The sequence below is a fragment of the Rhinopithecus roxellana genome, chromosome 7 (assembly GCF_007565055.1).
Source record: "Rhinopithecus roxellana isolate Shanxi Qingling chromosome 7, ASM756505v1, whole genome shotgun sequence".
Lineage (NCBI taxonomy): Eukaryota > Metazoa > Chordata > Mammalia > Primates > Cercopithecidae > Rhinopithecus > Rhinopithecus roxellana.
In genome coordinates, this window is record NC_044555.1 from 99,708,577 (window position 1) to 99,780,665 (window position 72,089).

General features: G+C 39.7%; 1 protein-coding gene and 1 pseudogene across 3 annotated transcripts; one reads left to right on the forward strand and one right to left on the reverse strand.

The window, feature by feature from the left end:
• Nucleotides 1-12,705: 12,705 nt before the first annotated feature.
• Nucleotides 12,706-59,934, reverse strand: LHFPL1 (LHFPL tetraspan subfamily member 1). 3 transcript variants are annotated; one of them, XM_010353293.2, is made up of 4 exons: nucleotides 59,565-59,934; nucleotides 50,699-51,094; nucleotides 40,677-40,775; nucleotides 12,706-13,653 (listed from the first exon to the last, which is right to left on the reverse strand). In XM_010353293.2, the coding sequence occupies exons 2-4, from the start codon at nucleotides 51,078-51,080 to the stop codon at nucleotides 13,472-13,474; spliced, it is 663 nt and encodes a 220-aa protein (XP_010351595.1). In that variant the 5' UTR covers nucleotides 51,081-51,094; nucleotides 59,565-59,934; the 3' UTR covers nucleotides 12,706-13,471. The 3 variants fall into 3 exon arrangements, with proteins under 3 accessions (XP_010351595.1, XP_030790226.1, XP_010351596.1); XM_010353294.2 differs by having other exon boundaries at nucleotides 13,106-13,653; nucleotides 59,703-59,782; XM_030934366.1 differs by lacking the exon at nucleotides 59,565-59,934 and having other exon boundaries at nucleotides 12,709-13,653; nucleotides 50,699-51,222.
• A 7,620-nt stretch (nucleotides 59,935-67,554) lies between these two features.
• On the forward strand, nucleotides 67,555-68,166 carry LOC104654203 (annotated as a pseudogene).
• The last annotated feature ends 3,923 nt before the right edge of the window (nucleotides 68,167-72,089 follow it).

Genomic DNA, 72,089 nt, shown 5'->3' on the forward strand with positions numbered 1-72,089 from the left:
ACTTTTGGGTTAATGCTGGAATGAGCTAAGACTTTGGGAGACTGTAGGAAGGGCATGATTGTTTTGAAATGTGAGGACATGAGATTTGGGAGGGTCCAGAAGTGGAATAATATGGTTTCGCTCTGTGTCCCCACCCAAACCTTACTTTGAATTGTAATAATCCCCATGTGTCAAAGGCAGGATCAGATGGAGATAACTGAATCATAAGGTCAGTTTCCCCCCACACTGTTCTCATGATGGTGAGTGAGCTCTCACAAGATCTGATAGTTTTATAAGGGGCTTTCCCCCTTTGCTCAGCACTCATTCTCTCTCCTGCCACCCTCTGAAGAGGTGCCTTCTGCCATAATTGTAAGTTTTCTGAGGCCTCCCCAGCTATGCAGAACCTTATCTCAGGTATTTCTTCATAGCAGTGTGAGAATGGACTAACACACCCCTGGAATGCAGGAAAGGAGAGTTAGCTAGCAACAGAGGCTACAAGGTTGTTCTCTGAAGGCCACACTAACCACTCATTTTCATTAGCAGATATTAAAATTTATAATTTTTTTCAGACAAAGAAGCAGAGACTCAGAGAGGTTGAAGCTTGCCCAACATCATACAGTTAATTAGAGGCAGAGCCAGGTTTGGAACCCATGTCTTCTGACCTTTTTGGCAGTTTTCACATCTAGGTTCTTGATCTTGAGTACATTCTTGTTATATGTTATTGAGTATGGCAAGGATCTAGGAAAAGAAGATTAGAGGACAAAAAAAGAGACCCCCTCATTACACTTACCACAGACACTAAATAAGGGTCATCAAATAATGACCAAAATCATTGGTTACTTAGTGACCTAACTGATGGATGACAATCTAAAGATTCATAAACATATGATATCTGTTGGTACAAATATATTAATTTTATAAAGAATTAATCTCACTGAATTGATAAGCATTTTATTGTGCAGAACAAAACAATCTTAGATGAGGATTTTGCAGGCTGAAGGGCAAGTATGTTGACTTGTGTCACCTGTTGGTGAAAGATGACATTGCAGTCTAGCTGAAACTGCACACTTTATTTCATTTTTTAAAAATTTCACTTTAACTGCTGGCATACTTGAGAACTGCACAGTTTAAATGACCAAGAGTGAATCTAATTTCTAGAAGTGAAGAATATAAAATGATAATATTGTGAGATATAGCAGTCATTCTTAGCGCTTGAGGAAGGAGCAAAAGAAGAATAAAGCATCACAGGTTTGACCACTTTGGAGGCTCAATAAATAATACCTCAAAGTATGGCACTTTGACATGCTAAACTGAAAAAGCAGCCTCGAAGATTCTCTGACCTTCCCTGCCTCCCTTTCACTCAATCTTCTATCTCTTCCAAAGCACAGAACAAGGCTGTTCTCTGATGTTCCCTTATCTACTTTAAAACTGGACCCCCAAAAAAGAACACAATTGCCTTCAATCTCTTTCCTGAAATTTCATTAACCAGAGAAGATTAAAACTCCTGTCATAGAGAAAGAAACTGAAAATTAAACACCACACCTATAATAGAGCCCAGACAAACTTTGTCCCAAACTATTGTCTGTTCTCAAATCCCATTCAATTCCCAAAAATAATTATTTACTAACCATTGTCTGAACACTGGGTCCATTCATTCCCCCTAAAAAACATTTACTCCAACAACCCTCATCTTCCCTTCCCCTATGAAGAAGGGTATATATGCTTCTGTACCCCATTGGGTTATGGGGTATTCATTCTGTGATTCCTGTGTGCTACACACATTAACTAAATCTGTATGCCTTTTTTACATATTAATTTGCCTATTGTCAGTTCATTTTCAGTGAACCTTCATAGGATGAAGGGGAAAGCTTTCCGTCTTTGCCCCTACAGCAACATAGCTGAGAAATTGCTCACTGAATGATCGATGTATTAACCTACCTTTCTCAAACTTGCTGTTAGGTTGGGGCCATGTAGCTAGTTCTGACCAATGGGAGTGATGTGTACCACTTCTAGGTCCAGGAAGTTAAGAGCTGGTGTTCCTCATCCATCTTTCCCTTTGCCCTTTGTGGTCTTAGATGCTATATATGAAGATGGCGGTACCACAGAAAGAAGGGAGCCTTAATCCTCAAGTCACTGCTTGGAAGAGAATTCCCACCAACCTGCATTAAACTTGGTGAAATAGATTTTTGTCGTGTTGAGATTAATGAAACTTTGGTTTTCTTTTGTGGCAGTTAGCAGTTACTGATCCTAATGTAGCTTCTAACCTTCATGGAAATATTCAATTTGGTCAGTTTTTTACATGATTCCTACATCCCCCCCACTATATGTCATTAAATGTATTTTTAATTGTATGAAAAGATTGATGGTAAAATTGTATTGATACTATGTAAATGTATTTGTATCATTTTGTTGGAGGCCACATATTCCGTAAAACAATGTAGTTAAATTTTAGGCATTTTCCAGGATTCCCAAAAAGATTACTGATTATCGGTATAAGCAATACATTCAGAGTCCAATCATAAATGTTTTAAAACTGGATTGTGGTGATGGTTGCACAACTCTATGAATATACTGAGAATAACTTGATCATATGCTTAAAACAGGTAAATTTTATGATGTATAAAGTATATGTTAAGAAGGTTGTTTTAAAAAAGCCAACAAGTTATGGACATTTTCAGAAATTTTTGTACATGTTTGCATGTCGATCACAATTATTTTCAAATATACTTCAAGGATTCCTAAGTACAAAGCCATCAAATATGGCATGAGCTCAATAATGCAGCCTTATAATCAGGAGAGCTAAGGATAATATCCCCTGGCCCAAGAAGAAGTCTTGCCAACAGCATCTATATAGTGAGTTTGGGCATGGTTTCAGTTGACAGGTCCCCAACAAATGGGAGAGATGATGCATCATAAAAGATAGCACAGCAAGAGATAATCCTCACAACATGGAGCACTTGGGAACCCTAAGAGAATGCAGTTATCATTACTAATGATATTAGTAATGAGAGATTACTAATCTCTCACCTATATCATAAGGAGCAGAAGCTAGAGAGTTAGCTCCTGCTGAGACACAGAGTGATGACTACAGGCAATTCTGAACAGAGCCATCCTTAAGGAAAAGGGGCAAATATCCCAAGGTTGCCTCTGGAATGCATTTCTTCACTTCTCTTCCCAAACCTTTGCTGAGGTCCTTATGTTGCCCATCTGTCCAGGAGTAGAGGAAAATAAGATATCACATAATATTAAGCACAAGAAACTATTGGGAGCATATTCCCAATGAAGCGTATAAGAAGTAGCTGGAATGAACAAGGCATAAACCAAAAGAATAACTCCATAGTAATAAAAGTAGAGATGGAAATGACAAGCTGGTGTGGAAGATAATATTTTAGTAAAGCAGCCTGCCAAATATTCCTGAACTGATACCACATAGGCAACTGTCTATTTTGTAGCAGTAATAATAACTAATGTTTACTGAGCGTTTACTATGTGTCAGGTCCCATGTTAAGTGCTTCATATCATTACACTATTTAATACTCTCAACCAACATATAAGATGGGTATTATTATCCTCAGTCTGCAGATCAGGAACACAGAGGTTAAATAACTTGTTAGAGATTGCACAGTTAAGAAACGGTTTATTGTCTACACCTTACACATTACAAAGTGCTCTGTACATTATTGAGATAGTTCCACAGAGAAACCACATATCCAGAATAGAAAAAGAAAAAGATAAAAGACTGACATAATTGAGTGTGTAGATGCCAGGTTCAATACGATGCATATTCTCAGGTATAATCTTGTTTAACCCTCAATATAATCCTGCATCACCATTAGTGTTGTCCTTACTACAGATGAGTAAACAGTCTCATTCTTTCAACAAATGTTTACTGAGTGCCTATTGTGTGCCAGTAGGATGCCTGCACCAGAGCAGTCAACAAATAAGGCTAGTTGCTTGGTTTTGTAGAATTTACATTTTAGTGGGAAAGAGAGAGAAACAATAAATAAATGTGCTATGAAGAAAAATAAAACAGAATAAACAAGAATAAGGATTCCTTGTTTCCTTCCTCAAAAATAACCACTCTCTTGAATTAACTGTTTATTATTTTATTATTTACTGTTTATTATTCCTGTTTGTATTACATACACATACATTACATATGTTCTGGCATATGAATATTGCATAGTTCAGTTTTTCATGTATTTCAAACGTAGTATCATACAACAGCAAGCATTTGCTCTCTTGTTCCCAGGTCTCTATGTCAGCTGGGGCAGCAATGATTCATGTATTTTCATTCTGAGTTTGAAACTGAAGGGATAGTCTCAAGTGACATGTGCTTTCTCATTGTGGAGGTCAGAAACTCCCAAAGAAACAAAACAAAAATATGATGCTTCTTAAGGCCTTGGCTCAGAATTCTTACATTATCAGTTCTACCCAAATATTCTACTGGACAAAGTGAATCTCATGGCCAAGGCATCGATAGACTGGGAAACTATACTCTTCCAAAAGATGCAAAAGATGTAGTGTGAGGAGGCATGAATACTTGATGAACAAAAATATACTCCATCACAAATATGTAGTATTGTTTTACATGTTTTCAAACTTTTGGAAAAGGTATGCTCTGAAGCCATTCTGCAACTTGCTTTACTCACTCAACATTATGATTTTGAGATGCATTCATACATGTGACTCCAAGTCATTCATTTTAATTAAATAAATATATCAAATTTATTTTTCTATTCTCCCACTGGTAAATATTTGACATTTTCTATTCCAGATATCAATGACATTGACAGTCATCATTGTATGTGTCTTTGTCTGCTCTTGTACTAAGTTTCTCCACAGCAAATTCATAAAGGAGAAACTACATTTACACCTACATCTTCATCTTTACAAGATATTGACAAATTCTTCTCCAAAGTGTCTATGCCAATTTATATTTGAGCCAACAATGATGACAGTTCTCATTTCTTTCTAACACTTGCTATAAATGGACTTTTACATTTTTGCCAAACTTACGGATGCAAATTGTATCTTCTTGTTACTTTAATTTGTATTTCCCTGAGTTTAGGTAGTTAAGCATCCTATCAAGTTTCCTCCTAAGTTAATTACTCAATCATACCCTCTGCCTGTGTTTTATTTTTATTGAGTTGTTTAGGTTTTACTTATTGATTTGTGGCTCTTTAAATTGTTTTCATATTAATCCTTCATTAGCTATACCTTTACAAATATTTTTCTCCCAGTCTGAGGCTTACCTTTCCATTTTGCTTATGATACTGTTCATTAATGAGGCTTTTTAAAGTAGCAAATGTATCTTTTTTGATCACAGGTGCACCATTAGTTGGCTGGGACTGCTTCCTCACTCCAGGAGTCAGGCTGTTTTCAACAAGAGTATTTTGTGTCACCATGGGAGAGGGAAAGGAGATCTCTAGAAGGGCTCACACTGGCAAATACTAGTAATTCAGCCTGGAAGTGGCACATATCACTGCTGCTCACAACCCACTAGCTAGAACTAGTCACATGGCCCACTCCCAACAGAAGGGGACCAGAAAAGTCAAGCTGACCTTTTCATTAAACAGATGTTTTGAAATTTTAATGTAGTCAAGTGCATCATTCTTTTGATTTATGGGCTGTGCCTTTTGTGTCTTTTTTAGAAGTTCCTTTCTACATTAAAGTCAAAACAATATTTTTCTAAGTTATCTTTTCAAAGTTTGAATTGTTTCACATTTAGGTCATTAATCCATCTGGAATTAAGATTCTTATAAATGGAGTGTTTCATGGATATAATTTCAGTTCCCAAATGTTATCGTTTATTGGATTTGTCTATCCTTCCCTCATTGGTTAATAATGCTATTTCTATCATATCTATCTAGTTTCCTTATAATCATGAGTCTGTTTCTTGATCCTCTATTCTGTTCCATTTAGCCATTTGTTCATCTCTGTGTCACTACCACACTTGTTAATGATTATAGCTTTAAGTCTTCATATATGAACACAAATGTGAAGATGAGCATGTAAACTTACACTAAAAAAGGACAGAATATTTATTGGAATGGCATTGAATTTATAAATTCATTTTGAAAAAAACCTGACATGCTTTAAAAAACATCTCAAGTCTTTCCATTCATGAAACCTATTTATGAATCCTTTTTGTCTTTTCCCATGTTGCTTTATAATTTTTCTGCATCTTTTGTAAGATTTAGTCTTAGGTACCCTATATTTTTGGTTGCAATTGTGAGCTGAAATATCTTTGTCCTTTTTTTCTCTTTTAAACTAGAATGCTCCTAAATTTTTTTTTAGTACAGTGTTTGCTAGAGGCTTATTAGATACCTGTTACCAGAGTAGAATATTCCTTTTTAGTCTCAGTTTGCTAAAACTTTTTTGTCATTAATGTCTTAGGGTTGTAATAGTAGAGATAAGAGAAGTGTGTAGATAACGAATATATTTTGGAAGTAGACTTGTTAAGATTTGCACATGGATTGGAGGTAGCAGCCCAGGGAAGGAAAGCATCAGAGATTATTCCGAGGTTTTGGCAGAAGCGCTGGTGGGGTTGGAGGAGAAAACTAATAATTTCCTGTTGCACAGGTTAAATGTGAGCAACATGACTATGTTTAAATCAGAGCATCATCAGCATGTAAATGAGATCACCTGGGGAGATTCTAGATACCGAGAGGAGCTATGTACCCTGGATCATTTCAACACTGGGAGGTTGAACATAGGCAGATGATCCAAAAAAAAAAGGATGAGAAGGGCCACACAAGGAGGTAGAAGGGAAAACCCAGTAAGTATAGTGCCCTTTAGTTAGTAAGATGGGGATGATTACAAGGAATGGGTTTAGGATTGGAAGATTTGGATCTTGGTTCTGGATATGTACACGCTGTCAAGTCTGCTAGATATCCAAGTCGAGACATGGAATAAGTAGTTGAACATTTGAGCCTGAAGTTCAGAGACGTTTGGCCTAGAGATATTAACTTGGGAGTCATCAGTACTTAAGTCAGTGGTTGTTAATCTAGGCTGAACATTGAAATCACATGATGGCTTACAAAATTTATATATATCCAAACCCTACCCTAGACCAATTAAATTAGAGCTTCTGAAAGTAGATATTGGCACTAGCAAATCATAGCTGATTCTGGTTTGCAATCAAAGATGATAACCATTGGTATAGACCAGTGCCTCTCAAACTTCAGTGCAAATGAATCACTTAGGGATCTTGTTAAAATGCAGATTCTGATTCAGTAGGTCTGGAGTGGAGCCAAGATTTTAAATTTCTAATACATTCCCAATGTGATACTGAAGGTTTTGGACCATAGCCCACCCTTTGTGTAGCAAGGGTATAGATAACATGTAAAGCTGTGAGATTGAATGAACTCACCAAGGGGGTGAGTATAAACAAGGAAAAGGTGCAAGGGTAGCTAGTTTTTCTCTCTAAATAGTTGAGAACTTGGTGCAAGCATTGAGCAGGTAAATTATTACATTTAACCAGGGTTAGGGTTTTTTTAAATAAATATATGGCAGAATTAAAGAGGGGAAAAGAGTGGAACATTTATGCAAGGGGTGGTTACAGTGATAAACTAGGGACTCTAATTGTGTAACTAGGATGGGGTCAAATAGTTGGTAGAGTGGGGATGTTAAAAAACATGAGATGAAAGAATAAGAAGTGTTGGTCAGGAATGGGAGATTTGACATCAGGACTTTAGTGATTGTGTGTTTATTGTTGATGTCAAGAGTGGGAGCTACAAAAGGTTGGGCAGAAAAAATATATTGTTGGAGGTAAAGAAGTCACAGTGTTTAGAGGCCAGTAAATTGGAAGATTGGTTCATATGATATTGAAATTTCTAAAAGGACGAAAGAATTAAAAATAGAGAAGAGACTGAGCCAGGTGCTAAAGTCCTTATGAATGAGGGATGACTAGGAGGTCAGTAGATGATAGCAAAAAAAAGAGAGGGTGGTATGGTGTAGTGGCATCTACAGATTCTGACTCAGTTGAACTGGGACGGACAAAAGCATCAAATTTTGTAAAAGCTTCCCAGCAGATTCTAATGTCGACCAGGATTAAAAATCACTGCGTTAGAATAATCAATGCAAATTAAAATGAATGGGGCCACCGAATGATTAACTCCTTCTATAGTTGCTGAGAATTGTGGAGCCAATAGCCAGTGTTATCTTAGAATGTTAGTAAGCTCAGTTAACTGCCTTGCCCAAGGACACACTGCTAACAAACGTTTGAGTGGCGATTCAAACCTTGATTTGTCTGACTCCAAAGCCTGGACCGACTTCACTTTACCGTGTTGCCTATCTTCTGTTTTAGTGCAGAAGATACTGAGATATCTTGGAAAGAAAGTCGAATTGCCCCAAATGAAATTCTAGTAAGCTACAGTGGGAGGAGACACTTTCTCTGGAATGGTTCTGATATTTACCGCTTTATTTACCCTTTTTCTCTCTTGAACTTTCTACCAGCTTTGGTTCTCATCTATAGTTTCTACCACCTCTTCTAATGTCTCTTTCATGTAGCAGAGATACTACATGAAAGGGAGCCAACATCAGGGTCTTGCCAATGTGGATGCTGGCTGGCCCTGATGCCCCCCAACCCCGCCACCCCCTGACTCCCAAGTATTATTTTCTGGGCCTCATTTCTGGAGGGGGAGGAAGGAGAATACAGCGTTGCCACATTCAAAACCTAGCATTTTGTCTCCCCCTACTTCTGCCTCCTAATGTATCAGCAGCTCTGTATAATGAAAATCTAAATTATTTGTGTGCACACATAGCAACTGTTTATTTGCTGTTAGCTTTGAGGACTCAGTGGGGGTTTGACGAGTTTAGAGAAGAGATCAACCCTGGAAGAGCCAAATCTCAGAAGCAGATGAAAAAATGAAGCTTAAAATGCATTTCTCTACATCTGAGAGAGAGGCCAGTAATAAATATCTTTCAACTCCAGACCCACTCCAGCTCAGAAAATGCTCTTTAACCAAGAACAGAAGGTGGCTATGACTCTTTGGAAGGGCCCTGCCTGCTGTCTACTAAGAAAGCTTTACTGGGTATGGCCGGAGATTGATTGTGAGTTCTAGAAATAGCACACCTTTCCCCTCAAGCCACCAGGTAGGATGCCTTCCATCCTTTACAAAATATATTCAGTATTAGTTTTCTTGAAAGTTCCATTTTTCCCATCACCAGGCTTTCTTGGGACCAACTACAATCTTGAAACTACTTTAAATTAATATGAATATTTCTACAGAAAGTGAATGCCAGACTCTGAAGAAAGTGTCCCCATCACATATTGAAGGAGCTAGACCTTTCCTTGGCACAATTTGTTTGACAAATTTATAAAGCCTCTGCTTCCCAGAAGCTTCCTCATTCCCTCATCCTCACAGGGTTTTCTCTCATCCAGCCAAGACTTCATATTGCCATCTACTCTTACATAAGCCAGAACTCCTTTCCCAGAGACCAGAACATTTCCATCTTGGCTCAGGTTACACACTCCCGCAAGACAGAACCCACTGCCTGGAAGTCACTAGCAGCTGTAAGTGAATGAAAGCAGCTACTCCTGAGACCAGAGGTAATGAGGTGTGACATTAGAGAGACAGCACCACTGAAGACACATCCCAGTGACTTAACACTTGCTAGCCCAGGTGTAGAAATTTCAATCCTCTAGACACAAAAGTATGTCAATTGGGTAGTTGCTGCCCATCTGACATTATTTTCTGAAAGGAGTATCTTGCAAAATGGGCTCTTATGAAACACTAAATGGACTGTGAGTTAGTCCAGAAGAATCACTTCCTACCTCTCTCCCCCTCCCCAACGTCTAAGTGGTTCCAGGGTCAGAATGGGCCCATAGTTAGGCACTCAGCCTGCATGCCCAGGCAAGGAACATGACAGCTAGCCAGGCATGGGGCAAACTGCAGAGTCTCTTAGGTTCTTACCTCACTCATTCAGCCTCCACCTGACCCATGGGCTCTCCTTCCTTTCTGTAAAATAGCAGCCCAAGACGCAGATTTTGCTTCTAAAAGTTTTCTCCAGGCCATGGGGAAAAGAACCTAGTCTTGTCAGACATCTATGTAAAAACAAGGCCTGGCAGGAAAGAAACCAGACATAGGCAAGGAGGAATTTAAATTTGAATTGAATATGGGGCTAGACCCCTCTTTGAATATAAGCCCCTGCAGGCCTGGTTTCTTCACAGAAAAAAAAATAATCTCTTTTAAATCCAGTTTCCTTTCATTGGAAAACAGGAGAAAACATTCCAACTTAATTCAACCTGCAACTAACTCCTGCAAGATGATAGTTATTTAAAGTGTTATTTCAAATGACCACCTTCCTCTTCAGTCTCCTTTCCAGGGTCCAATTACTTCACAGTGTGTTTAGGTATCTGGGCCATGGAGGAAAGCAAAGCATATACTTCCTGGGAAGCAGTGCATAAGGCAATGGCATTGTCTGGTGGCTAAGAGCACTCACTGAAATGTTATTTTCCATTGGCCCCTCATACCCCCAAGCTTCATTCTCCACCCTTGCCTGCCATGCTCTGTGCCAAAGGAGTCTGACTTCAATTGACTATAGCAACAGGCTTCTTTTCCAGCTGCTGTATGGCTGGATCTGGCTAATGACGGGCACTGGCATGAGATCAAAGAGTGGAAAGGGAGTGAGATATGGGTGTTCATTCCCCGCTCTCCCTCCTTACTGCATTTGGGCAGAGACTACATTGTGCTACCTGAAGCAACAGCTCCTGTGAGGCAGCCCCTCTTGTACATGTGCAGTACTTACTGGATGCCAATGACACTGTTTTTTCCCTTTGTCCTTTCAGTGTTAAGAGTATTAATAATAATAGCCCCTCACTGTTCATACTCTTTCTATGCCTCACCATCAGTGGTAAGTTCCCTCAACCCTGCACACACCATCATAAATTGTCGTTTCACTAAGCTCATCTCCGCTAAACTCCTTGAGTATACCGTCTGTTTCTTGGCAGGATTCTGACTTATACACTCACTTTGACAAAGTCTGTCCTACAGAAATCCAGAAGGATGCCTCACCCGAGAAGAGAGATCGCCTGATCCAACTATCTTTTCTGAAGTTAGCTATCGGCCTTTTCTCAAATATTTGACATATTCTCTATACAGCAGGCCTTCCTAAATTAAAGTTACATTATTGTGTCTACACAATAAAATTGAGGTTTAAGCTAGTTGCATTTTTGTTTTAGCTGTTCTTAGTCATCTTTCTTAAAGAAAGGAGGTGCTGCAAACACATTACATTGCTTCCTTCCCATTGAGGTATGTTCAAGTTGGCCTTACCTTAAACACTTAATGCAGTTCCATGAGGGAGATAATACTTGACATGAATTCAATCACCAGTTCCCTACCACCTGTTATTCATCTTGCATTTGCCATCTTGATGATAGGAGTCGCTCACATACCAGAGTGGTCATCCCAAAATTTTCACTTGCCAATACCTACACATATCCATTAGACAATGTACTTCCTAAATATCTTCTTTCAAATTCATCCGTCTTCTCCAGCCTCACAATCACTACCTTCCTCCAGGCCTTGATCGTTTTATACTTAGATTATTGAAATATCTCTAGTTCTCCTCTTCTTTTCTTTCATTCTCCTCACTTTAGCCAAACTTATCTTTGAAAGCTACAAGTTTGTTCATGTCACTTCCCTTTCAATGACCCTTCTTTAGGATAAAATTCAAACGCCTTATTATGGAGTAAAAGGTCCCACGGAATCTGGCTATTGCTTCCATTTTCAACTTCAGCTTTTGCCACCTCTTTTTACACACATCTGTCATTCTAATGCTGTCTCCATGACTTGGCTGCCATCATTGCTTGTCTTGTGCACTCTTTGCCTTTGCTGACAAAGCTCCTGCTATTCATCTTTCGGACCCATCTTAGGTATCTTCTTTGCTAGGATGCTTTCCCATGAACCCCGTCATGCCAAGTTGGTTTAATTACTTCTCTGTGATCATTTAGCTATTCTTCTTCACTTTTCTAGCACTTAATACACTGACAAGTACTTGTTGACATGTCTCTCAATACCTCACCACTATCCCTTTTAAGGTGAGAAACTGTCTTTGTCCTTTTATCCCCAGAACTTAGCACAGAATGTGTCACACAGTAAGATACTCAAGAAATGTTTTCTGAATGAGTGACGCAGTGAATGAATCAACTGTAGATGAGGGAAGCATTTAAATTCACTTACCTATGTAAAGCCAATGGAAGAATTCTGACCTCTCATGAGATGGAATGTAACTTATGAAGCCAGTTTTTTTCTATTTCTATCCCTCTAGGTAGGGGTGTACCAAAAACATGCTGGAATTATTAAGAATAGAAACAGATGAGCTGGCCTTTTGAATCACAAGCCCTCCCCATTCCCTAAAGCTGTAGCTTGGAACAATAGAGCTGGCCTAAATTAACTGGGGTTGTGGGGGAGGAGCGAGACAAACTCTGCCCCCAGGAGACACCAAGTTCTTCTACACTATCCATCAACCTTGAGCACAGATGGGATGGAGTCCAGGCCTAAAAATACATCAGCCCTAGGTGACATAAGTGCTGTGTTCTTTTGTGGCTAACTCGCCCCAGATGGAGGAGAGATCATTTGACGAACAGTCTTTGAAACAGGCAGATGAACTTATGTCACATTAGGAGTGACTATAGGGGGTAAAAGGCCACCGTGGATTTCCTAGTCAATACAAATGATCTCTGATAGAAATTTCAATAAGTATCTAACAGAAACATCCTTGTCACTGTCACCATGAATTTAAATTGATTGAGTGCCCCACAAATGCTAGTCTATTCTCAGTACATTTGATGAACACCATTTCTGTATGTATAAAGGATTAGGGAATATTTGCTACTATATATTTTTTTGCTCATCACCCAGTCAGAACACAAAATGAATGCCTATGAATATTCTAAAGCATAATGAGGAAGGGGCTCCAGGCTAAACGCAAGTATCCTTGACTAATGTTTTCCCCACTGTGAGTCACCCTCCCCCCTCTCCCGAAGCTTCCCCACAACCAGGGGGAAAAAGAAAAGCAGGAAAAAAAAAGGAAGAGTCAAGGCATACTCCTGATCATGACACAAAAATTGAACAGTAGTACTCCAGAGATGTTTGGGGGTGGCAATAAATACTTGGGAATGAACTGTGTGAATGGAGTGGTAGGAACCAGCCCTGCCCATCTCATGCTCCCTCTCTGCACAACTATCCTTACCCAGCCTTCGCTTTGGATCCTATTTTGCATAAAGGAGTACTTTGGGTCTTTGGGTTAGCAGGTACTTGCCAGTTGGGTAAATGTCTGAGAATGTTTCCTCTAGATGAATTTTATAAACAGCCAGTGACCTACTGGCTAAAAGATAAGTGAAAATGAATGACAATTAGTTTAAAAAACATGCAAACACTAGGCTACACTAATGACAGTTAGATGACAAATGGCCTAATCCTTAGTACCTCTTTTCAGGGCTCTCTCCTCCCATTTCCCACCCTCTCCAATCTTCTTTCAAAGCTCAAGGTTTGAGGCAATGATCAAGCTCCATAGCATAAGAATTGGTATTCCTCATGATGCTCTCCACCAATATGACAGGCTTGGGGTTTCTTCCAGCAAAGCAAGAGAGCCAGGTGCAGATCAACATGGCTGCAGCTGCTCCACCTCCAGCACAGTAATAGGCCCAGCCAAGCCGACATGTACCTGTGAGAACAGGGACAGAGAATGAGGATTGGGTTGTCTTTTCATATTTTCTCTTTGGTAATGAACTATAGAAATGATTCCAGAAAGTACAGTTTTTATACATTCTCTTTGAGATGCTATGGTTAGGATGAGAATAGGAAACAGTGAATGCCCTTGGGCTTCCTATTTTGTTCTTTCCTTCTGTGCTGACTGCTGATCTTTGCTTTTTAGTAAGAGGTTGTAAGATTTTATTTTTTTGTTAGAGTAGGAGCTTGGGGGTGGTATGGGTGGCAATGCTAATGACAATGATGACAAGAACAACTTGATAAGATGTCAAGCATTATGCTAAGCTCTTTAAACATATACCTCACTGATCATTACAGTAATTATATGAGATAGGTACTCTTATTATCCCTGTTTTACAAAGGACAAAGCAACTGAGGCACACACAGCTACAGAAGATGAGGCAACTGAAAACCACACAGGGCAAGTGCTAAAGATATAAATGCTGACTCATCATGACTTCAAAACTCCACACTTTTAATCACAGTGATAGAATACTGTACATGGGCTGCCTGCATCATCAGGGGATTAGACAGGTAAAATAAAATCCACTCCCTCTTACATCATGTCTCTATCCTAACCTAGCCTTTCAACACCCAGGAAAGAAATATGCATTGGAATCAAAGCCAGGCTTTGAAGTAGGTAGTTTTCTCTTTATAAGGTAACAGGAAAGGTCACCTGCTCAAAGACATCCACCCCACCACCTGCTATTCCATCAGAGACAGGTTCCTTTGTCTGAAAGATTTGTGACTTTTCAGCCATCCTTCAGAAAATGTCAATGCCTAGAGAAATAAGACCTATTACTTTACAAGGTATCAAAGTAACTAACTGCTAAAATAAAGTTAAGCAAACAGGACTCCATAAATTATGGTAGGGTCCCAGTGATACAAAATTGCAGAAAGGCCCTGAAAAGAAAGACAGGCAGCAACTTTCACCGACCTCTAAATCTTGAAGAAAGTTAATCCTGACTACAGTCAGTGGAGGATGTCAAGATTGATCTGTATGACAATTTATTTTTTAAAAGGCTAAATTCAAATAACCAATTATTTATTTTCACATAGTACCTGGTGAACCTTAATTTTACTGCTTTTAATTGATTAGTTGGTGTGTCCTAGAAAGAGTCTAAGATAGCCCCAAGCTTGGCTTCTTTGCTTTCCCATTCAGGCCAGCCTAATTTATCCCCACATTTCCCATCTCAGAAATAAAATAGTCTACCACCAAGTCATGTCTCATGCTGTTTATCCTGCCAGAAACATCTTCTCTCCTCTTATTAATCAATCTATAGCTTCCTCAGAGCACAATCCAGAACTTGGCACCTGCTTGAAGCCCTCCCTTGATTCATTCCATTGGGCTCATGTCACCTCAATCAAGTAGCCTTCCAGGAATGTATCTGTATACTCCATAGACAGATGTACCTGCTGGACAAAATATTGGGTGAAAGATTTACATTTCACAGTTTTATCTGTCCTTTCCTCTCTTCCAGATTGTTAGCTCAATAGTACAGATGCATTTGTTTCTTTTTGTGATTATACTTTCACGTGCTCTATTCACAGTGGGTACCATTTCAGTATGTGTGATTTAGCCTAACAGTACTTCAAAGCTGAGTACATTGGCATTTTCAACCCTTAACACCTAAAATTATGGCTTAAATTTTGAATTAAAGTTGAAAAACAAGCGAATATAGTATTTTATTTCTTTCTGGAATGTGCCCTGATCCCTTGTACCTTAAGGCTTATGCACGTTCTGTTTCCTTTGCCTAAAATATTTACTGCATGTGCACATATATGCATATACTTTCCACTACTTTCTTTACTTAGTCAATGTTTAATAATTCCTCAGGACTAAACATAATCATTAATTCTTCAGTGAAGTTTTCTCTGACCTTCCTAAGTCAACTTCCCTCATCAGAGCCTCTCACAATACCATGTGTCCTTCCTCTCTACTTGAATGGGTGAATGGATCCCTTATCCCTTCTTATGACCAGTGTCAAGTGTTACAGTCCTTCAGAGGAAATAGTACTTTACCAATAGACCTGGGCAGTCATATAAGTTCCTGAACTCCTGTGGTCCCACCCAAAATCATGGTGAAAGCCCAATTACAGCAGCTAAGAAAATAGTGCGAACCTCAGAAAGAGCAAATTTGAAAAAGAAGCCTCCTTTGAGAAAGGAGCTCAACTATCTCCAAAGTAGTTTAAACAAGAACAACAATGGTGGACTCTGAAGACAGTAAACTGAAGAATAATGTATAGAGACAAGCAGCCTATAGAGCTGTATCCCCGCCTTGTTGTTCCTCCCCCAGACACACACACACACACACTCATACACACACACACACACACATGCACACACAGACTCCCTGGTTCACATACACAAAGTAGGAAGGTTTGAACAATGTTTTGGAATTCACAGAGTGAAAACTCCAGAGACTGGAAAACCTTCAACTTCTGCCATCACTGGGAGGAAGACTGCAGACTTTATTGCATCTACTTCACAAACCATAATATGAGGCTATGGTGATAGCCCTGGGAACTCTCTCAGAAACAGAGAGGTAGAGGCAGAAATCCAGACCAAGTCTCTTCACTCTCAATCCAGTGCTCTGCCCTCTGCAGGTTTTTTCATCACACCCAAAAGCATTTTCCTCTTACAGGACCCTTGACCTGTAAGCCCTAAGGAGGGGGGTTCCTAAGTCAAGTTGTAATAGACTCACCTGAGCTTCTCTTCTAACCCCCTCCAACAAAAATCTCCTGTACTCACCTGGCAGAGCAGAGAGGAGCCAGCTCTGAGGTGGGCCCATTGTCAAGCAACTTTATCCTCCCCAGCTTATTCCAAATCTAGTCTAGATAAGACATCAAAAGTCTCATTTTGTTTCTTCAGCTGCCTGTCAGGTCATCCCCTCATTCGAGGAGCAAGGATATTTCTATTAGGTACATGCACCCTGGGATCAGGGAAAGACTCATTTCTCTGAATGAAGAGAATAAATGCATAGCATGCCATTATCCCAAAGCCCTAGGCAGGAAGAAAGCTGACAGAGTGGTCAGTTCCAGAGTGAAGAACTGGCTAGAAAGGCCCCAGTAAACCTCATTGAAGCCAGAACCAGGTATCACTGGGCTAGGAGCCAACACTAAAGTGCTCCTATTGCCATCCCAAGTGCCTTGTGAATTCCCTCTCACAGAGATTCCTGTTAGACCTCTGAAGGCATCTAAGCCCCAGGCTGCTGTCATAAAGGAAACTAAGGAGAAAGAGGGGAAATATATCTTACCTCCACATCCCTCCCCACAACTCTACCTGTTATATACTGGAGGAAAGGAAGAGATTATATCATTGGCATTGTAAAAGAAAAAGAAAAAGCAGACCTTTTAAGAACTACCTTACCATTTGGAGAGCCACTGTCAGCACTCAGTTACTCCACAGAAAACTTGCATGCTGGTCTGATGGCTCACTGAGGAAACCGTCTATGGAAGGGTGCAAAAGTAGGGAGCAGGTGGCAATGAGTTGCCATATTTTGCCTCTTGTCGCCTTTTAGTGAAGTCCTATGGACCATCACCCATTCCTAAATCCCATTATTTAAAGTACTATTGATCCTTATTTTCATCTGACAAACATGTATTGAGTACCGACTATATGCTAGGCATTTTTAATACACAATCTCATTTAATTCTCATCACAGCCATGATTATTTCCATTTACTGCTCAGGGAACTGAGTTTCAGAAAGGTAGATGACTTGGTCCACTTATAAGTGTCAGAATTGCAATTTGACTGCCAGACCTAACTCAAAGTTCATGATCATCCATTTCAACCATGCTAGGAGAATGAAACCAAGAACACAAATTACTACAGTCCAAGTGTTACGAGAATATACGACACCTTCAGCCAATTACTTCACCTTTCTGGACCTCCGTTTCCTTTACTTTTAGAGAAAGGATTTACTGAAGAGAATTCTAAAAGCCCCTTCCAGTTCATATTTTCTATTGTAGTATGACTATGATAAGTGCTTTAAGAGATATAGGTGTAAAATACTATAGGAATATCCAGGGAAGGAGGAATTATTTGCAGCTGGGAAAATTTGAGCTCAGGTAAGCCTTTGTAGATGCTACATTTCAACTTGGCTTTAGTAGTGGGAAGTGGGCATTCTAGGCAGAGGGAGTGGTTGGTGTGAGCCAAGTTATGTGAGTGAGAAAGCACATGACATGTTTCAGAAAAAGCATAACATTCAGAGTTGTTTCCAAAAAGGAGCTATAGTTGACAAAATAATAAACTGAATCTACATCAGGAGAGGTCATGAAATCTGTCATCTTTCTGACAAGCAGTGTGAAACAATGGAAAGTTCTGAGCAGCGAATGATATACTAGAGCAAGGTTTCTCAACCTTGGCGCTATTGACATTTGGGGTTGGACATTTATTTGGTGCGAGGGCGGGGGCAGGGGGCGGTTTTCCTGTACACTGTAACACCCTGGCTTTTACCCACTATATGTCTAAAGCAGCTTATTCTTCCTCCCCACCAAGTTGTGAAAACCAAAAATGTCACCAGACATTGCCAAATGTCCCCTGGTGTGAGGGGAGGTTGCTTTCTATTGAGAACCACTAAGTTAGAGGTATTGTTTGGAAATATTAATCTGAAAGGTCTGTGTCAAATAGATTGGAGGCACATGGAGGACATAGGCAGAGAGAGTTAACCAGAGGCCAGGGACACTGCTACACATCCAACAATACATAAAAAAGTTCTCCTCAACAAAAAGTGATCTGGCCAAAAAGTGTCGATATTGTCTAGGTTGAGCAATCTTCATGTAGACAAACACCAGATATTTATACTTTAAATGATATTCAAAATAAATCTTGATGACTAAAAGATTAGCCCAACAGAATGGAATTTCCTCCCTTAAGAACGGCCATGCATGGTTCCTTCTTGACCTGGGAAGCAGACTGGGACTGAGGCATGGTCAGTGTTGAGCATTCTGGTATGTTACCCCCTGGAAGGCAAGGGAAACTCAAGGGGAGAGATCTCACAAGGTATTGAGGAGGAAGCACTGATTCCCTGGGAGTAAGGAGACAGGATAAACATATGAATAAATGTTTTGACTCCACCAGGTCTCAGCTCTTTAACCCTTAAAATGGGGGAAAAAAATTAAGTACCCGCCTAAAGACATCACATTAGGACCAAATGCGCTCTTAAAGTCCCTTGAGAAACACCAGACTAACCGCTTCCTTGCCTTCAGATTAAATGCACTGACTCTACTTCCATGCTAGAATTGTTAAAAGTCTGTGTCCTTAGAAGATACTGCAGGGAGATGACATCACACCTAGAAATTTTCTCCATATCCATGCATGGGTGTCTGTGAAGAGAAAGATCGGTGGCAGGATAGGGGGAGAAAAGAGGTTCTAACTGCAAATTAGCTTTATGCAAAGATTCTGGATGAGCCCTGAGAAAAGCCTATTCCTTTTTGTGCTCTTCTGTATCATTTCTAACACTCTATCTGTGAGTCACTCAACTCCAGTGTTGAATTTGCTGTGACAGAATCCCTCATATGAGTTATTAAATCATCACTCAGCAGTGGGCCTGACATTTAAATCAAGACACGTTGCTTTTATTCCAAGTTGCAAATCAAATTGGTTTGGAATTTGACTCTGTTTCCTTTGATGCAGCACTATGTTATGTTTTACAGCTCACTGTTTAGAGATAAATTGTCACTGGCAGCCACTTAAACTGACCACCCTCCCTAGAGCCGCAGTCATATGCCCTTCAGGGTTGTGGTGTCTGGCTAGTTGTCAATGGGTCATGATGAGCTATGGGGAGTTAGCCCCAACCCAGTGCTTGCGGTAGGACCTAGCAGTGGTGTGGGCATCAAAATTATGGACCAGAGTGAGTCAGAATCTGATAGAGTGGCTCCCTCATTCAGGGGCCATGTGCAGAATGCCAGCTTAGAAACCAAGAATGCTCGAGAGTGAATCAAAAAAAGGAGTTCTCTTTGGAGGAAGAAGGAAACAATGTTGAAAAGAAAGGGCATAAAAAGAGAGTGAGGTAAGTCTGTCTTTTGAGTGAATTGAGTCTTCTCTTTCAGAGAATCATCTGATGAAATTCCAGGCTCCTGAAAGGTTGGCGGAAGAGTCAGGGAAGCAGGGATATAGCAAGCCCACAATGACAACTAACACCTCCAAAACTGAATAGGGCTACATGAAATGTAATGGCACCTTCAGATCTATGACGATTTAATTTCACACAAGTGTTGCCAACAGTCAAGTTTTGAGAGCTGCTACTGTAGAAGGGAAAAAACAAGCATGCTAGGACCCCGGATTATGGTAAGAAGTGTTCGATATTGATGTGGCAGGGGAGAGGCTCATGAAGATGGGGTAAGAATTGTGAAGCAGTTTGGAGTTTCAGGGTCAAGCAAGAAGGGAAAAATCCATTTGGGCAATGCGAATAGTTCAAAGGTGTAGATAGAGGGTTATATTCCACTAGAAAGATGAGATCCAATTTCTAGGAATTATTGCAATCAGAAGACTGGAGAGTGTTTCAGGTAAGGGGCAAAGAGAACAATATTAGCATTTGTTTTTTCATCTAATATACTCCAATAATCAGGAAGTTTAAGAGACACTGCCCTGGCCTTAGATAGGCAAAAGAAGGGAAGGCATGACACCAAGGATAGAGAAGAATCTAAAATGGGAACCTGCATATCATCCTCAACTTCACCACCCAGTGTAGAGGGACAGGACAGATATGGAGAGAAGTCTGCTTGGGAGTGACCTGGGGGCCTCGATGGCCTTCATAGGCTTCCACATATCAAGCCAGGTAGCCTATACTGGCCCTGAGGACAAAACCCTCAGCTACAGAGAAACACCTAGGAATCCTTTGGAATTTGATAGAGTAGGGAGTGAGGCGAAGGAATAGAGAGAAATCAAAGAAGAGAAAGAGACTAAAGGAGAATCAATGGGGTGGGTGGAAGATTAGAACACTAGAGATAGGGATCATGGCACATGGAGACTGATGGCTGGGGAGGGTTAAGCTTTTACAGACCTCTTCCTATTGAGGGTATTATTTTTTCCAAAGCAAACTCAGTTCAGGAAAGCCAGCTGTTCTTCTCAACACTGTGGCACCATCTAAAGTCATGAAACCAGGTAACAACCCATCTTCCAAACTATCGTTTTGTACACATGGTAGGGTAAGGGAGGAAGTGGTGGTTGCTATTCGCTGACTCAACATATTTTTGCCATGAGGACCTGAATTTTATGTTAGCAAGAGCTGGTGGTCGCATCTTTTCAGAAACATACTGTTGACTTTAGGGTCTTTATAGGTAGCAACATAAAAATATTTTTAATGCAGCCAAGCTAAATGAGCAGAGAACTTTCTCTGCTAGGTTCAGCAAACACAGATGAATAATCCACAAAGATAAAGCAAAGCCAACGAATTCAAGAGCAATTGCCAAACATCCTACCACCCCCACCACGGCCCCCAGCAAAAAGACAGCCAAAGCTATGAGAACATCTCTCTTCTCACTCTCCAAGCTGGGCGTGAGTGTCAACAGCAGCCCAGATTGGAGGCCCAGAACCTACTGAAGATTCCAGAAGCCTGCCAGGCTCCTTTGCTAGAGAAGAAGAATAAAAAGAAAAACCCCACTGAAAACTTCAGTTGTTCAGGTAAATATGCTATTGTGAGTAGCCACTGACTTTTTGGTCCAGTCAGGTCTGCTGGAGGGGTAGGACATTCTGGGTTTTCAGCTTCATCGTGGTTCAACCCAATGTTCCAAAGGGTAAGGGAAGACCAGGGCACTTGCTAGAAAGTCCATGCGAGTACTCAAAGAAGAGCCAAGCCCTCATGATGACTGAAATGCCCTGATTTGGCTGATTTTTCTTTTCTCTCTCACACACTTCTGCCAAACAAATTGAGTCCTTCGATTAAAATCTTCCTCGCAACTATTGAGCATTAGCTTCTGACCTTTCCTCATGTTTTGCCAACCTGTATTGCTTATTTATATCACTTTTCATATAACTATCCTGAGTTTTAGCTACTCTGCTCATCTTTCATGTCTCAGGCCAAGTTAAATTGTGCTTCTAGGTCTCTCGCCAGATTTACCTTTAGCTGCCTCTGAAAAACACTTCTGTGTCACCCCATGTTGCCTTTTATACAGCCTGTTAGCTACACCTGGAGCAGCTTCTCAGAAGAGCTTTGGGCGCTCTCCTCAAGGAGACGGGTTAAAACCCATCTGACCAAATATTGGATGTATTTGATTCAGCGCTAGCTCTTGAGGACACTTAGCCTCTGGGAAATTGGTTCCTCTCCCCTAACATATGCTCAGTAGCCCTCTGCTTGCTTCCACTTAAACTTTCTCAGCTAAATAAGTCAGTTACTGGAATAGTAATAGCTAATATTGGTTAAATGCTTCTATATGCCAGTCACTATAGTAAGCTCTGTAAACATATTGTTTTCTCATAGGTAAGATCAACAAACTAGATGAGTGAAAGGGAGTCAGAAGCAGAAATGGGACAAGGAAATAGACTATTAGTGTGACAAGTGCTCCGATATGGACTGCTACAAGGATATAGATGAGAGATATCAAATCCAGTTGAAAGGAGCTGGGGAGTTTTCAGGGAAAAATAAAAAGTTAGCTAGGTAAGGAAGGAAAAAAGGGCATTCCTAGCAAACAGAGTAGCACATGCAAAGTTGCAAAAGGGTGGAGGAACATGGTATTTTCGAGGTGGCTGGGCAAGAGAAGAAGATAGGGTGGTGATGGAAGTGATAGTCAGAGTCCCTGTAGGCCTTGCTAAAGAATCCAGACTTCACCCTGAAGGCAATGGGGAACCGCTACTAAAGAAGGACAATGACATCAGATTTGCATTTTAGAAATGTCAGTTTGTCCACCAAATGGGAGATAGATAAAGGGGTTAATGTGCAGTACCTTTGTGGAACAGGGAGAGAGAGAGTCAGGGGCTATTTTCAGTAATCTAGATGAGAACTTACACAAAGAGAAGGAAGATAGATTCTAGAGTTCTTATTGTGTGCCTTAGCAAAACAACAGTAATTTACTCCTTCTGACGACACTACACATTTGTGATTGACATCATTATGGCTGCTTTTGTTAGATTCCATCTGTGTGTGTGTGTGTATGGATCATGACTCCTCAAATAAACTACAGGCTTGTTGAAGACTATATCCTTAAATTCTTTGTAGTTTTTACAATGCCTTATTCAGCATCTTGAATACAGTGAATGTCCAGAATATGCTTATTGAGTGACTGTTATTAAGTTTTGACCTAATCCTCAAATATTCAAGAATGCTAGAAAGCCAGACCCAGTGAGCTGACTTACGTCAGGACTCAGAAGTGCATGTTCCCTCATTCTAGCCATTAAATTAGCCCCATACCAGCAATGTCAGCTTTGAACATTAGCTATTTCCATTCATGCTTTATCAGCCAAAGGATAGTAGAGACTTTTCCAGGTCCAAAGTTCCTGGGTAATGACAAATGCCACAAATACCACCCAATATGAGTTTAGCACTGCATCATTTTTAAGGTATTCTGTAATCCATTATCTCATTTATTTATTTTTCATTTGTTTTATTCATTCTTCAAGTCCCAGCCAGAGGCAGGAATTACTATAGAGGAAAGAATCGAACAGTCAGATAAAGTGTCTGACCAAGGTCCCCACTTAGAGAATATAGAGACTGAGTCCAGGTCTGTGTGTGCTCAGGAAGTCAGTGTGATACAGGGAGAAGAGTCTGGGATGAGAGTTACAGGGAACTGGGCTGGAAATCATGTCCTTACACAAAATGAACCTCTGAGGCAAGCCATTTATCCTTTCTGTGTTTCAGCTTCTCCAAGAGTAAAGTGGAAGTGATACCACCTATCTCACAGAGCAGCTACGAAGGTCAAAAAGATGACACATGCAAAACGCTTAGCACCAGGCCTAGAATAATTAATACTTCTCAGATCCTCTTCATCTCAGCTAAACACGCTCCCACCTGGTCCAACAAGTTCCCAAAAGTGTCTGAGAGAGTAGTAAAATACAGATTCCTAGGCCCCACTCCAGTTCTACAAAATTAGTATGTCTGGGGAGAAAGCCCAGATGATTCTGATACACAGCTCCATGGGGAACCACTGGATATGACCATATCATTAGCCCACATCAGTCTAACTCTTAGAGGAAAAGCAAGAGGAATCAACATTTATTGGAAGCCTACACTTGTGCTTGATGCAGTGCTAGCGGCTTTCACTTGAAAGATACATCTGTCTCCTTCTCGTAATTTCTCACAGTTCACCAGGGTGTGGCTTGGTGACAAAGATTTGAAAAAGTCATATGACATAGAACCCAGATATAACATATATTTTCACCCCTGTAACTCTAGCCTTGCCAGGGAATTGGTCCTAGGATTACAGTTGTCTCTAGTTTTCCTCCCGGTTCCTGCCTTTGAAACCCATTTCACTTTATTAAAAAACCTTCTATATTGTCCAACCTATACTAATAACAATAGTAATACTATCAGTTAATGTCAAGCCAAGTGGCTCACGCCTGTAATCCCAGCACTTTAGGAGGCCGAGGTGGGCAGCTTACGAGTCCAGGAATTCGAGACCAGCCTGGGCAACATGGTGAAAAATATTTTTTAAAAAATTTTTTTTTATTGAGACGGGGCTTCACCATGTTGCCCAGACGTTAACTGGAAGAAACAGAAGCAAGGAATTAAGTGTGATTCACATTCTTTGAGCTAAGGATCAGAGGCAGGACTGAGACAGCCGCAGAGAATGAATTCACCTGACTTTACTGCCATCGTGTGGTCATATGATGCATAGACAACTGGCTCACAATTCTGCTTTCATTTTTCCAGTCATTGAGCCTACTAGGCCCTCTGCAAGGCAATGTGAAAATAAGGCCAAGTGAAGCAGAAGACCTGTCCTTCAGGCTATTGTAACAGCCTTGTTTTCCTCTGGAGTCATCAAGCTGGAAGTCGCTTTAGTCACCAACTACTCCAGTGGTGAGCACCCCATTCTCATGCAGACTATGTCAGAAAAGATAGAAATGTTTATAAGCACCGTCATTATTTTTCTGTTCAAAATGAAAGTAGCTTAGTGGCCCATGGGATGTATAGAGTCTCATTACTTTAAGCACCTCACTATTTTTAATAGAAGATGATCAGTGAGAAAATCTAATGGTAAATTAGCTTTCTAATCTGTTATGCCTTGTACCTGTAGAGCATTATTTTCATAAAGCACATTTATGTGCATTTTGTCACGTTATGGCCAAAACAATTTTTGAAGGTAGGTGTATTAGTCCATTCTCATGCTGCTATGAAGAAATACCTGAGACTGGGTAATTTACAAAAAAAAAAAAAAAAAAGCTGGGCACAGTGGCTCATGCCTGATCCCAGCACTTTGGGAGGCCGAGGTGGGTGGATCACAAGGTCAGGAGTTCGAGACTAGCCTGACCAACATGGTGAAACCCTGTCTGTACTAAAAATACAAAAATTAGCCAGGCGTGGTGGCGCACGCCTGTAATCCCAGCTACTCAGGAGGCTGAGGCAGAAGAATCGCTTGAGCCTGGGAGGCAGAGGCTGCAGTGAGCCGAGATCGTGCCACTGCACTCCAGCCTGGGCTGCAGAGTGAGACTCCATCTCAAAAAAAAGAAAAGAAAAGAAAAGAAAAAAAAGAAAAGAAAAGAAAAGAAAAAGAGGTTTAAAAGAGGTTTCATTGATTCACAGTTCCACATGGCTGGGGAGGCCTCAGGAAACTTATCATCATGCCAGAAGGTACCTCTTCACAGAGCAGCAGGAGAGAGAATGAGTGCAAGCAGAGGAAATGCCAGATGCTTATAAAACCATCAGATCTTGTGAGACTCACTTATTATCATGAAAACAGCATGGGGAAAACTTCCCCCATGATTCAGTTATCTCCACCTGGTCCTGCCCTAGACACGTGGGAATTATTACAATTCAAGGTGAGATTTTGATGGGGACACACAGTCAAACCATATCCATAGGTAATATCATCCTCACTTTAGTCATGGGGAAACAGGTTTAAAGAAGTGAAATTACTTATCTATGGTCATACAGTTAGATAGAAACAGAGCCACCTTATAATTTGTTCATTCCATTCAGTGCAACACTTAGCATGCCAAGCACTACGGATGTGCAGTTGAAATCACGTCCTGTCACAAACTTAACCTCTGGGGCAAGGCATCAAACCTTTTTGAGTTTCAGCTCCCCATGAGTAAAACAGAAGCGATACCACCTACCTCACAGAGCAGCTGCTTAAGTTGCCCTTTAACTGACTGATTCCCCGCTGCCTGCTCCAGCCCAACACAGCTTCTTCTCTGGCTGGATATCCCTCTATGTGTGGGCTAGATGGGCAACTAAAAAATCTTAAGCAACACCTAAGCCATGAATTTTCAAGGACTGCCTGCCAGGGCATTCTAGCTGATGCTGCAGGAAAATTGTGAGGGGCGGATGGCCTTCTATAGATGAGTTGCTTTGGACAATCCCTTTGGCCAATCTCTGGCCCCCGCTTCCATGGGTGGGTATTACTTTCTTTTCTTTTCTTTTCCTCTATAACCTAATCTTCATGGGGTGGGTATTACTAAAAAGCTCCTCTCCTCTAGAAGGGATGCGTTAAGTAGATTGCTTTAGTTTTTATTGTACATTTTTAACATATACAATATGATGTTTTTATATACCTATAGTGAAATGATTACTATAGTCAAGCAAATTAACATATATTTCTCCTGTGTGTGTGTGTGTGTGTGTGTGTACACATTAAGAGGACCTGATATCTGCTCTTCTGTTATTTAAAAACAAAATAGGTAGACATGAAATTAGATCAAAGACCTCACCATAAAAGTAGGCATATCACAACACAGGGAGCTAGGCATGTATCTGGGGCCTCTGAGTACTTATTGATCTAGTCCAATGCTCTCTATGTGGAAACAAGGAAACTAAGGCTCAGAGTGCCAAAGTGACGTGCCCAAGCAAGCTTAAGAAGATCAAAACCCAGGTGCCCTGATACCCTGGCCATGGTTGTTTCTACCACACTTTGATGCCCCCCTATGGGCACAGAAATGTATTCGCCTGCTTCTTTGTGCTCTGGTGAGCACAAGAAAACAAACTGTCCATAAAGAAGGAAACTGACAGAAAGAAAAGGTAACAGGAAATGCCTGGAAACTGAACCCACAAAGGTCAAACCCCAAGTCACCATAAAAGGCTTTGAACTGGCAAGAATGAGCGGAAATGATGGGAGAGCAAAGGAAATGAACCTCCAGGAGAGGAAACACAGGGAGCACACACATGGCTTTTGGGTAGCCTCTACTGCAGGCCTTTGCCAAGTGTGTGTTGGAGGGAGTCCCTCCTTCCCTCCCAGAAGCCAAGTCTGAGGCATCCCCTCCAAAAAGACTCTTGAGAACTGGGCTGCTACTAATAGCAAGTTACATATAATGCAGCCTATTGTGTTTTGTATGTGTCTATACTTCACTTATTCTTCTCATTAAACCCAGGTCATTCTACTATTAACCTGTGCATTTATCCTTCATGCTGCATATACTGGCTCCTTGCTGTAATAGGTCCTTTTTCTGGAAACTAAAGTACTGGGAACATTTTTATTTTAACAACTGGTATCAGGGGGATGATGATGATGATGATGATATCAGATATCAACTATTGACTGGTTACTATATACCAAATACTATACTGAGTGTATTGCATGCATTATCTCATCTAATCCTCATAACAATCCATGAGGTAGTAACAAACTCACAAATGCTGAATAATTTGCCCAAGATCACAGAGCTAAGAATGTAGCCATGCAAAAGCCCAGTCTTACAACTAGGCAATCTATGTCCAACCCTCCCTTTCAATTAGAGGCTTGGTGAAGAATAGCATCAATTTAGAATTGGACTTCTCAAGAATTCATCTGTGTGGCATCAAGTCCATAAAATCTTCATTTGATGGCTGGAATTCAATTAACAACCAGCAAAGCATTTTTCTCAACTTAAAATTTTCATTTATTTAATAAAATTAAGGTATATGAAAGGCATTGCACTTGACAGGGCTGTTGCAAGGAGCCTTCACCTATTTTCTCCCTCTTGTTGAATGGGTGATTCATTCAAGAAACAGATACTGGGTTGCCATTAAGCAGCATCTACCGTATACGTAGGAGTAAGGAAACTAGTCCTAGGTCACTAGTTGTGGGGCCTTGAGAAAGTCACCTGCCCTTATTTGCCCCACTGACTGATCTCAAGGTCCCTCTCAGTTTAAGTTTCAGTGCAAGTTCTGGTTAATGTTTGTTCATTTTCTGTTTTAAATATTTAGCTGTTAGTTTCTTCTTTAAGTGAAGAAAAGAAGAAAAGGAGTCAATTTCCTAAACCGTTCAACTGAAGACTGGTGGGACAGGGTCAGGTACATAATTTTCCAGCGAGGGTAGAGTGAGCACCAAGGGAGTCTCGGGACAGCAAGGGACCTGGAAGATGGACTAGAAGACACAAGAGAAGAACCTGGAAACAAAAGAGGCGGTGGAAGGAAGGAGGTCAAACTTTCCTGGTTTGCAGGGCTGGGGCTGGTATATTCTTTATGCAATTGTACGCTTTTGTTTTCAAGGCTGTATCTTTCCCAAACCCCATCCAATCATTCATCCTCCCTATCCCCCAAACACATACCCCAGAAGACCAGAGAGAGGCCCCAAATAAACTGTATATACTCTTAGAACATGTGGAACACAACAATTTTTGTAGATATTTCTTATTTGATTTAGTTTAGCAGGACCATTTAGGTTCCTTTATTAGTGCAAATCAAATCTAGAGGCATTTAATAGTTTCCCATATATATCCATTCCAATTGGGATCTCTTTCAAAATCCCATCAGGTCCAGCCACTTCCTTATTTATGTTTAATCTGATTATACTAAAAGATTGAAAGGGGCTGGGGGTGGGGATAGGGGTTGAGGTGGGGATACAGGATGCAACACTAGGTACTTTCCATGATGTTTCAGACATTTGTTTCTGAAAACAATAGAGCTGAAGTCTATCCTAAAGAAAACAAATTCTCAAATGACTCAAGACATACCCTCACCAATGGAGAGGAAAAAAGTCATTGTAGCACACAGGCAGTGAGTTAGAAGATAGGTTCCATTCATTATTCTGCCTTTAGTTTGCTGTGTGACCTTATACAAATCACTTTAGCTCTCCATCTCAGGTTTTCCTCATTATAAAAAGGGCATATTACCATCAGTTATGCTTGAGTTTTTTAGGGTCTTATTATATTATGTTCATGAAAACATGTTGTGAATGTGATCCACTGGTGGACAATACAGACATGACCCTAGAATTAAGTGCTATTTATAACACGACAGTTTTATAAGCTTACTTAAAAGCAGCTATGTCTCATTAGAGACCTAAAACCATAAAAACCCTGGAAGAAAACCGAGGCAATACCATTCAGGACATAGGCATGAGCAAAGACTTCATGACTGAAACAACAAAAGCAATGGCAACAAAAGCCAAAATTGACAAATGGGATCTAATTAAACTAAAGAGCTCTGCACAGCAAGAGAAACTATCATCAGAGTGAACAGGCAACCTACAGAATGGGAGAAAATTTTTGCAATCTATCCATCTGACAAAGGGCTAATATCCAGAATCTACAAGGAACTCAAACAAATTTACAAGAAAAAAACAACCCCATCAAAAGTGGGGAAAGGATGTGAACAGACACTTCTCAAAAGAGGACATTTATGCGGTCAACTAACATATGAAAAAAAGCTCTTCATCACTGGTCATTAGAGAAATGCAAATCAAAACCACAATGAGATATCATCTCATGCCAGTTAGAACGGTGATTATTAAAAAGTCAGGAAAAAACAGATGCTGGAGAGGATGTGGAGAAATAGGAACACTTTTACACTGTTGGTGTGAGGGTAAATTAGTTCAACCATTGTGGAAGACAGTTTGGCGATTCCTCAAGAATCTAGAAACAGAAATACCATTTGACTCAGCAATCCCACTACTGGGTATATACCCAAAGGATTATAAATCATTCTACTATAAAGACACATGCACACATATGTTTATTGCAGCACTATTCACAATAGCAAAGACTAGGAACCAATGCAAATGTCCACCAATGATAGACTGGATAAAGAAAATGTGGCACGTATACACCATGGAACATTATGCATCCATAAAAAAGGATGAGTTCATGTTCTTTGCAGGGACATGGATGAAACTGGAAACCATCATTTTCAGCCAACTAACAGAGGAACAGAAAACCAAACACCGCATGATCTCACTCATAAGTGCTAGTTGAACAATGACAACCCATGGACACAGTGAGGGGAACATCACACACTGGGGCCTGTTGGGGGGTGGGGGGCTAGGGGAGGGATAGCATTAGGAGAAGTACCTAATGTAGATGAATGGTTGACGGGTGCAGCAAACCACCATGGCAGGTGTATACCTATGTAACAAACCTGCATGTTCTGCACATGTATTCCAAAACTTAAAGTATAATTTTTAGAAAAGAATATCCTTAATAATGTAGTTTAGGGACAGATGGCCATACAAAAATAACCAAGTTTACCAAAATGATGGTTAAAATGCCACATTTCTCTGAACATTGTCACTGAGCAACAGGAGTAAAATTCAAGATTTTTATGTCCTTTTCCTCAGAACTAAAGAGTAAAGGAAAATAACAGTATAAGAATCAGCTAAAAAAAATCTGTTTCCTGATCATTTCATTTTGATTAAACTAAAACTTTAACATAGGAATAGTTTGACTTCTACCTTAATAGACTAGAACTTAAAGTATATATTATATTAAAAAAACTCACAAAACTGTGTTCTCTTTTCTCCTATGCTAGACAAAATAGGACTTCTTAAATTCTTTTATCTTCTACCTTTTTCATTTGTAAAATAAAAATTGTAACTTTAAAAAAGAAATTGATGTATTTATTTATTCTTCACATATTAATGAGGACATTTATTATGGACTCTGTGTTAGGTATAGAAGGTATAAGTTGAAACATATTATTTTTATCTTACAATCACAACGTAATCTCCCATACCTTGACAATAGATTGACTCTATTACCAATAAATAGTGCTTTCAATAATAGGAAGTAGTAAATATTGTTCAATAAGGGACCAAGTTCTCTACTAAGATGCTTCTCACTTGTTACATGTACAGTGTTATTTTCTTGAGCAAATTTAATATAAATGAACCCATATTTAAAATTAAAATATATTCTTACTTTAGCTCCCAATTGTTTTAAAGTATACTTCTTTTTCATTTGCTTTATATTTGGACCATGACTTTCTTATATATGTTTATTGCATGTTTGTTTATCAGGGCATTTCTAATATTCTTTTTATCTGTCATCTGACATTTTCCTATTCACAAATTATCCTAACCTTTCAGTCAGAATTTCTCCTTCTTCAAGTCTCCCTTTTTCTTATCAACCTTTTCACTGAAGGCCATAAGCCTCCTCCAATTGGGAACAATTGCCTTCTAATATGTTACAGAGGAGTCATTCATGCATTCTTCAAAGATTTGCAGACTTGTAGTTATGGTTTCTTGGATTACTTGCCTTCCTCTTTTGGGATTTATTCTCTCTTTTGACTGTAATGTATCTTCCAATATTCCCTTATGAAAAATGCATGAGAAATAAATGTTATATGGCCTTCCATGTTGAAAATCTTCATTATTTTATTTTACTTGAATGACAGTTTTTCTGGGTATAAAATTTTAAAAGCATTGTACCTCTTTCATCTAGCATCCATTGACTTTGATAAAATATATTCTGCCAGAAGGATTTTGATTTTTATATGTATTTTGTCTTTTATAACTTTTTCTTCTCTACGAGTTTTTAAGGTATTCTGTTTATCCTTTATGTTCTGAAATTTTGTCATAATATGTGTATTCATGAATCCTTTTATTCTCATTGTGCAGAGTAATCAGGGAGACCTTTTATGTTGCTGAACATGACTTCTCACATCCCTTTTTTCATGTGTGGAACAAATAAACATCTAGTTTTTTGTGAAGAAAAAAAAGAAGTATATAGCTTCTCTAAGTTTTCAGTGGGACCTATTTGGGTGTCCCCTGTCTATATGCCATTGAATATGAAAGAATTCTCTAGTAGTGTGGTAGATTTAAGAGGATTTTGAAAATCTCGTCGAAGTTGAAATAAGTATATCAAGAAATCACTTGAAATCTCTGTTCAGGGCTCTTACTTAGATTTCTTTATAATACAATAAAAAAGTATTCCTACTCATTGCACCCTCAGTTTCTCAGAGACTTTGCTTTTTTGCATCATTCTCTCTCCACTACAGGATCATTCCCATCAGCATCCAAGCATTTGGTCATCTTAGAAAAGGCCTTTCTTCATCCCGCATTCTCCTCCAGCTACTGCTTACTTTCTCTGCTCTCCTTCTTAGCAAAATTGCTTGAAAGAACTATCTACACACATTGGCTTCATTTCCCTCGTCTCACAATACTGCCAGTATCCGTAACTCCAAAACTTCTCTTCTAGATCACCTTTGTCTGACTGACACCAATGGTCACTTCTCTGTCCTCATCGAGTTTAATGCAGCAGTATTAAACATAGTTGATTACACCTTCTTTTTTGACATACTCTTTTTCTCTTGGCTGCTGTGACCCCCACACTTTTTATTTTCTTTTTTATGTTTCTCTGGCTACTCCTCGGAGTCTCCTTAGTAAGTTTCTGTACAGAGAAGCAACTAAAAGCACAGACTCTCTCAAGTCATGCTGTGCAATATGGTAGCCACTAGTCACATTGTGTCTATTACACTTACTAAAATTACATTAGATTAATTAATAAAATTAGACATTTATTTAATAAAATTAAAAGTAATAATTCAGTCCCTCAGTCCCATTAGCCATATTATAATTGTTCAACAACATGTGACTAGCAACACGTTAGACAGCAACACAGAGAGCATTTCCATCATTGCAGAAACTTCTGTTAGATGGTGTTGCTTAGATCGGACTTCTGTCTGCCACTCCACAGCTGAATGACCTTAGGCAAGTTACTTAACCTCTCTTAACCTCCATTTCCCATTCGGTAAATGAGGCTAATCATATCTTCCTTATAGATTGTGGCAAAGATGTAATGAGCTCTTGATATATAGTGAGTGCCATATAGGAGTTCGCTATGATTGCCCAATCTTTGCATATGAAGAATTTCCCATTACTAAGACTGGGCTCTCTCCTCTTCTCACTCAACTCTTTCTCCCTAGCTAAATTCATCCCGGGTAAGTCTCTTTACCTTTCTGTAAACTTCTCATCCTCATGATAAGATGAAGATAATGACAGCACCTATTTCACTTGGTTGCTGTGAAGATTAAATGAGATGATACATATAAAACACTTGGAACATTGTCTGGCACATAGGTCACATTCACTAGGTGATAACCACTGTTAGTATTAATCCTCTTTCCCAGTACTTTAAACATCATTTACGTACTAAGAACTCCCAGTTTCTAAACTCAAGGTCAGATACCTCACTGAGCTCCAGACTGCTTGCTTGACATCTCCACTTGGATTTCTCACACAAGTATCTCCAAAACCTATCTAAAACTGAGTTTTCTTCTCTTTTCCCAATCCTAGTCACAGTTGCTTCTCCTCTAGTCTTCCCCATTTCCAGACATCTCTTCCATACCCATATCAAATCTACCACCTGTACAATTGATTAAACCTTTAAAATACATTTTGAAACAGCCTACTTTCCCCAGCTCCACAGTCACCTTTGCTATGCTCATGTCTTTGCCTAGACTATGGCTCAGCCTCCTGACTGGTCTCCTGCTTCCACTCTCGTCACCATCCCCATAGCCATTCTCTATAACACTGCCAGAGGAAACTTCCTAGAATAGAAATCGTATCCTATCTCTTTTCTTCTTCAAGCCCTGCAATGGTCTCTCATTGCAGTTAGGATAAAATACAAAGTCCTTTAAATTCTGACTAATGCCTATGTCTCTGAGATCATCTATTACTCTTCCCATTACTCTCACTCTTCTGATTCAGCAAAAGTGGCCTTAGAGTAGCACCCAAATACAACATGTGCTTTCCCACGTTAGAGCCTTTATAGCATTCTACCTCTTTGTGTGGAACTCTCTTCTTCATGTAGTTCACTTGGTTAAGCCTACCCACCCTTCGGGTTTCTTCTTAAATCTTACCTTCTTGAAGAGGACTTCCCTAATCCTCCTCTAATTGAAGTCAGATGCCCCTCTAGAATTCTCTCACCAAACCCTGTCTCTTCCTTCATATCCTTTATCAACACTAATCAAACACCATGAGGACATCTACCATTTTTATAACCATCGAAGTTCCTTCCCTCATAGTACAGTGCCTGCCTGCAAGTCAGAAAACCTAAGGTGTGTGATCTTGGCAAGTCCTTTTCCAGGTCTCAGGATTCTTGTCTTTATATTGAGGAGGTGGGATTAGATTTATTTGCTCAATAAGCCTCCATTGAATGTGAAAAAGGACACACAAGGTCTCTGCCAACATGAAGCTTACATTCTAATAAGGAACACAGGTAATCAAATAGGCAAATCTAATAATTATAGATTGTGATTAGTGCTACAAAAGACACCAAAATGATGCTGTGATAGAAAAGTATGATGGTGGGGGACTTTGAGGTGGTGACATTGAAGACAAAGGATAATAAAGAACAAACCAAACCCAAATGATAGCTAAGATCTATTTTGCTTGGACATTCTATGATTCTGTATGCCACACATAGCTAAATATGCCAAGTAGCATAAAGGAGGGAGCTGCCTCATTAAAACTGGCACCGGGCCGGGCGCGGTGGCTCAAGCCTGTAATCCCAGCACTTTGGGAGGCCGAGACGGGCGGATCACGAGGTCAGGAGATCGAGACCATCCTGGCTAACCCGGTGAAACCCCGTCTCTACTAAAAAATACAAAAAACTAGCCGGGCGACGTGGCGGGCGCCTGTAGTCCCAGCTACTCGGGAGGCTGAGGCAGGAGAATGGCGTAAACCCGGGAGGCGGAGCTTGCAGTGAGCTGAGATCCGGCCACTGTACTCCAGCCTGGGCGGCAGAGCGAGACTCCGTCTCAACCAAAGAAAAAAAAAAAAAAAAAAAAAAAAAAAAAAAAAAAAAAACTGGCACCAAGGGCTTTGTGCTCTCAGTGCAGGGATATGAGAGTCTTATTCTTCCTCTCAGGATAATATCAGTAGATGAAATCAACCTCACAGAATTGTTTTAAGAAACCAAGATGGTAATGAATTTAATGTTCACAGCACAACCACTATAATGGTACATACAACATTTTTAAGACTTCCAAATTCAAGATTGTAGTTACTTCTGTTGAAGAGGCACAGAGATGTAATTGGGGCAGGATACACAGAGATTCAAACATATTGGTAAGGTTTTATTTTCTAAGCTGGAATTCAAATTCCAGCTCTGCCACTCTACCAGCTGAGTGAGTGAACTTAGGCAAGCTACATAACTTTAAGTAGCTACTTAATCAGTGATACGTACATGGATGTTCATGGTATTACTTCATATCTCTTAAAATATTTGAAGTATTGCATAATAATTATAAAATGTAATTAATATGATGCCTATGCAAGCATTCAATGAATGATAGCAATTATTGTTACATAATGATCACAGCACCTAAGTAATGGTTGAGAGCTAGGGCAATGGAGACTCCCAAGCCTGGTTTTAAATCCTGGTTCTGCCAGTTACAAGCTCTGTGCCCTGGGGTAACTTAATAACCACCTTGCCAAGAATTTTGCTCCTTCAGTTATTCCCTCTCTGCCTGTCATCAATGTTTAAGTAAAATAATGTATTGGATATAGTAAATGCTCAAAAACATATTAATTATTGTTAACATCATTTTTATTCTCCTCAATCCTATGCACAGAAAAAAGAAAAAGAGTTATGAACAAGTGAATGGAAAGGATAAAGTGGGTCTCCCATTCTCTGCCCCCTCCCTTTCTATTTCTTTTCCTTGCTGAAGGAAGACGGCATATGCTAAAAACTGTTCTCTCCAAGAGAAGCAGCATGAGGTCCTTCGATGGCAAGCCTGCCTGGGAGTTGGAGATGAGCTGCTAGAAAGGGCTTTGACTCCAAGCTAAAATACACCAAGGCAAATCTCAGGAACATTCTAATCAGGGTCTGAAATCAAAGTAGACTTAAATATAAATGGATAAAAGTTAAGGATTTTTAAAGAATTGTAATTGTAAATAGACACTGTTACATTTTAAAGTTGCTGGAGTTGAATATATTATTTGAAATGAGCAATAAAAATGAAATGTTATTTAATCCTTTTCATAATTATTGAAATGCAGATTAAAAGAAGATACCAGAGTGGAAGAAACTGAAATATTGACAATCCACAAAATCGAGGAGGCTATGGGACATCAGGCAAACTCACACTGTGGGTTGGAGAATAACTTAGCACAGTCTCTTTGGAGAACATTTAATTCACCAGTGACTTCTGAAAATTTAAAATAACCATTAACCCAATCATTCCACTCCTAAGAATCTGTCCTACAGATACACTAGTATGCTAAGACATATACATAAAGTTGTTCCCTGAAATATGTTTTGGAAAAGCCAAAAACTGGAAGCAACCTAAATGTGCACAAAGAAGTGGTTAATAATCATGATTCAATCATTCAACAAATATTCAGTACTATTTGGTACTCTTTAAGCAGGCACTGGGGAGATAGCAATAAACAATACAGACAAAAATCTATGCCCTCACAGAGCATGTTATCCCTACAATGGAAAAATATGGCATACCTAAAATATAGAAGGAAGATCTATAAACATTGATAGTTTTTCAAGAGACATGAATAAGTGAAAAATCCAAGGTGCAGAACAGTGTAGCTAGCTAGCTAGATAGAGAGCTAGATAATATGATCCCAGTTGAAAAAAATATGTTGTATTTATTAAAAATTCTGGAGAATATAAAAGGAACGTAATGGTCACTTTGGGGAATGGGATTGAGGTCAGAAAAAAGACTGATTTTAAGTTTTAAACCTTTATATATGTATTGTTTTATTTTGTCACATACATGAATTATTTTTATTTAAAATCACATTCTGAAATATACTTACAGTTTGGCATTTTTCTGGTTATCTATTGCTGTATGACGGACTACCTCAGAGCATAGCAGCTTAAAAACAACCATTTTATTATATCTCATGGTTCTGTGGATCACAATTTGTTCAGAGCTCAGGTGGGCAATTCTTTTACTTTAAATGGTATTAACTGATGTCATTCAGTGATATTCAGTTAACCGGTATGGAGGGTTCAGAACAACTTCACTCACATGTCTAGTGCCTTGGCAGGAATGGCTGTACTAGCTGAACTTTTCTGTCTTTAAGTAACTCTTGGAAATCCCATGTGGTCTCTCCAGGATAGTCAAACTTTCTACATGATGACTCAGAGCTCCAAGAAACCAAGATGGAAACTGCAAGTTCTTTAGACCATAGGCCTAGAATAAGCTTGATGTCACTTCTGTCATACTCTATTTATCTTCTATAATGAAGCTGACTAGACTATGAAGTCTAATGCTCTAATTAGATTTAATTAGATTAACTTAAAGCAGCTATAAGTCACTTAAGATTTGGGGAATAGGAATTGGAGATAGACCCAGCTTCTCTATGGGAAGACTGTCAAGAAATTTGTGGCTATCTTTAATCCAATGCAGACATCAAGATCAGTGTCTTAATATAAATTGTATCTTTGATCATTCAAATTAGGACTGAAAAATAGTGTGGATGGTTTAGGATAACTTGAATGAAAACCTAAGAAAAGATAGGTTGAAGACATGAATGTGATTTCTTCATATAGGAGGCTGCAGAAAACCTATCAGAGTATTAGAGTGGTAAATCCTTTTTACTTACTCTGATGGATTGATAATGCCTGCCTCTATTCTCCTCCCTACCTTCTTCATTTCTCTGAACCATGTCAGGGTAAAAAGCTTATTCCTTTGGTAGGGACCGTGTCTTTTCTTTTTTGGCTCTGTGTATCTCCCTTCCCAAGTAGCTGGGACTATAGGTGAACATTGCCATGCCCAGCTAATTATTTTTACTTTTTGTAAAGAGAGGGTTTCACCATGTTTCTCAGGCTGGTCTTGAACTCCTGGGCTCAAGTGATCTACCCACCTCAGCTTCCAAAAGTGCTGGGATTACAAGCATGAGCCACTACACTCAGCCTAGAACTACCCATTTATGAACTAGGTCCTTAGGTGGTGATTAGGGCAGAAAACAAAGTTGGTAATCTCCATGCAAATCACATATCCAACTTTTTACTTCGGCACTTTACCTTAATCAAAGTAGAATCATAGCAATTCATTCTGTAAAGCCAATATTACCTTAATACCAAAAGTCAATAAACACATCACAAGAAAAGAAATATAAGGTCAATATCCCTAAAAAATATACATGGAAAAACCCTTAATAAAATGGTAGAAAACTAAATCCAGCAAGGTATAGAATAAATTATACATCATGACCAACTGTGATTTATCCAAGAAATGCAAGGTTGGTTTAACATATGAAAATCAATCAATGAAATGCACCATATTGAAAGGATGAAAGACAAAAATTGCATGATTATCTCAGTAAATGAAGAAAAGGCATCTGATTAACTCCAACGCCCTTTCATTATGAACACAATCAGCAAACTAGGAATAGAAGGGAACTTCTTCAACCTAATAAAGTTCCTCCTGGGAGGCGGAGGTGGCAGTGAGCAGAGATCGCACCACTGCACTCCAGCCTGGGTGACAAAGTGTTACTCCATCTCAAAAAAAAAAAAGAAAGAAAAAGAAAAAAAAAAAAAAAAAAACAAGTAAATGTTTTGAATGCACAGTTCTCCAAAGGAGATGTAAAAACAGCCAATAAGTACATGAAAAGATATTTGAAATCATCAGCCATCAGGAAAATGCAAATCAAAACCACAATAAGAGAGCACTTCACTCCCACTAGGACAGCTATAACAAAAAAGTGGAAAATAAGTATTGAGGAAGATGTTGAGAAAATTGAAACCATTGTACATTGTTGGTGGGAATGTAAAATGATGCAGTCATTTTGGAAAGCCTGGCAGTTCCTCAAAAGGCTTAAACATAGAGTTAATATGTGACTCAGCAATTTTGAGATATATACCCAAAAGAAATGAAAATATGTCCACACAAAAATGCGTACACAAATATTTATAGAAACATTATATAATAATAGCCAAAAAGTAGAAACAAGTCAAATGTTCATCAAATGATAAATGGAGAAATAAAATGTGTTACATTTATACCATGGAATATTATTCAGACATGAAAAGAAATAAAGTACTGACACATGCTACAACATGTATACATCTTGAAAACTTCTCGCTCAGTGAAAAAGCCAGACACAAAAAAACACATATTATGTGATTCCATTTACATAAAATATCCAAAATAGGTAAATCCATATTGACAGTGGTTACAGCAGCTGGGAGCAAAGGGAAATAGACACTGACTGCTAATGGATAAGAGGTTTCTTTTTGGGCTGATAAAAATGTTCTGGGGCAGGGTGCGGTGGCTCATTTCTGTAATCCCAGTAATTTGGGGAGCAAAGGTGGGAGGATCACCTGAGGTCAGCAGTTTGAGCCATGGCGAAAACCCCCGCTGCACACCCTGTCTCTACTAAAAATATAAAAATTAGTTGGGCATACTGGCGTGAGCCTGTAGTCCCAGTCACTCGGGAGGCTGAGTCAGGAGAATCGCTGGAACCTGGGAGGCAGATGTTGTAGTGACCTGACATCGGGCCACTGCACTCCAGCCTGGGTGACAGAGGGAGGCTCCATCGCAAAAAAAAAAAAAAAAAAAAAAAAAAAAAAAAGTTCTGGAATTGGATAGTGGTGATGGTTAGACAACATTGTGACTATACTAAAACCCACTAATTATACCCATTAAATGGGTACATTTTATAGTATGTGAATTATATATCAACAAAACTGTCATTTTCAAAAACTAGAATCAGTCTCCACAACCAACTAGGAAAAATGTGCTCAATCTTTAGCTTTTACCTCAGCTAGCAGGACTAGTAGCTTGCTTCCCTTTCTTCAGCACCTGCCCCAAGAATTTATTCATTCCTTTATGTCAGAAATATTATATTTACCAGTCAGCCTTGCCCTGAGTGAAGAACACTGGACATTAGAGTGTCCACACTAGTTACACTTTCCCTCGTGTTATGTTTGCATAGTGAAAAACGTTCTCAAAAATGAGTCAAGCAAGACTCAAAAAACAATCTGAGGCAACAGAGAGAAAGGGAAGTATTGGAGCACAAGCTATACGTGGTTGGATGGCCTTGTTATTCCCAAATCGTTCTGTACAATTGAGAATACCCAAGGAAACCTAGACATTCCCTCTCCTACTCTCTTTCATCATGATAGGTGGGGGAGTATTTTTGAAATCTTCCAATTAGAATCTAATCTATTACCAACTCACAATAGTGAACCTAAGACATTCTCAATGAAAATTGGCAACCAGAGAATGGTTCAGGGCTACTTCTGTCACCTACTCTAATATTTAACAACTCTTGCCGTTAGAAACAATTTTGAATATTTATATAGGTTCCTCATGCGTCAGGTAAACTAAATAACGTTGTGTTACATCTTCAGTGGAGACTGACAAGCGATACTGTTGATTTACTTTTGGAAAATGGTGCCTAGAAGGAAACACTAGTAGGAACTAAGATTTATTCAGAAGATGGCAGATTGTTAGTCTCCAAGCATTTTAAATCCTTCTGAAGATAAGGTTGCCCTAACAGGTCATAGGTCTCTGGGTAAAAGTGCATAAATGGTATGGAGAGACAGTTAAAGAAGGGGAATTTACAGCTAACTCTTCTGAGTTAAGCCACCACTTCCCATAAGCTAACACATTGAGAGAGATTCAGGCAAGTACCACTAACAGAGTCCCCTCCAAGTGGTAAAGAGCTTTGGAAAACAGATTTCCCATGAACCATCACTGCCATCTGCCCAGGCCACCTTACCTAACTGAAATTGATTGGAGACATTCCCACATGTTTGCATTATCTCCGGGCTATTCCATCCTAAAGGGTATAAGGCACAGCCTGAGCTTATCAGCAGCCCTAGAAAGAAAGCATACACACAGGTAGAAAAAATATAACGTCTTCTGTCACCCCAACATGCCCTTTAGATTAGCTCAGCGCAAATTCTGCCTCCTCAATTGAGCTTACACTTCCCCCTTTACCCTAAATTTCTATGAGAGTTCCAACTAAACAGGATTTTTTTTTGGCCATGCCACAGGTAGTGGGGTGTAATAGGTAACAGAGGGGACAACTCATAAATTTAAAAAATGTTGAAAACTGAGACAACCCAATATACTTTTTACAGTCAAAATACTTTTGTCAATGACTTACAAGCCCAGGTTGGCTTTTCCAACTTCTTTTGCTTTGGTCTGAGACACAGAGAATAACAATGTAAAGGTTGCTACTCTTTTCCAAAATCCAGCTGTTTCTAAACATCAGGTAAGTCCCTACTAGCTGAAAACATGTAATGATTTCTGTAACTTGGAGTCAACTGCTGGACTGATGAGCAGGGAACCACACTCCTCCCCTGACAAATTTTTCCAGCTTTATACCAAGCAGTCCTTCCTTCTTTGGTTTCCATATGCCTTCCACCATGAACCCTTACCCTAAATAAAAGGGTATGACCCTTTTATTTAGGTCATTTAGTCATTAGTCATTACAGGGAAATTCTGTTGTACCTTAGTGATAATCTTATTCTTCCAACCACAGATACAAATCTGGATCTGCTTGCCAACACTGCCTTCTAAGGGCAACTGTGTTGCTCACAACTTTTTCTTGCTGCATACGTTTTCACATTTTATATCCTATGGCTTTTACCCTGCCTCTAGTCACAGAGTATTTTATCAAGCATTGCCATCTGACAACTAAAACAAATTCATTGGCTGGTCAGTGATGGGTGACATTGTAGCCTGGCATGAAGAGGTGACCTGGGTTAGATTCTTGTTTCTGGAATTTTTAATTGAGAAACATAAAGATGACTGGTCTGAAGGTAGTGAGTTGTCTCGATTATTCACAGTCAGTTATACATTGAACTTATTGTTCTACTCTTTCCCCCTTCTCACTACTGCACTTGACTAGTCTGTTTAAAAATGGAGAGAAAAAAATCATAAAGATGCTGAGCTAGTTAACAGATAATGCAGAAGTTGAAAACACCGCCACAACACCAGAAGGTAGAATCAAGTCTGTGTCAAGCTAAAGCCAAGTTCAATTCAAAGTTATGAGTGGGTATCAATTCTGGATAAGCTGAGCAAACTGATTGGTAGAGGGAGAGAATAGAGGAGAATAGTGACATGAAGCAGACATACCATGAGAAAAACTCCATACTGTCAATGAAACCGCTAGAAAAAAGAGAAGCCAGGCCTTCCTGATGGCTTTCCATTTCTACTTTCCTTATGTTTTAATAAATTCCTTTTTCACTGAGGAAACTCAAGTGAGTTTCTGCTACTTGCAACCAAGAGTCTAATTACAATCACACCATATTTGGGTGCCACACTAATGATCATGGGAGGGACACCTGCCATGAATGTGGATGCAGAAAGTAACATATCACACAACTGTCACAAAGCAGTTGCTTGATTAATGGTGAATGAATAGCATATTTATAGGTTCCAGAGCTCGGGGGCTCAACTGGACAATGAAAAGCAGGCTGCTCCAGGGACTGCCAGCTTCATCTTCACTTCTCTTTTCTCACTGAGGAAGAAGCCATATATACTCTAAGGAACTCATATTGCCTTCAGATGAATCCTTTAGGAAGATCTCAAAGTAGCCTCCAAGCTTGGCTGCGCCATGGCAACTAGCTTTTCTCAGTACTCATTGAGGCCGCAGAAGAAGAGAAGGACCTTAAGAAATAGCAAGAAGGATTTAAATAATATGGAGAATTTACTGACAGTGAGAATGGTTTTAGAAACTAAAACAATGACCAATTAAGGTTAGAAATTCTCTTCAGTGGAATGCTTAAAATTAGAACACATTCTTATCTGTCTCGTGGTATCACAGGAAGTGAAACTGGTCACTCAAAGACCTTTCTAGGCCCTGGAATTCATCCAGTGGTAATACAACAACACCCCCTGTTTTTTCCACAGATAAACTGAAATCCTAGGATATGAAGAGGTCGTCCAGAGTATGCACACTGGGTTAAGGACAAAAGTAGAAATGAAACCTAAGCCTTTTCCTGCTGCCAGTATATACCCTTTGAGGGAAAATTTAATAAAGACTGAGTTTTCCCACACAGACTAGGAAGAAAAGAACACAAGTTTATAAAAGAACACCAGCTCTATTTTCTAACCTTCACATTCAGATCCCTGGGACTGGCACGAACTCTGCCTTCTCAAGCGGAAACTAGAGCTGGCCAAGTGCCTTTCTTGGCACAGTAGAGGGAACCTTCCATCTTCTTCAGACCCCTGCCCCTCAGATCTTACTATACTGAGGAGCTCAGGTCAAGGATTTCCTTCTCCAGGAAGTCTTCCTTCGCCATCCCCAACCCCCAGGCTAAATTACATGCTCCTTCTTTCTGTTCCCATAGCACCCAGTGCTTATTCCTGTGACTAAAATAGTCTGTAATATATACTCTTTACAAAAGTTTATCATCTGCCTCCCTCACTAGGGTGTGTATTCCTTGAAGGAGGGAGACATACTTACCTTCAATTCTGTGTCCTTGGTACATGGTAGATAATAAGTACTCAATAAATGCATCTGTTTCAGAGTATGCACAGGCTATATAACAGACAGTTTCCTTTGCCCACATTGGAAAGTCCCTTCTGAAGGGACTCCAATGTCATGGCTGGGAAATCATCCCAGACACCTGACACCATTAAAAAAAAAAAAAAAGAAAAAAGAAAAAACCTTAGAAAGGAAAAGGCTTTTGGACATAACCTACCCTAATCCCTCCTTGTTACAGATGTGAATGCTGAAACACAGAAAGGGAAAATGATTTACCCAAGGTCACATAGCAGTAACTAGCAATGCCTTTTTTCACTGATCAAAGAGATCATCAACCCTTAAAGGCTCTGTCCTTCTAGAGACATGTGTCCAGGGATGATTACCTCTTGGCAACAATATTTCTAGCAGGCACTAGGAATTTTCTAGGCATTAGATGGAGAGTGACAGCACAACATGGTGGCTTAAAACAATGGGTTCTGTAGTCAGACTGCAGAACTAGACCTGAATTCAAATTCCAGCCCTGTCACTTGGAAGCTGTGTGAGTTTAGGCAAGTTACTTAATTTCTCTGTGCTTCATTCACCTCATCTGTAAAATGGGAGTAATAATAATACACTTGTCCCTTGGTATTCACAGGGGATTGGTTCCAGGATCCCTGCAGATACCAAAACCTGCGAATGCTCAAATCCCTTATATAAAATGATGTAGTGTGCATATAACCTAGCACATCTTCTTGTATGTTTTAAATCATCTCTAGATTACTTATAATACCTAATGCAACGTAAATGGTATGTAAATAGTTGTATTCTTATTGGATTTTTAAAAATATTTTTGAGTCATGGTTGGTTGAATCTGTGGATGCAGAACCTGCAGATATGGAGGGCTGACTGTATTTTATGGAGCTGTTCCAAGAATTAATGAGATTAATATACATAAAGTGCCTCATATATAGAAAGTGCTCAAGAAAAATTTATTATTCTTATGCAGCTGACTCTCCCTGTGGCTCCTCTCCCAGTTTCTACCTGTGTTCTCCATGGTAATTTCTTCCTCACCTCTTCAACCCTTTAACCTCATAACAAACAGCTAAAAAGTCCAAACCTGAACAGGGCTTGATTCAAAAGCTGCCTGGTTGGAGTTATCTTGCAATTTTGCAGAGGTACCTGCTGAAAGAACAGGAATCTCTGCAAAGCATTTGTTCAGCTCTAGTGCATGTAGCTCCATGCTCTGCCCAACTTGCCCTCCCACCCCTGCCATCTTCCTCAGCCCTCCATCCTGCCTTTTAGAAAGGTGAGCACATTAGGTTGTAAACATACTTCATGAAGATATTTGACTTGTAACTGACAGCTGATTCCATTGCATTTTATCATAGCTGGAGAAAGATGCCCCTGGGAACACATTAAAAATAAAAATGGATTCACTGAGTAATTCATTCTCAATTATATTTGTCTCCAGCAGTTCTCATTAATTTGGAGTTGTGAAGATGTGCTTCAGGTAGCAACAGGGAAGTCATTCACAAGTGTCAGTACCTGCCACCTTCTGAAAGAATGGAGGTTCATTTAAAATGTGGATTTTTGAACTTCAGCCCCAGGTATTTGATTCAGTAACTGCAGCCCAGGAATATGCATTTTAAAAGTACCCTGTAATGTGGAGGTATCTTGTCCTGGTACCAACACTTAAGAAAAACACCACTAAAAATGTTAAGAGCAGAAGCTCTGGTGGCAGAGAAAACTTGTTTAAATCCCAGCCCTGCCACATATGAGCTGCAGCCCTGGCTCTCACTTCTCTTCTGTGTCTTTACTAACTCCCAGTTTGACTTCCGCTCCAACCACATATGCCCCTTGAAGAAGTCTGTTTCAATGCATATGCTTAGCTGGGAACTTTTCTAATCTCACGTGCTTCTAGGAAGGAAAAGAAAGCCTTTAGAGTGTGTTACTGTCTTTACTCCCCTACTACACGTGGGCAGGTGTCCAATAGGCTGCCATTTTATTTCCCTTCCTCAACTGCTCCCCTCCCTAAGAATCCCCTATCAAAAAAATGTTCTCCCTGACATAGTTGCCATGGTTTGAATTTACTGAGCTGACCAAGAAGAGGGCTGGAGTTATTTTATTCAGCTTCAGCCCTTGTGGAAACTGGGACACCAATACATACCCTCAAGTGCAAAATCTGATACAGAACTTGGAACCCTCCCTCCAGCCACACCACAGCTGCTCTCAACTTTCCCCTGTTCCCAGCATTACTAGTTACCCATATCCCAGCTGCTATATAATCCTCTCCCAGCTACACATTCTCAAATAGGTAGATGCCTAATCTTTGTCTTCTGGCAGGGATAACCTCCTCGTTGGGTATTACCAACCCCCGTTGCACACCCCTCCACTATTCACAAGTGTAACTGTTGGGTGGGCATTTGTTAAACTTCCTGCTCTCGTTCTCAATTCTCTTATCTTTGCATAGCTGCCAATCCTGCTTTCCAAACATAATTATTGGGTAGCTTGGAATTACCGCCCTGAGCAGAAGCCTAGTATGGGTTAATTTGTTATTATAACAATTTTGACTCAAACACAAACCAGAGGAAAATTTACAAACCTGACTTTCAACTATATCTCAGCTTTCCCTTCCTAGGGAGTTCCTTCACTTACCTCCCCCATTCATTCTACCCCATATTCCTCTTGGAGTTACAGGATAGTTCATACCTGCTAAAGATGTCAAAAGTAGATCAGGGAAGGCTTCACAGAAGGGCTGCCTTGGACCTGGCCTTTCAGAGATAGGTAGATATTTACAGGGAGGGATAGAAGAAAAGGGAATTCCAGAAAGAAGCAACACCCTAAACAAGGCTGAGCAGAGTTTCTCAAATTTTAGTGTGTCCTGGAATCACGATAGTGAATGGTAAGTAACAACTCCCAGACAGTTGTTACCTTTTCAGTGGGGACAAGGGAATGTGATCAGGGTATAAAGGAGGCTTCAGCTATATTGCTAATATTCCATTTCTTACACAGAGTAGTGAGTACGTCTGAAATATTTTATAATATATTTTCAAAAACATATGAGCATGAGAGGTTGTATATTATGCACATTAGCAGGCCCTGGTGCAGTCTGTAGGACTAAGGAATCTGTAATAACAAGCACCCCAGGTAATTCTTAATCCAAGTGGTTCATGGACCACTCTGGAAAACACTGTGATAGCATTTCTTTTCCAACAGAGAAAAGAAAAAAAATCAAGAGCATCAGTGTATGAAGCACAGGATTGAGAGTCAGGAGTCCTGGACCATATTCTCAGCTCTGCTCCAATTTGCTACATAAGTCTTTGCTAGTGGGTTAACTTCCCTGAATACCACTTCCCAAACAGAAAATCACTTTCATAGTCCTTTCGCAGCGTGGTAAGGATAAATAAAATGATATCTGGTGAAACTTTGAAAGACTTTCCAGAAGAAAAATGGTTTCCAGAGATGATAATGATTTTTAGAAGCATGGAACTCTTCCTGAAATCAAGTTCTCAGTGATATGCCTCCAACGGCAACTTTTATTCAGTTTGAAGCATGTAATGTTAGGACCTTACACGGTGAAAAGCACTGGTGTGTTGAATGCTGTTCCCTTAACAACAAAAAATAATGTCCAGCGTAGTGATCTTCCCTTGGGCTGGGGAAAGGGAACACACATACACATCAAAGTCACTGGGGAGATTTCACTAAATGTGCAGCCTTACACCTGTTGTTGTGTAATGGGAAACAAGACCAGAGAGTTGGGAAGCTCACATTTTTTAAGCACCCCACGTGATTCTGATACACTCCTTGGTCAAGAAAGATTTTTGGCCTCCCATGAGTAACCTGATCCAAGATCTTACATTGTTTTCCTGCCAAGAAGTTCCTTATATTTACTACTCACCTATTTGTTCTTTGTTTAGCTCTCACTGAAGATAGAGAATCTCATAAGCATCTTGCATATGTATACACAGGGGAATGTGAATAATGGCCATGTTCTCAGGGCCTGGGAGTCAGCTGTTTGGAAATCTCAGCATCCCCAGTGTTGAAATAATCTCCTGGCCAGGTGTTTCCTTCATTGATTGGAGCAGGGCATGGAGGTCCCAGTGGAAGGCTCTCTGGACCCGAGGCTTGTCCAGATGGATCAGCTACAGGTGGAGCAAATGGGACCCATGGGCCCCATCAGGTCACCTTGCTGAGTATGAGTCAGGCCAGCAGCTCTTTATTTCTTCCTGTCTCTCCCACTTCCCACAACTCATCTCTGTGGGCAGCCGCCAAATGGGGGAACAAGAGTCAGGTGGGGGAAGGGGTAGTTCTTAATGGATACTCCATCTCTTCAGTGGTTTGGGGTCTGGCAGAGAGAAACCAGACCTGACAGAAATTGACTCCTCCTCCAATGTATTTCAGTTAATGCACTAGCTGTTGAGAAGCAGCCAGGCCTGAAGCAACAAAATCAATTCCCCTCAGCTACACAAGTTTGAACTTAATCTCCCAAACTCTTTCTCTACTGTCTTTTATCCATTGGGCCCAAAATGCTGCCCAGCTTTGGTTTCCTTCCACTGGCAAAGCCTGTCTCAGAGGGTCAGGCCGAAGATGTCCAAAGATCCTTAGGTCACAGTCATATGCCAAGGGGCTTCTAGTAAGTTCATCCAAGCAACCCTCACCATTCTTTCACATCTGATATAACCTGGACAGCCACCAGTCTCTAGAAAGGAGGCAGGAATGGTTCTTAATTGACTGGTGTTACAGATGGGGAAGCTGTGGATGTCTAGCGATCTGTCCCAATATCAATTCCCTGCCCAGGGATAAACCTGGTAGCACACCCAGGGTCTTGAAGATTTGTAGGACTACTGCCAAACGGCATTTTCTTCTTGAGCTTTAAAGACCCTCATCTACATGTGAACATTGTGACTATGTTCCTATGAGCAAGACTCATGTGGATATAGAACGGCAGAATCATGTGAAACTAAAATGATGCTCATGTTTTTATTTCCTCTATGTGATACCTGCCACTCAAAGTTCTGTCCCGCCCAAACTGTGAATATCCAAATCTCCACTACCTTCCCACATCCCCCATCAACAATTTCATTTGAGTTTCTATACCTAGTAGGTGAAATCAACTGAAATGCATCATATGGAGAATTATGAATGCTTTGTGAAAGTCTCAGTTGAGCCCAAAAGAGGAAGCAAGCTGGGGGTATGGGAGCTGCTTTAATGTGTGGAATTGGATGGAGGCTGTTGCTAGGCTTTCTGATTCTTGACAGTCAGCCCCTCCTCACTCTGCTGGAAACTCTTAGAAATACAAGTGAAACTAAACTGTCACTCTTTTGTCAGAAGAGATGAGAGCTCAGGGTGCTAACATCCCTGCATGGAAGCCTGGAAAAAGAGGAAAGGATGTGAACTAATCCAGCTGTCACACATTCAGTTTATCCCAACATATGCTAGATATTGCCTTAGCCATGCATTCATTCTTTCTACAGTTACTGAACATCTGCTTTGTGCCAGGCACAGAACTGGGCTCCAGGGCTATGAATACGAATTGCAAGGATGACCCCTCTGCCCTATCAGCCAAGTGTCACTTCCTGAAATAATGTGTTCATAGCAGTGCTGAGTTAATTATAGCATGTTTAAAAATAAAAGTGAAAGGTAAGCCTAAGACCTATTTGTAATACCCATGGAGCTTCCAAAGCCAGCTAAGATAATTGGCTTAGATCAGCCTTAGCAACTGGTGTAGTATTACAGTTTTCAAAGGGAAGAAACTAACCTAATTATACATTCCAATGTGGCTAAAAACCCATTAGTGGCTAAACGGTGGGAAAAATCAGAAATGAAGGAGGCTAGAATGGTAATTCAGATTTAAAACTTTTAAAGTCTGAGAAAAGAGGAAACCAGAAAGCATCACCTTAATTGGTATTACTAAAAGAGTCTGATGCTTTTCATAATCAGGCCAGGAAACCATAGTAGCCTAGCCCAGGGTTTCCCAAACTTGGAACTATTAACATTTTGGCTGGATACCTCTTTGTGGTTGTAGGGGAGTGTTGTCTTCGTCTTGTGCATTGTAGACATTCATCAGCATCCCTCACCTTCACCCACTGGATGTCAGTAGAACCCTCCCCAAGCTGTGACAGTTTAAAATGCCTCCAGACATTACCAAATGTCTTCCGGGGGAGGGGCGTGCAAAAGTAGTCCCCATTGAGAACCACTGTCTTAGCTCATCACTGCCATCTCACTCCAAGGCCACCTGAATGCAGTCATTGGGCAGAAGAAAGAAAGATCAGATCTGGACTATATCACCAGGGGACAAATTCAAAGGAAGTGAAGCATAGGAAAGGTCATGTCATTTTCCCACAATGGTCACACAGCAACTTGGTGAAAAAAACAGAAGTGAAATCCAAGTTTCCTGGCTCTAGTGACCCACACTGTCATGCTAATGGTGATAATAATGATAATAAATTGGATAATAATTCTAAAACTCTGTAACAGCAAACTTCAGCGTAGATTCTACCAGCACTTTTTCCCAGTGCCTAATCTAGGTTTTGCAAAATACTCAAATATTCACATATATATTTTCCTGTCTTTCTAAATTTGTTTTTTCTTCTTAGATGTTCAAATTGTACAGCTCTCATTGTCTTTCTGAAGTCTTCCATTTTTGCATTTTGCTTTTTTCTAGCCAGTCCACACATTGCCAGTATCTCAGGTTCCCTTCACTAAAGTCAGAGCCTGAATGAGGGGAAGAACAAGTAAGGTGGGTCAAGGTCACAAGAAATCTGGGTAGACTGCTAATAGTTGCCAGATAAGTCTAGCTTTAGATGTGTTCCAAATAAGTAGTCATCTACAGTTTGTCTCGTACCTAGCATTTCACTATTAGAGGTGTATTTCTTTGATGAGAACTGTTAGTAATTTGCACCTGTGTGTATGTGTTTATCAGATCACTGTTCTCTGACATAACTACCAGAGAGCAGGACTACTAGAGATTAAGTTTATATTGGAGCAGTAATACTAGAGTGTATGTTGCTGCCTCTGGAAGGCAGATATATTAATAGATAATGTTTTTAAATGGGCTACCTGCAGGCAGATGAAGGTAACAAAAATAGAGGGTAAACAACAGAGATCAACTTTGCCTACTAGCCAAATTTACTGTGAATAAAACTCTGATATTGATTGCAGTTTGGGAATTCCTAGACTAAATATTTTAAAGAAGACTTCATTCATAGCCTTAGAGTTGGACAAACTGAAGGGGATGAGAATGGGTTTCCCCATAAGGCTACACTCCCCACTCCTCCCTGCCCCAAAGCTACCCAACCCACTCAATCCTAGAAGCACAGTCTTACCTCCAACAAATTGCGCTGCTCCCATGCAACGTCCCATCATTCTGGAGATGAGCTCCTCCATGCAGCAACCCAGGACAGCAGCTAGTGCCACCAGGAGTAGCAGAGCACAGCCGGCACCTGTCACCACCGTGCACATCTGCCAGGCGAGGCTTGGGATGGCATTGAAGCTGGCATAGCGCCCACATTCTTCCACCATGATCAGACTGTGTCCCTCTCCCCGCACAGGGTAGTTGCACCTCCGGAATGTACTGAATGACACTGGCTTCCCCAGCTGGGATCCAAAGAGCCAGTAAGGTAGGAAGTAACTGGTAGAACTGGTCACAGCAGTAACAAGGGACAGGAAGGCCCAGAGGGTTCCCACCATGGTCAGGCTGCTCCTCATGGTCACAGGTTTCTCTGCAGGGATGGGGAGATGAGTTGGATCACAGCACCAAATGCAGTAAGTTACCATGTAGGCTCCACTGGCCTATTTTTCATCTGGTTGGCCAGTCCTGGGGCTCAATTATGTGCCACTTGTTCATTGCTTCTGGATAAGATTATTCTCTCGAGGACCGTTTGGATCCCTGTGGGATTTTGCTTTTCAGTACTTTTCCCACCTTCCCTTCCTTCTGCCTGATTTAGAGTTCTATGGTCTTTAGGCTGCAATGGAGGAACCAGATAACTGAATTAGGGTCTGCTCTGCCAACTCAAATACAGCCGGATCAGACAGCTTTTAACTCTTGACATACATCATGAAACAAGTAGCAGGAAAGGAGACTAAATGAAAACAAGGCTGCTGTCCCAGCTTCCAGCTGAATGGACTTCCTGGCCTGGTAGCTTGGAAGAAGGCAATATCTGAAGAGGATCAGGAACAAAGTTGTTTTCAGTGAGTGAAGGAGAAGGAAGACAACTTAGCAGGACCTGCCCCTACTATAAGGGGTAAGAGAGAAAGACACCTCGCCATGGAGTTCCAGGTTGTTCCCATTTGACTTTGGTAAGATGTCCAGCAGTGTGTTAGTGTGGGCTTTTCAACTGGGATGCATCAGCCAGGTTAAAACGGATAGAATAAAATAAGGAGTGTCTAGTCTCATACCCTGTGCTTGTCACTGAGAGAGTGCTGATCAGTCACTTTTCTACAATCGAAATGGGAGGCAAGTTTCCAACCAGGAGAGGTTAACTCTGGACTGGCTATTAAGAAAAGCTTCCTCGTCCTTTGCTGGATATAATCCAAAAAGCTTCTCAAAATTCTGAAATAGATCAGGATCAGGCACTCCCTACCTTGCAGCAGGAACATATAGCTGTAAGGACCTTTCAAGGTCCTTTCTGGAACAAGTAATCTTATAATCAAGACGCTGAGAGTCTTTCCAGATCTAGTTCCTCAGCTCAGCTCACAAATGGTTTTCACAGACCCCTCTGTCAAAAATCAACAACTTTCCTCCCAGCTCCATTAATCTGCCATTGCTTTCTGGCCTGTTTCTCTACTGGGCCGGTTAGAGACCACACTGCAGCTTGATGACAGGACTGTGAATGTCTCCAGCAGGCAGATGGTGGAATATGTTTCAAAAACTTCTCCATGATTCACCACCATTGCTTAAAGTTATATGTGGTGGTGTAGAGGACGGGGAAGGAGGTTGGGGGACCCAAAGCAGGGGAAGTACAGGAACTGGCTGTATAGGGTCATTGCCACATTCCCAATTTTAGACACTGACAGGAACAAGCAGCAGAGGTACTAAGTGTCTCAGGGTCTCAGTCATGAGCCCTTTCACAACCATCGTCAAACAGTGCCTGACACAGAGCAGGCAGTTCAATTCACGTTTGTTTAGTGAAAGCCGTTTCATAGAATCATTCAATTTCCAGATGGGTAGGGAACTTAATGAATCATTTAATCCAACCTTCTTGTTTTACATATGGGAGAATTTGGCCCAGTAAAGGAGGAAGTGATTTTCTTCAAGTCACAGAGTAAGTTAGCAAGCAGCAACATCAGAACCAGAAACCTGATCTGCGGATGCCTAGGCCAGTACTTTTCTACCACGCAATGTTAAACTACCCCCTCTCCATCACTTTACAGATGGGAATATGGAGAGGAAGTGATTTACTCAAGGGTGAAGGGCTAGTGAGGTACACTGGCCAGATCAGAGCCCAGTTATTTGATTCTTAATATACTGCTCTTTTTTTACTCAACCACAATTCCCCTCTTGATACATATGTATTTTGTGCTATGTGTTTTGTGCAGGAAGGGAGCAGAGATCGTAAATTGCAGGTGCTTACTCTGGAATGTTAGGGCTTGGGAAGAAAGTGCCCTGAGCTGGGCCCCTGGGAATTAGGCTTTGTGGTTGAGAATGGGAGGAATGAGAGAAAGATGTGATGAGGGATTGAAAGGCAACAGGGGGAGAAGTGAAACTAGTTTTGAGTAATTGCTGTTAGACAGCAGGTATGGTTGGCCGCAATGAGGTAATGCCTCTGCTTGTTATATTAGAGTTTGTAAGATTACAAAAAGTGCAAGCAGCCCTCCGTTACAGACTCATTTCCTGATAAAGAAGCCCAGGCCAGAGGAGGAGAGGAAACAAGCTGACAAACAGCTATTAGCTGTGTCATCACAATCCCTTCCAAATCCGTTATTGTATGTGCTCTGCCCAACGGTCTTCTTAGGTTAGTAAGAAAGATATTATCCCAAATTTACAAATGAGTAAATTGAGTTTCAGAAAGACAAGTGACCTACCCAAGGGTACACAGTGATTCAATGGCAAAGCCATAATTTCTCACTTCTCTTTTACCTGAAGGCTTCCCCTACAGTATTACCCCAAAAGTACTACAATTAAAAGCCTCCATGATTTCCCATAGAGAATTAAACAAAAAAATGTTGAAGAATCAGGAAAGAATTCCAGGGAAGACAGAAGGAAACCCAAATTCTCCAGACATAGTGCAAACACCGTCAGGGCAAGAACATGATTTCTTTCAATCTCAGCACTTGTAGTCAAAACTAACTCCAAATGTCCCTCATGGACATCATCACCTGGAGATCAAAAGTCCCAGTATGAAGCAAAAAGAACAAATCTGGAAGCATCATGCTACCTGATTTCAAACTATACTATAAGGCCAGTCACCAAAACAGCGTGGTACTGGTATAAAAATAGGCATATAGACCAATGGAACAGAATAGAGAACCCAGAAAAACCCAAATACAGCCAAATGGTCATTAAGAAAGCAAACAAAAACAAAAAGTGGGAAAAGGACACCCTTTTCAACAAATGGCGCTGGAATAATTGGCTAGCCACAATTAGGAGAATGAAGCTGGATCCTCATCTCTCACCTTATACAAAAATCAACTGAAGACGGATTAAGGACTTAAACCCAAGACCTGAAACTATAAAGATTCTAGAAGATAGCATTGAAAGAACCCTTCTAGACATTGGCTTAGGCAAGGATTTCATGACCAAGAACCCAAAAGCAAACGCAATAAAAACAAAGATAAACAGCTGGGACCTAATTAAACTAAAAAGCTTTTGCATGGCAAAAGGAATGGTCAGCAGAGTAAGCAGACAATCCACAGAGTGAGAGAAAATCTTCACAATCTATACATTTGACAAAGGACTAATATCCAGAATCTACAATGAACTCAAACAAATCAGTAAGAAAAAGAAAACAAACAATCCCATCAGAAAGTTGTCTAAAGACATGAACAGACAATTCTTTAAAAAAGATATACAAATGGACAACAGACATATGAAAAAAAATGCTCATCACCACTAATGATCAGGGAAATGCAAACCAAAACCACAATGCAATGCCACCTTATCCTTCAAGAATGGCCATAATCAAAAAATCAAAAAACAGTAAATGTTGGCATGGATGCGGTGAACAGGGAACACTTCTATACCAATGGTGGGTGTACACTAGTACACTGTGGAAAACAGTGTGGAGATTCCCTAAAGAACTAAAAGTAGAACTACTATTTGATCCAGCAATCCCACTACTGGGTATCTACCTAGAGGAAAAGAAGTCATTATTGCAGTGACCTGGATGAGATTGGAGACTATTATTCTAAGTGATGTAAGTCAGGAATGAAAAACTAAGCATCATATTTCTCACTGGTATGTGGGAGCTAAGCTATGAAGATGCAAAGGCATAAGAATGACACAATGGACTTTGGGGAGTTGGGTGGAAGGCGAGAGATAAAAGACTACAAATATGGTGCAGTGTATACTGCTTGGGTGATGGGTACACCAAAATGTCACAAATCACCACTAAAGAACTTACTCATGTAACCAAATATCACCTGTACCCCAATAACTTATGGAAAAATAAAATTTTTTTAAAAGTCCCAATATAACAACCAGTAGAAGGGGCAGAGAACTTAAGGCAGAGGATCGGACTATCTCTGTGTAGTACCGAGACTACAGTAGAAATAAGGGGAGGGGTTGTAATATATGGTTGTCCTCACCTGTGACAAATGAAGCTGTTAAATTAAACTACAATACTATCAACTACTGTTACCATGATTTCAGTTTAAAAGTAACGTTTTTGAAGCCAAGACATAGGAAGGCAAATTCTCAAAATTCAATTTAAATTAAATATGTTTAGCTTTAGAAAAACTCATTGTCCTTCAGAATTTAGATGAAGTACTTTCAACTTTAGGGAAAATTCATAGCCTTTATTTCATTTATGACTAAGGTGACCAACCATGTCAGTTTCCCTGGGACTCAGGGGTTTCCTGGGATGTAGAATTTGCAGTGATGAAACCAGGAAAGTCCCAAACAACCTTGGATGAAATGGTCACCCTATTTAGGACTAGAGATGTTATGGGCTAGCACGATCCATGGACAGCAGTTTAAGAATCACTGCCACAGATAATTCTTTAATATTCTATTTTCAGGACTCAAACAATATAAAGTTAAAAGTGACCGTGGAATTAAACATTGAAGATATGAAGCTTGTATACTTCAAATGTAAACCTTTCTAAATCATAGACTTGACTTGAATGGAGTCAAGGTAGAGATCTCAGAGATCAAATTGCTTAATAGTTTCTAAACACAATATGAGTCTCAGCCCAACTTCTCTTGTGGCTGGATAGAGAGGCTTCAGGGCACATGTAGTCTGTTCACACACACTGCTTTATGTTCACATGTGGTGGACAGTGAAGTGTATTCTAGAAAATGCTTTTAATTATGCCACCTGCAATGGAGTAATCTCCTTCATGACAACCCTCCAAAGCAATCCAAGTTCATTCCCAGAAACCGGCTAAGTCACTTTATATTTACATAACTAGAAATCACAAACAATGCTACATTTTATTCTATCTTAATTCCTGTTGTATACTTCATATATGTAACAGCTTTGTTTCCCTGTCCTGGAATTTCCAGCCAAACAGCCACACTGGGTTTCAGGAACCAAGAACTCACCCTGATGCTCCTGCTGAGTGGTCGAGTTACCAGGCATTGATAGGACTGCAGCTGAACCTCTCTCTCTAGGTGTCACATTATCCCTCATTCCTCAGGTTTTTTAATCTGCTAGATGGGTCGCAAGCCTGTTTCCGAGATTGGTTGTATGAGATGCAGTGAATGCTGCCAGAAAGTTGTCATAAATAGGATAAAAGCACGAGTTCTGTTCTGAATTTGCTATCCTTACTAAAGCCTAATGTTTGCTCATCATTAGAGATAATGCTAGCCATTCTAGCACAGCCTCGTGGGTAGAAGTCACCTCAACCTATATGATGCAGGAAACCCACCTAAACCACACATGGCAAATGGTTATCTCTATTACTTTTAAAGAACTATAGGAAAGGGGAGTCTATAATATCTCTGAGTAGCTTAACAACTCTCACTGTCAATAAATAATTTGTCACATGCCTTTATAAACTTTGCTTGTTGCAACCTAAGACCAGATCCTTTTGTTGGGTCCTCAGAGGGAATGCAGAACAGCTAGCTACCATCTTCTCTCTGATGAGAGCCCTTCATCAACTCGATTGCTAGCAGGAGATCTTTAGCCTTTTTCCCCATAATGAGCATTCTCCCTCTCCCTGTGGTGTCCAATTGCCAAGCCTTTAATAATTTGTTCTCACTTTTTTTTTCACTCTCTTGTATACCTGCTCATATATGGGCACTTACAATGAAGTATCAGTGAAAGTGAAACGTTGCTTTTATATTTCTCTTGGTGGAGAAAAACAAATCTACTCCTTCCTCTATCACCTCCTCCCCAGTACTCACAGAAAAAGACACAAATCCTTTTGTTCCCACTTGAGCTTGTTGTGCAACTTCTGAGTTAAGGAAAGCACTGCCTTTCCCAGGGTAAGAGGGTACAGGCAAAACAGTAAGCAAATTAAAGACTAGAACATGAAATGGTAAGAAAGGGAGTCAGTGACTTAACAGCTGCTGAGAGAAACATGCTTGCAAGACTGGTGGTTTAGGACTGGTCTGTGAAGAGAAGCTTTCTTGGCACTGGTGTTGGCAAAGGAATGTGAACAGGCCTTTCTCCTCACACCCCCAGACAGTGTGCATTGTCTTCCTGCCAATCCTGTTACAAATACATCTTACCCAGAGTTGAGACTTCCCTAGGAAATGAACGAGATATGCAGGCATATGTTTCCAGTGGGTAAATAGAGTCCTGCTCCAGAGAAACGTGTTGGACTGATGTGACTCCTTATATCAAGTTGGGTATATGAGCAGCCTGACCATGTTAGATCTGTCTGTTTCAGACAAAGCTTTAAAAAAAAATACTGCTACTCCCCCAACATTTCTCTCCTCATGTTCTGCTACCTATCTCCCTCAGGGGTTTCTTCTCTCCTGGCTACCTCCATTATGAGAAGTGCTCTGAGTTCTCCTGTGCCTGAAATCATCTCACGATGTACTCACTCAAAGGGCTTTATTTTCCATTTCTACCTTGGTGACTCTAAGAAGATCTCTCTTTTGACTTATGTCTTTTATTTCAAATTCCTCAGATTTCATGTTTGCTGAACCTCTTTCTGGGCCTTCTTCTTCCTTCCCTCCTCTTTTAGTTTGGGGTAGAAAGACTAGTAAAACTGTGTTGGGTGAGTTTATGTGTTTATTTGCATCTCTCCATCCAGAGGTGGGAATGCTCACAAGCTGGTAAGGCATTAAAAGGCAGGAAGTCAGAGACTAAGTGGAGAGAAAGGACTAACTGAGCAATTGATAACTTTGAAATGATCAACTCTAAATAAATATATTTGACCATGCAGAGACAAAGTGAGCTCAGAAAAAGAACCTCCACATCAGGTCCTGGGCTATTTCCTTTCTCCAGAGTTTGAGACTGAAAAGGTAGGAACTAGAATAACCTCCCCAAATTTCATATGAGCTTCTCTCTCCTTCCCTCTCCCCAAGATGCTGCTCCTTGAGCTCCCCATCTGTCCTTTGATTTTAAAAGTGAGGTGCCAATAAGAGAGCTTCATCTCAGTTCTTATTCTGGCTAGACAGGTGCCATCATCTTCAGTGATAAGCTGGTTGGCTACGAGTTCTGTCTCACACTCTCAGCTAGTTAGAAACTACTCCTATCAAGATCCCTGGCAAGACACTGTTAAGTTCTAAACACCAGCCATGTTATTGTTGCCCATTAGTCTCTCTACCCCATTGTATAAGCTGGGAATAAAATGTCACCACAGCTGACCACTTCCATTGAGTGAATCTGGCCTATATGGGAAGAAGATGGGCTGATTGCTTTTCCAATCACTTCAGAGAAGTTGAGAGGCAGCATGATATATCAAGAATGTTTCTCAACAGAATCACTTTCAATGCTTGTTTAGAATCACTTTCAATGCTTGTTCAAAATGCAGACTATGTCACCCCCTCCTAGATTCACTGAATTTGAATTTATGGGAATTCATATTGTTAAAAATCCCCAATTGATTCTAATGGGAACTAATGATTGAGGAATACTGTTTTAGTGGAAGAGTCACAATTTTGAAATCAGATCAGAGACAGAGTCCTGAAGTCTGCCCCTTACAGGCTATATGCCCATAAAAAGATCACTTAAAATCTGTGAGTTTTGGTTTCATTTATAAAATGGAAATGATTAAGCATAAAATTCAAGTTAAACAACATCTGCACTATACCTAACACCAGAGTAGGTATCAATTCTCTCCCTTTCTACCAGAAAAAACCCTATTCTCTCATAAGTAATGGAAAAGATTTGAAGCCATCTAAGAATTAGAACGTTTCTCCTTTCCCCTTTCTCTCCCCACAACCACTCCCTGGGTGATTTTTCCTCACCCCTAGGCTTCGTTCTATTTTCAGTTCCCCACGACAAAATGAAACCACCTGGCCGAGTGTTCTTTGCAAGAATGGATTTGTAGTTTAAGTATTTCAGGTTCTTTTGGAAATTGTCATGCCTTGGCGCACATAGTAGGAACTCATAAATATTTACCGAATGGATGCATTCTTTTATTTCCAGCCTAAGAGGCCTCAATATTTGCATTTCAGTTTAGCTTCATTACCCCATTTCAGTCGCATAACCCCTCAGATTTAGGCAAATCTAGGAGATCAACCTACCACATTAGCAAACCGGATCCATTTTTACTTGTATAGACAGGTCATAACAAAATCACTCTCTCCACTCCCAGAAACAGGCACTTCCTCTCCTCAGGTTACCAACTCCCCTGGGGAAACCAACTAGCACTTAACCCTTAGGTCCTCAAATCTTGTCAATATGAAATAGGAATCCAGCCCTGATTCATCTTAGCCTCTGTGCAAACAACGGACTATGAAGAAATAAAAAAGCACCAGGCTGCCCTTGGGTAGAAAACGGCTTCTCTGAGCTTTGAGATGAAAGGACAGGAAACCTGAGAAAGGAAAGGGAGAAGGGGGGCTGAGCAAGGGGAGAGCAAAGCAGTTTCTTATCCAGCTGTTTGAATTGCATTTGGCCCAAGTTGCATATTTACCTTCTGACCACGAAGGCTGACTGACTTGTTCCCTCTCTTCAGGCTCAGATCTCAGAAACAACTTCTCCTCACAGCTTGTTAGACAAGGATGGGAATACTAGCTGCCCTTTGCAGTGATGCCTGAAAACCTTGCTTTACCTTTGGGAGAAAGGGGCGGAGTCCAACCTAATGGGGATTAACTCCAAACACGCTGGAGGCTTCAAACCCAGCCTCAGACATACAGGCACTTGAAATAGAAAGTAGCTTAGTGGGCACAGAGTCCCCAAACCTCCAACCTCACAGCGGACAATTCAATTCAGCTTTGTGTGTGTGTGTTTGTGTGTGTGTGTGTGTGTGTGTGTGTGTGTGCGTGCGCGCGCGCGCGCATGTGCGCAGGTATGCCCGCTCTTGAACTGCGTTATCTTACTTCCTCACTTACTGCCCAAAAGCCTGCTGAGGAACAGAGATTATCTCTAATTTTCCTCCAATGACCTAAATAGTCTCTACCACGGTAGGTAGCAGACCCATGTGGCTAGAAGTGACTGAGAGAACACATGCCTAAATAAAATAAGACAGAACAACCTCTTCTCCCCAAACTGATTTCCATTGCCTGATGGGGAAGATGCTCCAGCAGAGCAATCTTTGGCTCCAAGTTGTAATGAGCTTACATTTAAGAATTTGTGGAAATCATACATTGGAAGGAATAACTAACATATTTTTATAGTAATAATACAATCAAAAGTCAGTGTTTAATTTATCCCAGTGCACTAATAACTGCTCCTCTGCTTGGGAAAAGAGCTGAGTGGTCTGGAGATGAATGGAGCTTTGCCTGATGTTCTACTCCAAACTGATGTCATATTTTCCACGTGTGAATGTCCCTGACACTTCATATTTTAGGAAACTTATTATCTTCTACCTTGTATTATTATTATTGTTATTATTATTATTTTCATACATGTCTCTTTTCCCCTCCTTGATGTCCTGTGAATGGGGAACTTTGTTGAACAAATCCAAATGAATTAGAAGGAAGAATGGTTCCCTTAACAGAGCACACTGGACTGATCCAAAGTATCTATGCTTCTCTGATGGCCCAGTTCCCTCACCAGAATTCTACAAAGGTGATTAGGCCTATTTTCTAGCATTTTGTGGCCATAATTCAAAATATGTCCATAAATTAACATATTAATTGTACCATGATTCTTTAATGAACTTACAAAGTTTCTCCTGCCTTCTGTGTATACCGCTTGTATCCTGCCTTTTATCAGTGATGTAATCTTATATTCATGCATGTATTTGTCTTTCTAGCAACTTTCCATCAGCAATTTTTACCATTTTGTTCTACAACACAGTAATAAATCACATTTCCATCTGTAATCATGGCTTACTGAGGCCATCATGTTTCTGGGGGAAGCACAGATGACCCCTTAGGTATAATGTCAGACTTTTGGCAGTGTAAGCCCCCCAACTAAGTTTTAATCTCCAAACTGTCATTCCCTTAAGAGCCATTGCTTCAGACATAGGATTATGTAAAAAGAAATGTTAGGCCCTCCTTCATTAAAAATAGGTTAATATTAACTGACACATAGTAACTGTGTGAGATATGGCTGAAAATGTTGACATATAAAAAATAGATGATCCCCACTCTATGCACAGCAGTAAATATTGCCCTTTGCTTAGTGATTAAACCTGTCATTTGGGGAACCTATCATTATTTGAAACTCTAAGAAGAGTACCATTTTGCTTTCATTTTACTTTCTTCTTTTTATCCTCTTTTCTCTATAGACACTTAAGTGTATAATAAATAATAATCTAATTTATTGGGCAAAGTTTTCTTTCCTGTTCTTAACAGCTGAACGCTCTCTCAGAAAAAAAAAAATTCTTGCTTCTGTGGCTCTTGATATGTTTTCAATTAAAAATGCTCTTTAGCCATGCTTTCCTAAGATTATGTGGAAAGGCTTGAGAAAGGAACACTTCTTGTAATGTATTTAGGGGACGGGATGGTGCTAAAATGGGTACTGGAAAGGAAACTAGGGAATACCTAAATCCTGCCTTTAATCAGTCTGAAATAAGAGATTCTGCAAGGGTAAGATATGGGTGACAGGTGATTCTGATATATGCCCCCATCCCCATCCCTCATTTGCCAAACACTATTGCATACAGTAGCATTTCCCAAATGAGATCAACACCCCCACAGCATTTTGCAGTCTAGACAAGAGGTCAGCAAGCCAGAGACTGTGCATGCCAAATCCTGTAGGCTGTCTGTTTTTGTAAAGTTTTATTGGCACACTCCCACTGTTTATTCACTTATGTATCATCTATGGCTGCTTTCACGCTACAGTTGCAGAGTTGAGTAGTTGTGACAGAGATCTTATGGTCCACAAAGCCTAAAAATATTTACTAAGTGACTCTTTACAGAGAAAAGATGTTGACCCCTTGCTAAACACACATCGATAGATTATGGTAGAGACATTATATTGATTATGAGGAGAAAGAGGTTGGAAAGGAAGGGAAAATGGTGAAATAAAAAGAAATACTGCTTACTGTCAGCTTTGTTAAGGTGCCAGTTAACCCACACTAGTTAAAATCTATTCCCTGTGAGTTAGCAACACACTGGAGTTCAGCTAAGCCAAACATTTGGTAGTTTTATGAAAATGTATTTTTCTGTTAATTATCCTTTGAACCTCTGTTGATGTTGTTTTCCAACATATTTTAAGTTATTTTTTTCTCTTTTGTCAAAGTTTCTTCTTCTCTTATCATATGTTCTGTTCTAGTCTTCAAAGACAGAAGTATTTATTTTGTAAAAAAAAAAAAAAAAAATCATTTCTAGAGTCCCGTTGCCCTTGAACTTTGGGAAATTTGTATATACGTGTTTGCAAATTTAAAATCATATGAACTCCGTGACCTCTCACCAATACAGTTTGGATATGGAAGGTACTCCTTGCCTAAACTATAGTTTCAGTTATAGATTGAAAACCTAGAGATGAAACTTATATTTCTTTAGTATATAAAAATGAGAACCAATAACTCTTTTGTTGAGTTTCCTTTTTGACCTTGAAGGATGAGCTGATAGTGTTAAGCAGTGATGTGGTGTGTTGGTAAACATTTAGTAACTGGCTTCAGGAGGTGGGAGGTGGAGGACTGCAAAAGAGCCGTAATTTGTGGCATTTGCTGATTGCCGTAGTATAAATACTCCCATCATGGCCAATTTCAAGCTACCAGCTTGACATCAGTAAAGGTAGAATTGGGAAGAGATAAGCACAATCAATTCTTAGAAGCTGCTACAAGCCAGCTCCAGCATACCACTGGAACTTGGATTCAAGAAGTTACTTCTATCTTGGTCTGTGTAGCTTTATAAGCTACACACAATATTAACAAAAATGGGATTGCTGTTATAGTTGTTTCATATGTTACACATAGGCTTCTCTCCACTACACAATATGTTTCAAAATATATTTTAAAATGCATTTCAAAAATATTTTGCTGCACCAACTTTTAAGCTTTTGCAGTGCAATTTGTGTATTATTCAGAAGTAAACCAAAAATAAATTTGCTCATGGATCTTGCTGCCTGCTTTAACAGCTTTTGAGGGAGGATTTTTATTATATTTATAGTAGATGAAAATAAAACAGATTGCAAATCCTTTTTTAACTAAAATCATGTACCAAATTTTGGGTCCAAATTGAATAGGGTAAGTTAAACTAAATTGCATTATATTCACACCACTATAAGTATCTTTTTGTAAGCATATTTATGTTTAAGTAAATTTTAAAAAAACAGATTTAGGAAGATAAAGAGTAGATCGATGATTACCAGAGGCCTGGAAACCAGAGGGGAAGGAGGATGAGTACAGATTGGTCAATGGGTATAAATATGCAGTTAGTATAAGACCTAGTGTGTGACAGATCAGTAGGGTGACTATAGTTAACATTAATCTATTGTACACTTCCAAATAGCTAGCAAAGAATAATTCAATTGTTCCTAAGATAAAGAAAAGAGAAATATTTAAGGTAATGGATGTTCCAATTACCCTGATTTAATCTTTACACATTATATGAATGTATCGAATTATCATTTGTACTCTGAAAATAGGTACATGTATTATGTACCAATAAAAACAGATTTAGTGGCCAGGCGCAGTAGCTCATGCTTGTAATTCCAGCACTTTGGGACGCCGAGGCAGGCGGATCACTTGAGGTCAGGAGTTTGAGACCAGTCTGGCCAACATGTTGAAACCCCATCTCTACTAAAAGTACAAAAATTAGCTGGGCATGGTAGTGGGCGCCTGCAATCCCAGCTACTTGGGAGGCTGAGGCAGGAGAATCATTTGAACCCAGGAGGTGGAAGTTGCAGTGAGCTGAGATCGCATCACTGCACTCCAGCCTGGGCGACAGAGTGAGATTCCATCTCAAAATAAATAATTAAATAAATGGAAACAGATTTAGTGAAAATTTCCATCAAGATGTTAATACAAAACTCTTAAAAAGTCCTATATACCAGATTTCTATATACCTTGGGCCCCTGTATTCAAAGTACCTCAATGCTGAGCTAATTATGAGATTGGTTAGCTTAGGAACAGAAAGTCCACTCTCTCATAGTCCAGTTAGTGAAGATTTGAGTAGAATTTTACTCTTCAGGCAGTATCCCAAATGATGGTCCAGAAAACTGAAAGAACAAATCCTCTACCAACTTTCTCAACAGTATTTCCTCTGTTATTCTTCCTCATCCTACCTCTCTTACCACAAAGCCATCAGTGTCTTTCAAAGACTTTCTAACATAAACATCCCTCTCTTCTCAGTCAGTCAAATCATGTGGAGGAGTGGCCATTGGTGGCACGGCTGATTTTCCAGACCACCCCAATTCATTTCCTGGAGAATTTTTTCTAAAACTCAGTTTTAGAAAATTCAGTGAAACAAGAGAAGCAGCATTCCAGAACCAAGAAATCATTGTTCTTGCCTCTGTCTCCTAAAGCAAATCACCGAGCTTTGTCAATTTTGGGATCTCACTCACAAAGACTTTGGTTTCTAGGCATCTCGCTGGTTATTACAGCATTGCAATAGTTTCCTGGCTTTGCTGAATAGTATAGGCAGCCAGGCTGCTCCAAAAGACCTGGGCAGCCACACCACAGAAGGACATCAAAAGAGCTAAAAGGATGAACATGTCTTCTGCCATTTCAGTGCTGGCTTAGAGGCTGAAGGAAACGTGAAGGCTACAAGATAGTCCCTCGCCCCCCCCAAAAAAAAATGCTCAGGAAATGAGACATGGAGCTCAGGAAATACACGGCAACCTTTTCTACAGGGGTAATCTGATAGGGCCAGTGGCTGGCCAGTGGAGACAGTGCTACAAACTAGACTACTTGCCCACCAAATCCCATGAAGCAACAGCTGCAGGAAGCAAAGATGATACAATAAGAAAAGCCCTACTCTATAAACCTCAGCTTTGTTCTCTGGCTAAGTATTCGGGTGCTAGCTTAAGACCACCCCAGAGAACATTTGGGCATTTTCCTAGTGACCTGCGATATAAACCATGTTTTCTTGGCAGCAATTAGTAAAGCAATTGACAGCCAAACAACTTCATTTCATCACTTCTTGGGATGTAATTCTGATCTCTGGGGAAATAATAGGCACATTGGTGGATTCTAACATGCCTTCCATTTAGAAGATCTGCCCAGGAGGCTGTCATTAAGAATATTTGCTGGGAATTACAGGCAAACATTGCCTAATCCTTGCAAGCAGGACTTGCCTTTTAATGAGTAATGATTCCTAAAATTTGAATAGTAAAGTTGATCCTCACAATAAACTTATGAAATAAACATTACCCCCCTTTTCAGAGCAGGAAACTTAAGCTTAGAAAAGTTAAATGACTCTTCCAAAGCCACAGAGCTCTTACGTCTGTTAACAGATTCAGAAAAAAAAAAAAAAAAAAAAAAAAAACCTGGAGAAAGAAGAAAGGTTGGAGGCTGGATGAGGACAGAAGGCAGGGTCCAAAAAGGCGTAAAGGAAAGGGAGAAATATTTTATGAATCCTAAATTTCTGCTTTGAGAAAATTTGTGCACAGATATATCCTTCATTAAAATAAGAACACAGGCACACGGCAGTATCCCCACCTCTCCACACTTTTTCTCCCTGGTAGTGGACGGTGAGGATCAGTACATTATTGAGTTCAGCTTCGCTATTAGGTTCAAAGCATCTCTGTACATCCCAGTGGAGATGTGCAATAAACATAGTTATATGGGTCTAGAGCTCAGGGGAAAGTTCCAGGCTGAAAGTTCATGTGGGGAATATACTACAGGTAGATGATAGAACAAAGGTGTTTGTCAAATACGAGGGCCAGGAACAGGAGCAGCCCTGAGAAACACTCACACTTAAGGGATAGGTAAAGAAACAAGGACTTGTGAAGGAGACAAAGATTGGTCAGACCCCCCAACCACCCTGTTTCCTACATACCACAGCTTCTCAAGGACAAGAGGTGGCTCAGGAAGAAGTGACTCAGGAAGGATGTGGGGACTGGGGCAAAGTGGTTACATATCCTTTCAGCTTTAAGTGCTGTATCGACCAACAATTGTCCGGTGGTAACCAGGGATGAGCTGTGAGAAACCAATCTTACCCAGAAATGAAGCAGTATTTCCAGCTTCCTTAACAATTCTTTTTCATTTTTAATGAGTTCTAAGGGGCGACTCAGTGGCTGATACTTGCTGTGCTTGGCAAAGAGCCATCAACCCTGGTACCACCTGGTTTTCTTTCTTGAATTTAGACAAACTTTGAGGAAATACAGGGAGGCTGGAAGCAGGTCCAATCACCTTGAATTTGGCCTTGAGTAGCTTCAAACCATGTGTCTCTTGTGTCTTTCTCCCTTTACTCTTGTGGGATACCACAAGCTAAATTAATGCTGTGAAGATTGCTCCACAAATCAAAGATTCCCTGTTTCACCTTGGGCAGTCACTTTCACCCTTCTCAGGACTTAATTCTTCTACCTAGGGAAAAAGTTTAAAAAATTTAAAAAATTATCATTATACTATGGGAACAAATCATTAAGTAGCAAAATAATTTTGAGGTAATTGTTATTAGTATTACTACTACTTATGGGACCACTACATTCATTCTATAATAATTTGTTGACCACCTATTATGTGTCAGAGACTGGAGATACAATGATAACAGGACAGACAAGATCCTTGCTCTCACAGAGCTCACCTATTAGTTGGAAAGACAGCCAATAAAACAAGTGAACATTAATGAAGTAGAGAGATAAATTTTAAAACAAAAATAAAATTTGGTGATAGGATAGAGTGGTGGGGTGGGAATAAGGACAACTTTAGATTAGATGGAGTAGTTAGGATACTCTGATGAGGTGATATTTCACATGAAACCTAAAAAGTCAGAAGCCAACCATACAAGGAAGAGAGGTAAGAAATTTCCAAGCAAAGGAAACAGCAAATGAGGAAGCCTTAAGTTATACAAATGATCAAAGTGTTTAAGGAACAAAAAGCAGGTTAAGGACAACTGTATATTTATATGCAAAAGAATAAAGTTGAACCTCCACCTCATCTCACACCATATACAGAAATTAATTTAAAATGTATCAAAGAACTCAATATAAGAGTTAAAACCATAAACCTCATAGAATACATAGGTATAAATCATTGTGACCTTGAATCAGGCAATGTGTTTTAGATATGACACCAAAAGCACAAGCAACAAAAGAAAAAAAGATAAATTGGACTTCAACATTAAAAGCTTCTGCACATCAAAGGACACTATCAAGAGAGTGAAAAGATAACTCACATGGGGGGGAAATATTTTCAAATCGTGTATCTCATAAGAACCTAGTATCTAGAATATATAAAGAACATGAAGGCAACCTAATTTTAAAACACCCCGAAGACTGGAGTAGATATTTCTACAAATAATATATGCAAAACGTCAATAACCACATGAGAGAATCTCAAAATTATTAGTCATTAGGATAATACAAATAGAAACACATGAGATGGACTAGGAAACAATACAGTCAGGATGGCTAAAGGTGACCACAAGAAACCAAAGGGCAAGATGTCTGCTTATGCCTTCTTTGCGCAGATGTGAAAAAAAGAACATAAGAAGAAAAACCCAGGGGTCCCTGTCAATTTTGTAGAATTTTCCAAGAAGTGCTCTGAGAGGCAGAAGACCATGTCTGGGAAAGAGAAGACCAAATTTGATGAAATGACAAAGGTGGATAAAGTACACTATGATCAGGAAATAAAGGATAATGGACCAGCTGAGGGAGGCAAGAAGAAGGACCCTAATGCCCTCAAAATGCCACTGTCTGGATTCTTCTTGTTCTGTTCAGAATTCCGCCCCAAGATCAAATCCACAAATCCTGGCATCTCTATTAGAGGCATGGCAAAAACGGTGGGTGAGATGTGGATTAACTAAAGTGACAGGGAAAAACAGCCTTACATCACTAAGGCAGCAAAGCTGAAGGAGAAGTATGAGAAGGATGTTGCTGACTATAAGTCTAAAGGAAAGTTTGATGGTGCAAAGGGTCCCACTAAAGTTACCTGGAAAAAGGTGGAAGGGAAAGACAAAGAAGACAAGGAAGAAGAAGAGAAGGATGAGGAGGAAGAGAAGGAGGAAGAGGGGGAATAAAAAATCCTGTTTATCTGTCATCTTGTGAATACCTTAGAGTAGGGGAGTGTCATAATTGACTTATCTCTTATTTGAGAAGTGTCTGTTGCCCTCATTAAGTTTAATTGCAAAATTTGATCATGATCATAGTGTAGTCTCTCAAAGTGCTCTAGAAATTGTCAGTGGCTTACATGAAGTGGCTGGGTGTCTGGAGCATCCTGAAACTGTATCAAATTGTACATATTTCAAACATTTTAAAAATGAAAAGTCACTCTAGTGTTCTCCCTACTCTGCGTACATTGTAGTTGGTGTGACAAGGCATTTAAAGATGTTTTTGGCAGTTTTTTTATTTTTAAGGTGGTATTAAGTCTATGGTTATTGGCTAGAAATGCTGAGTTATCAACTGCATTTATCTATAATTTGTAAAAAGAAAAAACAACCCCGACAAACTATTCATGCTCTTTGCTTGGCGTTGAAGCTGTGGGGGAAGATGCCTTTTGGAGGGGCTGTAGCTCAGGGTGTGCTGCTGTAAGGCTCCACCTGTTGACTCTGCGTGGGCATCCATTTAGCTTCAGGTGGTCTTGTTTCTGGGGTATAATGACATAGCATTCTGCTGCCATTCTTAGCTGTGGACAGAGTGGGGTCAGCTGGCATGAGAGGTGTTTTTTGTTTGTTTGTTTTTAGTGAAGTGTGGTAGTTTTTAAACTGTTTTTAAACAAACTCTAGAATTCTTAATTGTCAGTGAAGATCCACTGGATCAATGAAGTTCAAGAACCTTCTGTAATTAAATATGATTTGCAATGTTGTTATTTTTTTTCTATGTTTAGAATGCTGAAATGTTTTTTAAGTTAAATAAACAGTATCATACTTAAAAAAAAAAAACATGAGATACCACTTTAAACCCACTAGGATAGCTATAATAACAACAATTTTAAAAACAGAAAGTAAGTGTTGGGAAGGAGTAGAGAATTTGGAACCCTTGTACTTTTCTGGTAGAGGTGCAAAATCATGCAGCTGCTGTGAAAAACAGCTTGGCAATTCCTCAAAAAAGTCACACAGAGTTACTATGTGACCCAGCAAGTCTAATTCTAGGTATACACACTCCAAAATCCAAGCCAGGTACTCAGGCAAAAAGTTGAGCATAAATATTCATAGTAGCTATGAGTATTCACAGTGTTTATAGTTTCACAGTGGCCAAAAAAAAAAAATAGAAACAGCTCAGATGTTCACTAACCAATGAATAGATAAAATGTGTCCATTATATACAACGGCAAATTATTCAGCCATAAAAGAAGGAAGTACTGATAGATACTACAACATGAATGAACCTTGAAAACATTATGCTAAGTGAAATAAGCTAGACATAAAAGGCCACATATTGTATGATTTTTTATATGAAATGTCCAGAACATGCAAATCTATAGGGATAAAAAGTAGATTATTGGTTGCCAGGGCCTGGGGGAAGGGAGAATGGACAGTGTAGGGAAGGAAGAATCATTTTTTTTTTCCAACTTTCATAAATTCCAGTTAAAGCAGATCCCTGTAATAAAAGGCAGAGGCAGAGTAACAAGAGAAAAGTAAAAGGAAGTTTATTACCATATATATAATATGTATTCATATTATGCATATTATACATACATATTATATAGACACATATATGTATTTATATGAATATATAAATATATTTCCATAAATATATAAATATATATTATATTATATATGTATATGTAATGTATTATATACTTATATAAATACAAACATAATACATTCTATATACATGTTATATATTATATAATGTTATATATTATATAATACATAGTTTTTATATGTTATATAGTATGTATCTTATATATGTTATATATAATTATATGTACTTATATATTATATAAGATTATATATGTTGTATATAATACATAATATATAATTACATATTATATATATAACATAAATATGGAAGATACCCAGAAAATGAGTAATTCTCAAAAAGGTGGCTTTGAAGTCCACCTTATGTAGCACCATCAACAAACAGTCAGTTTTTAGAGAAGTGACAAGACAAAGAAAGAGGACTGTGAGTCTCTAGGAGTGATGACTTGTGAGAAGGCAAATAAATGGCACATAAAAGCTTGTTAGTAGAGCTTGTTAATGTAGATTTCTGTGTTGCCATCTCAAGGCTTATGAGAATCTAAAGTTTTCTTCAGTGGTTAGCCTTTGTTCTCCCTGGTAAAAGGGAGAGGTGGTGTATCTTTTGTCTTTCTAAATTTATATTCTGTTTTTAGACATAAAGAGGGAAGGCAGAGAGCTTTCCTGCATCTGCTTTTTCTCAATTGCCTTCAGCTTAAGACAATCCTTATGCCAAAGAGGCATATTTGAGGGTGGTCTATTCTGGTCTCCCACAGGAGAGATTGCTCAACATTTACACATCGTGAAAAAAAAGAAAAATAAATCACCATGAAAAAAATAAAAAGAAATAATTTAAAACATCGTGAAAAAAATAAAAAGAAATTAAAATCAGTTTCAACACCAGAGGATATCATGAAAAAATAAAAAATAAAATAAAAACTAAAAACATTTACAGAGCTTCTTTCAGGGCAATAAAAATACTCTAAAACTAGAAAATGGTGATGGTTGCACAACTCTATGGTCATACTAAAAACCATTTTAATTAGGTGAATTGTACAGTTTGTGAAATATATCTCAATAAAGCTGTTATGCATTTTCAAAAACCAGGCTAATGTGATAGGAAAATAGTAAGCAAGAGGGAAAGTGACAGAAGGGGCAGAAATGGAAATTTCCTAAGGATGTCATCCTCCTATGGCCCCATGAAGGTCTAAGTCTCAATATGCTAAGTATAAGCTTAGCAGTTTCCTTAGCTTCCTTGAGCTAGGCCTTTTCTTTCCTTCCAGAAAGTAGCACTCCAAAAGAAAGGAACAAAAACCCTATAACAACTCAGGGAGAAAAAGAATATTTGTCCCTGTTTCTAGAGCAAAGGTAGTCCTAGTACTCTCCCTAGTCCTATAAATGCTGTGAATGTCCTCCCAACTCCCCACTCCACACTTTGTGTGTCTAGAGTAATCAAAAGAAGCAATGGAGAGTAATCAAAATAATCAAAAATGGAGAGTAATCAAAAGAATCGAAAAGTAATCAAAGAAGCAATGGAAAGAGGCTACAATAGGGAGAGGATGTCCTTCTTGCTACAAAGACATGGAGGTTTGTTTAATGGCTCCCTACATCACATCAGTTCTCTCCAGAACGGTGGCCCAAGGATCACCTTGGTTAACATTAACTACATTTTATTAAATGCTTACTGTGTGCTAGGCATTATGCTAGGTGATTTTACATAGGTTATCTCATTTGATTCATACAACAATCTAGTGATTATTTTACACATTTATAACCCAAATTTAATAGCTGAGGAAACTGTGGCAGAGGTAGTGCAAAACCCCACTTAAGATTTCATAATCAGAACTGGCATAGAAGTTCTGTCCATCTTAACTTGTTCTTCAGCATCACATCATACTACTCTGTCTCTTCTGACCCCCAGGAGTACTCCTATTCTGTGGGGTTATGAGAGGAAGCCCTGAGATCCTTCTAGAAGTTAGAGGTATGCTCTAAATACATTTTATTTTTTAATCAGGTTAATTTAGTGGGATAAATATACAAATTTTGGCCAACAAGGAATGTAACTGGCCGCCTTAGAGGACATAGGTAGAGAACCAGAAACATCCTGTCTGTACACCTTCATCAGGCCACTTCTCTGTCCCAGCTGAGGTCCATGAGAGAAGAAGGGAAAAATGTGTTTGTTATCAGGATTCCAGCTTTAATTGTTTCCCTCATCCCATGAAAGCCATTATTCTGGAATTGTAGCCTAAAGTTGTCTTAGCTAGCAATTATAGCTAAGAGATACTAATCATTTACTATCTAGTAAGTGCTGTAGTAAGCACTTT

Excerpts from the sequence above, each read along its gene's own strand:
- LHFPL1 (XM_030934366.1), bottom strand. The coding sequence starts at position 51,149 with ATGGTAACTTACTGCATTTGGTGCTGTGATCCAACTCATCTCCCCATC. Across the intron at positions 40,776-50,698 it reads AGCAGCGCAATTTGTTGGAG|GGCTGCTGATAAGCTCAGGC; the intron begins GTAAGACTGTGC and ends CTTTCTTTCTAG. Across the intron at positions 13,654-40,676 it reads CTCCAATCAATTTCAGTTAG|GTACATGTCGGCTTGGCTGG; the intron begins GTAAGGTGGCCT and ends CTGTTCTCACAG.